Source organism: Hesperophylax consimilis, chromosome 20 (genome assembly GCF_061612785.1).
Source record: "Hesperophylax consimilis isolate HC1 chromosome 20, BYU_Hcon_1.0, whole genome shotgun sequence".
Taxonomy (NCBI): Eukaryota; Metazoa; Arthropoda; class Insecta; order Trichoptera; family Limnephilidae; genus Hesperophylax; species Hesperophylax consimilis.
The window spans coordinates 27,026,102-27,095,080 of record NC_142855.1 but is presented as its reverse complement, the minus strand read 5'-3'; the positions used below and the strand labels follow the sequence as shown (position 1 = coordinate 27,095,080).

The 68,979-nt window shown below is 36.1% G+C and overlaps 1 protein-coding gene across 1 annotated transcript; it reads left to right on the top strand.

Annotated features, from left to right (window-relative positions):
* The first annotated feature begins 17,000 nt into the window (after positions 1-17,000).
* On the top strand, positions 17,001-65,926 carry LOC149414465 (salivary protein Tsal1-like). Its single transcript, XM_089644183.1, has 9 exons — positions 17,001-17,038; positions 23,532-23,653; positions 56,847-57,056; positions 59,426-59,584; positions 60,897-61,084; positions 61,850-62,144; positions 62,267-62,520; positions 63,058-63,213; positions 65,675-65,926. The coding sequence occupies exons 1-9, from the start codon at positions 17,001-17,003 to the stop codon at positions 65,924-65,926; spliced, it is 1,674 nt and encodes a 557-aa protein (XP_089500309.1).
* Positions 65,927-68,979: the final 3,053 nt, after the last annotated feature.

The following is a 68,979-nucleotide window of genomic DNA, read 5'->3' as shown; positions in this document are numbered from 1 at the left end:
TCTCCCCGGACGAGTTAAATAGTTTTCAGCAAAGAAGTAAGATACTTTTTGATATTTCAGCATGCAAGTGCAAAGAATTCGCTCAATGTATCTGTCCTAAGGATAAAAAGGTTCCTAAACGAGAGCAAACTTTTTTGACCGATCAAAGAACGTCTCGGATAATGGTAATCAGCGGAATCGACGTAACTGCTACAAAGAACATGCAAAAAACTCTAAAAAGGAACCTTGAACGAGAGAATCGCCGAAACACATCCTTAAGCACTTCAACGTTAGCTGATTTAAATGCTAGTATTTCTTCAGCGACATCATCAGAGACAGAAAAATCTGATTGCTCCATGATCAAAGGCGTTATTAAAAAGAAAATAAAAAAAATCGACGCTTAATTTTCCTACGTTATCGAAGACATGTGATAGGTATGGAGTGTCTGACAGAGCAGCAGCAGCAATAGCATCATCTGTTTTGTTCGACATTGGGTCTGATGTTGAGGTCATTGATCGGCACAAGTTACGAAGAGCAACAATTACAGAGCTCTTGGCCTTATACTTTGACGGGAAAAAAGACAAAACTTTGAATATTGTTAAAAAGGGCGGTAAATGCTACAGGACTATGGTTGTGGAGGAACATATCTCACTAATTCAAGAGCCGGGATCCATTTACATGGGATACGTGGTACCTGATGTTGGGACAGCAAAAGGAATAGAAACCACGATAACAGGGTTTCTGTTACATAAAGAAGTTTCCCAAGATAGAATTATGGCGATTGGTTGCAATGGTACGAATGTAAATACTGGAAAGTATGCTGGAATTATAAGACTGCTTGAGAAAAAGCTACAAAAACCACTTCAGTGGATAATATGTTTGCTTCACATGAACGAACTACCTTTGAGACATCTGTTTCTTCATCTCGATGGGTGTACTTCGGGACCAAAATCTTATATTGGTCCACTGGGAAAATCACTGGAAACCTGTGAAAAGCTGCCTGTTAAAAAATTTGAACGCATCGAAGGTCAAATGCTACCAGAAAGGCCAAAGATCTGAGTTCAGACCAACAGTACTTGCATAAAATTGTCTCGGCGGTAATTTCAGGTGAATTTCCAGAAGACCTAGGCAATAAATCTCCAGGAAAACTATCACATGCCCGTTGGATCACGCGTGCTAACCGAATACTACGTTTGTATGTATCTACTGAAGAACCATCTGAAAATTTGAAAACTCTGGCTACTTTTGTGGTCAAAGTTTACGCACCGTCTTGGTTCTCAATTAAAAATAAACCATCATGCAAAGATGGCACGCGTCATCTGTTCAATATCATTAAGGCCTCCAGATACCTGCCAGAAACTCTAAAAGATCCTGTTATCCAAAGAAACGGCTACTTTGCGCATCCTGAAGGGATTCTACTTGCGATGATAACAGATGATAAAAAACATGTTAGAGAGCTGGCAGCCCGCCGCATACTAAAGGCACGCAGTACGGCTCAACCTCCAACACCTAGAATGTTTCAAATGCCATTGATAGATTTCAATGCATCTACATATATTGATTTAATAAATTGGCAGGAAAACTTAACCGAACCACCGATTTTGAAAAACTTATCGGACCAGGAAATTCAGAATATCGTGGAATCTGGAGGCGAAAGCGAACTATTGTTTATAAGGCTTCCCTGCCATTCTCAAGCTGTTGAAAGAGCTGTAAAGAATACGACAGAAGCTTCCATTTCTCAGTGCACAAGAAAGTCGCGACTAGGTGCCATAAATGCCAAGCTGGAATCGCGGAACATAATGCCTAAATTTGAAACTAAAAAGGATTTTAAACCTCAATAATAAATGTATAAATTTTCATGTTTGTTTCATATTTCAAGAGCTGTAAAGACTACGACAGAAGCTTCCATTTCTCAGTGTACAAGAAAGTCGCGGCTAGGTGATGCCAGGCTGGAATCGCGGAACAAAATACCTAAATTTTAAACTATAAAGGATTTTAAACCTAAATAATAAATTTATAATTATGTTTCATTTTTCTTTTTTTAGAGCGATGCCTTAATAAACATCTTAATATATATTGTTTATCATTTAACACCTAATTACCACTAAATTAATCATAATGTATCGCCTTATAAACTGTTAACTTTTTTACCCTAATTTTCAATTTTTGGGGTCACTGCGGAGGCAGAAGATCTTAATTAAATGAAATGAAAAATCCCACGTATTTTTATTTTAACATAAGGCACAAATCCCCCCCTCTTAGAACTCTGAATCATAAAATTATTTTTTTTTCATACATCCGTGCTCCAGGCTAGTGTACATGTACGTTGGTTGAATTGGTACCTGTCATATTCTGGTTAAATATCTGCAATTGATCTTTGTCTATGGTAAAATCTATCTGATTGTTGATTCGTCCGTCACTAGCCGCTCCGTTTACTCTATAGAACATGTCAATTACTCGCGATTTGAGTGTTTTGAATAAGTCCATAAATTAGCACATTTATGTCTGAAGATGATGAATTAACTCGCTTGCTCTAACTAATTCCAAAATGAGGTAATGTGCTTCGTCATTGAAACACATTGACATTGAACCTTTGAGTAGATTTATGTATTGCTAGTTAAATCGTTTTCTGATGTATGAGACGATGTATGAATGTGAATGAGGCAAGGAGTGTGTGCCAAGACCGAGTTGTTTAGCGGTCCGTCCTTTCTGCCTACCCCTGAGGGGAAACGGCGTGATGGTTAGTTAGTTAGTTAGTTAGTTAGTCGTTTTCTGACATTCGGAAATACATTTACTACATGTGATAGCACGGAACTTTGTAGTGACACGTTTTCCTACTTGGGTATTCGATTTTATAGAAATGTGAAGCCAATTCTGGTCCTAATATTCATTTTTGTATTTAAACAGGAAATTTCCATTCAAATTGAGAAGTTATAATTATCTCTAAAATAACATTTGATTCAATCCAATGAGAAAGTAGTAATTCATTGCTTATAAGAAAAATCCCTACTTTTACATTACCAAATTGTTTTTTTTCTTCCGTTTTGTTAATTTATTATTATTATAAATCGTTTTTCTGTTTTTGTTTAATTTGTTTGATTATTGTGCGTGGAGTAATTGCGCTTAAAAATGTTGCAACTTCGGATGGAATACATTTGAACTAAAAAAACAAAAATTAGACAATCGATTTGCATCAGTAGAGTTAAGTTAAAAGTAGTTGAAGTAGAATAATATTTCGCAGTGAAATAAAATAATCACTTTGTTATTTTTAGTACGTTTTTCGTGTTGAAGCCAAATTGCGCTTTCTCCTTGAACATTTTTTTAATGTTTTTAATTTGATAAAAGACTATTTAACTAGAAATAACTAAAATAAACACATTTTTTTAATAACATTACACACTCATACATAACATGAACATATTATTCACTTTCAGTGTTTTGATGATTGAGTATAAAAATTAACAAATTTTTTAAAAATCTGCCGATACTGTTTTAATTTTTAATGTTGTTTGGAAGGCAATTATGTGTGTTTCCCCCTTCGTAACCAATGGATTGCTTGCCATAGTGAGTATGTGTGGTGTTTAAATGTATGTTAATGTGTTGCCGTGTAAAGTGTGTGTGTATTTGGGACGTCTTAATGAATTCTGTATTTGAATGTATGAGTGTATTATTTATTTTGTATTTAAGGAGACATGTATTATATTCATATAGTTTTCCTAATGTCAACAGTTTTTAAACGTTTTTGTGGATGTTCTGGGTTTGAAGTGAAATAGCTTTTTGATTACTTTATTTGTGTTACTTGAAGTTCATTTATGTATTTTTAATATGCGTTTCCTCAGATTTCAATCAAGTAATTTAAATTTGAATGTACCAGACCACAATAAAGACCTTTTTTCAATTTTATTTGGTTGTATTCAACGGCCTTTCTTCTTCTTAGTTCCAATCAGATATATCAATTACCTATAGTACCTTCCTAAATTATTAATAGAAAACTGATTATATTACATCCTAACAAAATGCTGTAACTTATTTGTTAGTTAGTTTACAGAGTATTCCGTGGTTAGTTGAACGCTCTCACAGCTATGTCATGGACTTCCTAACCCGGAGAGTGACTGGGGCAGAAGGCGGAGGTAAAATTCCGGATACACAAGTGGAGGTAGACCTGCCGAACATGAAGAAGGAATGTTTGGAACAATCCATCAGAATTGATCAGACAACTGGTAAGAAAATTTACTACGAGAAAAATATGTGTTAATTTTTCATTTGCCTCGAGGATTCCTGTTTTCAGCAGCCCATTAAATAATCAGTTTGATAATGTCAGCGAATTGTTTTAGTCAAATTGAAATTTTTAATTATAAATTTGTATGTAATGTTTGCTTCACAACAATAATTTTACGTTAGTGTTGACTTTCATTGTTACAATTCAGATGTGTGGAGAGTTAATAAAACAATGTTATTTATATAAAAATATATTAAAAAATTGATATACACAATAGTTCAGCGGAACAATAATCAAAAAGTAAAATTGCCGTTAGTTATTTTAAAACGCAATACAGACAAATAGTATTATGCTCACCAGCGACCGCGGAAGTGGGGGGCAGAGGGGGCCAAATGCCCCCCTAAAATCAAATGAGGGGGGGCCGCGCCCCCTCCAATTTTACTACCTGTGTAAAGAAGAATTATCTGTGCTGGTAAAGACTATCTGTATCCTTCACAGTGCTTTTTTCATAAATGAAAAAGTGTTTGTTGTATACAAGAAAAATTGTCAAGAGATAGCATTATTTAAATAATCAAAGCATTCGAGGACTTTTTTTAACATTTAGTTTAGATTTAAATGAAATTCTTAGGGAATTTACTTCAAAGACGGCTGAGAGACGCAACGTTTTTGGTATCGTTCAATGAATGCAATAAAGCAATATTTAAAAAAAAAGTTTTTTATTCACTGAACCTGTTATTTGTTTGACCTAGTCATCTCAGTTTTGTCTTATTTATAACTAGTTGATTGACTGGAGAGGAGACTGAAGGAAGAGGGTGACTAAACAAGTTTGCCCCCCCCGTCATAGAGTACTTCCGCGGTCCCTGATGCTCACCTTAATCATTATGATTATTGAGGTATCTTATTAAAGACTTCTTTTAAAATTACGCAAGTAATATTTTGTATTGATATGGATGAAGTGGTGAACTCCATTAAAATTTGTTCTTGTCTTGAATAGACAATATTTCTATTGTTTTGTGCCCTATTTTTGTCATAGCATCTTTTATTGTAACATTTATCCTTGTATTAACTTCGTGTAGTATCTAATGTTTTAATTAGACTTGTCCGTTAGTAAATAAATAAATATACCGACTACATGTAACCTAGTTACAAGCGAATATCTAAATGACTCGATATTATTATTGCAATCAAAACAAGATTTTCAATCGAGTTGTTCTAGTTGGTATGTTGAAAGTGATAATAAGTTATATTAATCTAGTATATCGTTAAATATCGATGTGTAACAAATAGAATTGCTTAGCACTAACCTAGTAATTATTATAATTATAAATGATGTTTTTCCATCATCAGGTGAAACTCATTTAATGGATCTACAGGAATCTAATCTATAGGACTTCACCATTAAAGCCGAACCAGGAATTAAAGAAAAAGAAGAATATGAAATTTCGTTTTCAGAAATGGACATCAAACTCCCTGACGTTAAAAAAGAATGCTTGGAGCACTCTGAAAGAATTCATCAAACGGCGGGTAAAATTATTTCTTCAAATATATTTTTTATTGTCCCCACATATTCCGTACTCTTCAAATAAATTATAATGCTGAAATAATGAATAGTAACTTCTTAATATACATACTACAGACATGTTTATTACCTGCACCAAAGCAGTAGAGTGGAAGATCCCTTAGTATCGTTGACCTGGTCAAAGACTGCCATTCAGAATTGAAACTTTGCTTGAAATGTAAAGATATCGCCGTGTTTGATGACCAGATCTGAGTAGCCAGATTATTCCCCTTCTCCTTCTATTCCTTGTTACCTTAATCCTCACAACATACCCCAACTAAATTGAGTGTTTTAATATTGTTTCTTCTAGGTGAAGCAGTCAAAGTAACGAACTCTTGTTTTCATCAAAAACGCGACGGGATGTTATCTAATAATACAAAAATTTTCCCGTGTTCTAAATGCGACAGAAAACTTACTTCGAAGCCCGACGTAATTTCTCATCTACTTACTCATACTGTAGAAAAACCTTTCCTATGCTCTTACTGTAAATATTCATGCACAAAGAAATCACTCTTAATTGTACACGAGCGTATTCATACTAAAGAAAAACCTTTCTCGTGCTCTTGTTGTAACTATTCGTGTGCACAAAAGTCACGATTAACTGCACACGAGCGTACTCATACTAGAGAAAAACTATTTTCATGCTGTTACTGTAACTACTCATGTTCACTTAAGGCATACTTAATTAGCCATATTCGCACTCATACTAAACAAAAACCTTTCGCATGCTCTTACTGTATCTTTTCATGTTCTGCTAAGTACTCCTTAATTAGACACAAGTTGACTCATGCTAAAGAAAAAACATTTTCATGCTCTAACTGTAACTACTCGTGCTCACTTAAGTCAAACATAATTTACCACATTCGCACTCATACTAAATAAAATAACTTTTCTTATGCTCTTTGCATGTTCAGCTCAGTCACCCGTAATTAGACACAAGCTTACACATACTAATGAAAACCATTCTCATGCTCTAACTATAAATAGGCATGTATATGGAAATCATTCTTAGTAATACACATACTTATTCAAACTAAATAAAATATGTATTTCAATACTACTATTAACTCTTGACAGGCCAAGATGCTAAACAAAACGTTTCTAACCGTGTGGATCTTCAGACGACCCCATGCATATTTCTGTCTTATGGGCTTTTAAACTATAGAAATCCCAATTATTCAGTCAATTATTATGGTAACTTATGTATTTGCGCAGAAATGCGTAAAATATTAAAATGAAATGTCAAGTATTCAAGTTAATCTAAGGAGGATAGTAATTTTGGGTATTACCTACTCCTCCACTTGGCTGCGGGATAGCTAAGCCTTCAGTTGTAGTTTTGTAAATTTAATTGATCGCTGTAATTTTACTTTGGTTTGTTGTATTTTTATTATTTATTTTATGTTTCAAAATTATCTGTCACCTTAATTTTGTATTACCTACATGTATAGTCCTCTGGGCATTAAATAAATAAATAAAAACAACCTCGCAAAACATATGCAATTGTGTTTATTTCCAGACGCAGGTCTTAATATGTCTTCGACTATTTTTTGTAAAAATATAGCACTTTTCACCATGCAAATATTTTTTTAAACCAAACCTTGCTTGCACTTACTTAATACAGCAACGCCATTTTACGTATTACACACGCAAACAATGATGTATTACTAAAAGACCATCGTGGTCAAGGCGTAAGGCTCTAAGGACCAGCAAACCGGAGGTCAAGGATTCAAATCCCGGCGTGCGTTGCAAGTAAATTTTATTAGATTGTTGTGTGATAATTCATCAATTACTCATCTAAATTTAACACAATGTACATTGTAAATACAAAACAAACGAAATCTATATAAATTCAAATGTAAATGTTCGTTTGCTCAAAATCTTAAATCTTAAAGTTCTTCACCGATTGCTTCAAAATGTTGACACAATTTTGAATTCGAGTACGCGTGTGCATTCGAGTACCTGTATTATATAGATGTCACCTGTGCCAGGTAAAAACATGCTTTTTTGATAAACAGCGTATTCTGTAGGACAAACATGTTTTTTTAATGCCATCTGATGGCTGTAAAAGCAGTACGCTTTTCTCAATCTATCTGCACAGATATATTAAGCCACAGCGACGCGTGGCGGGGTACAGCTAGTATATACATATTTTTAATAATTGCTTGCGGACAGTTGGAAAAAAATACAAGCACTTCAAATAAGAAACACAGCTGCTAATGATTTATGCACTTCGCCGCCCTTTTTCCAAAATATCTTGGTCGATTTTGTAAGTGATGTAATGGAGATAAGATCGAGATCTATTTCGACAGTTAGTGGGAAATGTTCTGCCCACGTCGCTCTTTCAGTCCCGGTGTCATGATGTATTTATTTAAATATAAACAGCACAACATGTGTCATCAACACAAATATAAATCTATATAATTTAAAGTGTGAAACATATAAGTATGAATTTTTCAAAAGAAGCAAACACATTGTGACTTGACATTTTAAATAATAAAAAGGAAAACACTTAATAAAGTGACTTTAAACAAAGTGTTTTCCTTTTTATTATATAAGTATGAGTTCAAAAGATAAGGAAAAACGTATTATTAATAGTGACTTATCAATTATTAATTTCAATATATAAAAAAAAAAACAGGTGTCACTGGGTTTGTACACGCTTCCGAAACTGCCCAAAAGATTTTAATGAAATTTAGTGAATGTATATAAATGGTTCAAGCTTGAAATATAGGATAATTTTGAACCCGATAGGTGGCGTTGTTGTCGAAATCAGATTTCTCATCAAAAATGCAAAAAACAACACATTTTAACTTCCCTTCATAGAAGGCGATCTGTTGCAGGACTACGTCTGCCCGTGCTAACTAGTAATATTGTATAATAATAATCGGTCATATAAAAATAATACGATATGACAATAATAATCTCAAATAAAATTATTTGTCTGTATACACCCATAAATAACCTAAATAATTATTAAATTACAGTATGAATCAATAGCGTAGCTATCGATTAACAAAATAACCAGTTAAATTACAGTATTACTTAATAGCGAAAGTATCGATTGACAAAATAACCAGTCAAATTACATGATATACAATGACTTGATAGCGTGGCTACAAAACAACCAGTTAACGTACGATAAAATAACCAGTTATTCTTAATGGTTTAAGAAAAGACAAAAAAATATCAAAAATAAAAACGTTACAAAAGTAAATTTATAATATTGTGGTTTATGGTTCATATTTTTTCCCTAAAATCATAAGTTTAACCCTCCGTCAGGCGCACCTATGGGCGAACCGAAATCGGGCGCACCCGGCCTGAGAGGCCACCTATATATTTTTAGCCCCCATCTTCCACTATATTAATTCTAATACAAAATACTTGTCGGGTAGTCCTTACTAGGATCTATAGAATGGAATTAAACCAAATATAACACAGAATAACCAGTTTATTAAACATTACCAACCATAAACTAAAATAATCAAACTTAACAATTTTTCGAAAACACTGTTCAAAATAATTGGTCCAACTGAGCTCCATAAAAGTAATAAAAGTTTTAAAGTAATACAAATTTAAAGTTAAGGTAAGTGGTAGTCTCTATTGACTACAGCCGTAGCCAGATACGGACGATGAGGTTCCCAAATCAGCAGCCGAAAAACAAGTTTGGCACAGCGCGTTTACGTGGATCGGTTGATGACAACCTAAACATTCGTAATTCGTCATCCTCCTAAATCCTAATTCAAACACGCATATTCCAAACTTTCGCCTTTTGGGAGGTGTTGTAGGGGATGTGGGGTTTTTTTTCTCGTGAGGAAAAACCTTTTCAAGCGAATTTTCAACTGAATCGGCCTTCCACTAAACTTGTATTCAGACTTCGCCGAGCTAGTTGTCCAATATCGCTCTCATCGCCTAAATCTTCAAACAAAGCTGGATCTTCAGAAGCATCATCATCGAGAAGAAACTTCACCATATCATCAACATCATTGCGTTGAGAGAGATCATTTTTCTAGCCATTTCGGCAGAAACATATGTACATATATAAAATGCCAGAAAAGAGAAAAACTGAAATTATAATTCAATTAGGCGCACCCTGCCTGAAAGGCCAGGGTCCAATACAGGACTTATTTCTTAAGATACTGATAAATTTCATACAGAACAAGCATAATTGAGTTTAATGAACAACTGCACATAAAAATATCCTTAAAAAACCCACCTTCAAAATTGTGACGTAATCGGGGGCAGGCGGCCTGTGAAGCCAGGGAAGGTGTAAGTGAGCTGCGTAAAGACCGACGACGGCGACGACTGACTGAAGAAGGGCACCGTGTGAGGTTCCTAAAGTTAGGCGAGTAAAATGAGGGAAGGGGCGGGGGGCCGCCTTTGAGAATTGGAAAGGGAAAAAATGTCTTTCGCTGGCCTCTGAGGCTGGCTGCGCCCGACAATGTGTCAAAGGCCTTTTTAAAGTCTATAAAAATTATGGCAACGTAATATTTTTCATTTAAATGACAATTTATATGGTCAGTGAAATTAAAAATTAATTGTATAGTACTTTTTTCGTTTTGAAATCTGTACTGTATGGGATTTATGATTCTGTTTTTTTTCTATAAAAAAATATATTTGGTTAAAGATAGCTCTTTCAATAATTTTATCAATACACTAAAGACTCGCAATTGGACGATAGTTTGTGAAATCTTTGTGATTTCCTGATTTATAAATAGGTCTGATGATGGATGTTTTAAGTTCGTCAGGCATGATGCTTTTATTAACACAAAGGTTAATTAATTTAGTAAGGACTGGAGTTATATTATCAGCTATAAGTGATAAGTGTTTATCGATATGTGGTCCCAGATATTTTTCACCATCCGTAATTTGTACGTTTTTTCCTTCTATTTGCAATGGTTTATTTATTTTTATTTATTACATTATATAAATATATATAGCAAAAATTAAAAATAATACTATTGCAATGGCTGTAAAAGTATATAAAAAAAATTCAAGTGTTATTATGAATTGAAGGTCGATATTAGTTCCTAGTTAGGCAGATTGCCCGTTCCAAATGCTGTTAAAATTGCTAAAAAAATATTCTGTAAAATTAAAGTGTTGTTATTTTTTATCCAAATTGAATATTTATTAGGTTTTTAATAAATGAACCTTTAATAGGTAACCATGTAAAATTTTAAGTGACATTATTTAATAGTTTTTCAGACTCCACCCTCCACAAGCCAATTTGCCGTTTAGTTATTATTGAACAGATGAAGTATATTTTGCATGCTTTAATTTTTAATTCTTGGGGGATTTTAATGTATGATTTTGGTCCCAGAAATGTATACGACTTTTGATACTTTGCCGTATTGCTCCCTGGGACCACGAGTTGTGTGACTTCTTGTGACGTTTATTATCAACTATTATTATAAAGGTATAATTCTTTATGTACAACCTTTAAAAGGGATACGTGTGTAAACCTCCAATCTTTTAAAAAGTACATCAAATCTTGGCTAAAAAACACTGAACTAGAAATTTTTTTCTTATAAGTTTTAGCAAAGCTATCTGTAACATTTATATCCATGTAGAGATTATTTTTTTATTATTTCACATACATAAAAAAACAGCTGATATACTTTATTGTTGTAATGCTTTGTCTGCTAATTCACTTTTTAAGATGTCTTCTTTAAAAAACTTGTATTTACCTTATTTTTTGTGTTATTTTAAAACTTTTACTTATTTCATGATTTAGTTTCTTGTATTGCATCTCTACAGTAACTCTTTTAAAATAACTTAAATTTATATCTGATATTGTATCTCCACTTAAGCCATGGAAATAAGGTAAAAATACTTATAATACCCACACTCAGGCTTCGCATTCGTGGGATTTTTTTAATTATGTACATTTATTTCAATTTTTTTATACATTTTTCAATATTTTATGTAACTATCCATGTATGGTAAGTTTTTTTTTAGATTTTCACGGCCAAAAGCATTTTTGTTGTTTGTTTTTGGGGTGTTATGCAGTTATATTTTGGAGGGAGTTGCAATGGGCAGTCCGTTGTCGCCAGTAAAAGCCAACTTCTTTATAGAGAAGTTTGAGGAAGCGGCACTTGATACAGCTTCAGCTGTCCCTAAAGTATGGTGGCGCTACGTCGACGATGTCTTCGCCATTTGGCCTCTTTGAACGGAGAAACTTAACGAATTCCTGGACCATCTTAATTCTCTCCACAGCAAAATTAAGTTCACAATGGAGCTGGAAAACCAAGATAAAATCCTGCCTTTTCTAGATGTGGAGGTGATGCGAAAACACGATGGTAGCCTAGGACATACCGTATATAGGAAACCAACTCATACGAATCGATACTTACACGCTGATTCGCACCACCACCCAGCGCAGAAGAGAGGACTTATCCATACGTTGGTGACCCGAGCGACCAGAATATGTGAAGAAACAAAACTTGGAGCAGAACTTATTTTCCCTTTACACACGAGTTTTAGACTCTTGTAAAGGTAAACATGTTAATTTTTATTGAAATATGTTCTTACTATGTAAATTTAAACATTATACTGTATTTTATAAAATAAATAAAAATATAAAAAAAAAAAAAAAAAAAAACTTATAAAACTGACCGATGCACTGGAGCGCAACGGTTACCCGGCAAGTCAGACAAAGCAAATTTTAAGAGCCAAATCTACAACAAACGAAGACAGAGTTGAACAAAACTCAAAAGGCTGTGCTTTCCTGCCTTTCGTTCACAATGTGACAGACAGAATTGCCAGGCTTTTGAGAAAAGAAAACATCAAAACTGTCTTCGGAACCACCACCAAAATCCAAGACCTACTGAGGTCTGCAAAGACTAAGTTTCCTCTGGAAGCAGATGGAGTGTACAAACTCAGCTGCTCTGGTTGTGACAAGGTTTATATAGGCCAGACAGAGCGGACGATTTCCAAAAGGATAGCAGAACATTTTCGTGCTTGTAAACTTGGCCACCCTGATAAATCGGCAATCGCCGAACACTTAATTGAAACCGGCCATTACTTTGGATTTGCTCCTGAGGTCCTGGGAAGACCCAAAACTTATAGATCACGCCTGATTATGGAGGCAATTGAAATCTATAAAAATCCATTTAATATCAATAGAGACGACGGAGCTAAGCTCAACAGCTCTTGGTATCCGGTAATTGACGGCTACACCAAAGCTAAACGTAAATAACATGTCTAAGTATACTCCAATACCATATAATAATACAATATAAAACCATTGGATTTATACCTTGATACTGGGTACATCTACTTTAACCGCTGTCAAACGGTTTTCTAATTCTAGAATTCGCCACAAGATTTCGCCACTTCCGTTGGCATTTCACACTTGGACGGGCCCCAGGCTAACGTAAATACTGTGCTTTCAGAATTCGCCACAAGATGTCACCACTTCCGTTGGCATTTCGCACTTGGACGGCCCCAAGCCACAAACAAATAAGCACAAACTCGACAACCAAAATTTACACATCTTCGGATCTACCGGCTCTGCCCTGATGATGGCAGTGTTGCCAATTCAGCTCCTTTAGAGCTAGATCTGGCTCTAAATCGACGTCGTCAGCTCCAAAAAAATTCATTTAGCTTCTTAGCTCGTTTTTCAGATTTTTCAGCTCTTATTCACGTGAAATAATATTAAAAAACATTACATTTGCAATAATATTCCAAAATAACGAGGACTTCCCAAAAAAAGAGATTCTCGGAACTCCTGCACAAGTAAACAGTTACTAAAAATAGCGCTGTTTATACGCACACTTCGGAGCGACCGAGTCCGCCGCCGCGCAAGTCTCACAGTGAACTGCGCTGTAAACCTATCGATCTTAAATTTTTTTCGATCGAAAATTATGAAGTTTTACGGAAAATAGATCAGTTGTCATTGGGGGACCCACCCTTTCCCGACGGCTGTGTGAGGAAACTGATTGTTTAACCTCCTTAGCCGCACACGTCAGGACTCTAATTTTTTTTTTGTAAAAAGAAGCTACATTTATTTTAAAACGAATCTAGACCCTCCAATGTCCCTGCATGCATGATTGTTAGTACGAAATAATGTATGCATACTTACATTAATAGTAACACAAAATAAGAACACATATGAAATGTGTTCGCCTGGTGGTTTGGCATCTAAAATTAAATAATAAATAAGGAGCACAAATTTTATAAGTGGAAGTATGATTGAAACATAAAAATATACAAGCCGCGTATCGAGGGCAGTTTACCCCACTATCACGGGGCGGTCCCGGCAAGAATGAGCGTGGCAAGCGGCCTGGCCACAACGATCCCAAGCACCCGCGTCCCTTAGCCAGTTTTCCGAGAGCACCCTCGAAGAAATGTAAATGGGGGGAGGGGGGGGGGAGATACTCCCAAAGACCCTAGGGAATGAAGTGAGCCTCAGGTCACCGGAGGCAGGACGGAAGGGGACCGGGCTCGCGCAAATATTCCCCAGGCCCGCTCATGATGCCGGGGGAGGCACCCGTGGTTCGTGGGACAGCCGCCCCGGATTAATGTCACCTTACTGGATGCAGGAACAGGGTCTATCCGCCCCCGTGGTGGGGAAATGAACAATACAGTACGATAGAGTTCAGTTCGACAACCTATTCATAAACCAATTTGTTAGTAACAAATAAAAAGGCAAATAACAAACGTAGAAAATAAGTTGTGATCAACAACAAATTGACCGTTCATAATAGAAAAAAAAAGAAGGGAAAAAAAGATTAACATAGTATTAAAGAGCTAAAACACAAAAAGAAACAGTATTATCATTATCAACGCGTTCCTAATAAATAAATAAGGCCCAAATTCAAAAGTAAAAGAAAGAATGTGCATAAAAAAAAAACAGTGTAAAGAATTGGCAAAAACGGTGTAAAAAGCCAGTATACACAATAAATGAATAAGAAATAATAAAACAAACAAATAAAATAATAAATGCATTGCGATCATGCCATTAGACAAATAAAGTAAAACCAATGAGTATATAAAAATAAAAATAAAACATAAAGCAATCGCGCATAAACAATATTAAATTTGTTATAAGAGGAGTAACCGTGGAGTGACAGGAACAATACGCTTGGCACCTGAAACAAAGATGATTTTAATCTAAATCAGCAACTCTAAGCACAGGCCATCTCTCTACCCAGGACTTTACAAACTTTTTGAAGCATTCAAAATTTTCTCTGTTCAACACGAGATCGGCATTCCATGCCGGTCTTGTAATCCCTCTCAAGCCATCCAACATTTCCTCTCGGGCATCCTTCATCAACTCGCAGTGCCACAGAATGTGCTCGGCTGTCTGGTTAGTGTCACCACATGAACAGTTCGGATGAGGAGACAAGGCGAGACTATGTAGCCGCCCCCTGAGCTCCCCATGACCGGACACCAATTGCGTCATATAGTGATCCAGTTTTATGTGCGCCCCTTCCATTCTGCTTTTAACTGAAGGGAAGAAAGAGAAAGTCAATCTACCCTTCGTCGACCTATCCCATCGCTCTTGCCATACACTCAGCGTTCTATCTCGCATGGCTTTCAATAAGCCAGGAAGGGACACCGCTCCACCGGGTGTCAGTTCGACTCCCAGGTGGACAGCGGCCTTACCTCTTGTCAATGCCTTTTTTGTCAAAACTTCCCTTATTTCCAAGTCAATCGGCAGTGTACCAGCCAGAACCGGTAATGCATCATTAGCCACAGTCCTATATGCGCCCGAAAGAGCCAACAGGGGAGTCCGTTGGCCCCGCTTGAGGGCCAAGTGGATCAATGCATTATCCAGCCGGTGCTCCCACACAGAAGCTGCATACGAGACATGCGTCACGTAAACACCCCTATATATGAGGCGAAGTGCCGGAGTCCGCAATCCCCACTCAGCCGTTGAGAGCCTTCTCAATTTCAAGAATAGGGCCTGGGCCCTGCTAGAAACGCTCTTGACGTGCGCTAGGAACGAAGAAGATCTATCTAAAGTGACGCCTAAATACCTGGTGCTTTCAACGAAACGAATAGTGGAGCCTCCCATTCTGATGGTAGGGTTTCTGGCACGACTGAGCATACCCTTCATCAAGAGTCCCACGGTCTTATGGGGAGCGAAGTTCAGCCTGTTTCTCTTACCCCATTCAAGAATTTCACGCAGACCCTCTTCTGCTTTACTCTCCACTTCCTTTCTGCTGTCCCCTGAGACCAAAAGAAACTTATCATCTGCGTAGTCCACCGATATGCATCCTTCAGGCAAGGGTAACCTAGAGGAGTCGTCAAAAAGGATGTTCCACAGGTCAGGCCCGAGGACTGACCCTTGTGGACAGCCCATGTTAACGTCACGTATGATGAAAAAATCACCATCACAATAACCTTTCTGTTACGTAAATAATCCCTAGTAATATTGAACAGTAAAGGCGGGCAATTACGACTTTTCAACTTAGTTAAAATCATCGGCCACCACGCATGATCGAAGGCACCCGAGATGTCCAAAAATATTCCAATTACATACTTCTTGGTACAAACCCTCACCCATTCAAGCGCATACTTAATGGCGTGCTCAGTGGACTTACCGGGGATGAACCCAAATTGGCGGTCGCAGGGTGGAGACAAGATCAGTTGTCAGTTTCGAACACTTTAAAACAGCTGAAAGAAAGCATCGCACCTCTGATGAACGGAATGGGCATTTCTGCAGACATCATTGCAAAAGCCGAAGTCCAATGGTTCAAGATCTCTCTAATACCCTGGAGAAGCACATCAAGCACAGTCAAGTATTGGGCTGAGGTTCTAAAGTATTGTGATGCCGCTGATGAAAATCCTTTCCACGAAATCAGCTCTTTCGCAGTTTCGGTATTTGCTCTGCCGTGGTCAAACGGAGAAGTGGAACGAGTTTTTAGCCAGTTAAATATAGTCAAAAATAAAACTAGAAATAGACTTGGCAATGACATGGTTAATTCGATTTTAACAATTCGATCGGGGCTCAGGCGACACAACAAATGTTGCGAGGATTATGAACTTCCCCCGGAAGTTCAAAAAATATTGGAACAATGGCTTTATATGAAAAAAATCCTGATGAAGCCGGTCCTGGCAGTGCGATGGTACAGGAACTGGAACCGGATGACTGCTTAGATTTTTTAGAGGACTAGTCGCTGCCTAATAAAAAAAAAATATAAAAAAACAATAAAAATATCCTGAAGATTTCGATATTATCAAAAATAATTGTGTTTTGAAAATTATAAAAACAAACAAGTGTATTGTTGAATGTTTGTTATGAGTTGTTCAAAAGCAGCCAACAAGAAGGACAAAAGGTAAGTCATTTTTTGTCAAAAATTCTGCAGTCCGCCCCCGAATTTTTCTTCTCTGAAATTCTCTAACAACCCCCCCCCCCCCCTCATGCTTTATGTCACTTTCAAAATTTTAGCTCCTGTTTGGCTCTTTTTTGGGTTTCGCCTAGCTCTACTTTAAAATTCGAGTTGGCAACACTGGATGATGGACACTGCAACGCTGTCCGAAACGTCGGCTAAAGAAGGAGTTAGCGCAACACGGCATAACACCCCTAAAACAAACAACAAAAATAACACTTACCGCTCTATTTCCACACTGCTGCGTATGTATGCACTTTTGTAATTAGTTATTGACATTTTCCTGTTGTTTTGTCAATCAATAACTCCTTGGTATATATTTAAATGCTTTATCAATTTAATAATACGAGATCAGTGCTTTGAACATTCACCAGATGTGATCATCCCTTCGGCCCTTGCCCCTTGCCCCTCGTCCACCCGCACCAATACTGCAAACCCCGCTGTCCGACGCATACAGTGCTTATACAGTGCCGTTATAAAATGTGGGCCATGTGTGTGGGCCATATGACATTGCTTAGGCCACAGAATCATCGTTTCTCGGAATCTACCCTGAACCCGCACAAGAAAAGAGTCATTTGGCGACTCATGCAACCCCTGCCGCAACCTCCGCTCCCCACCGCTCGTGCCGTTCCGCGCGTGGAATAATGACATCGGAAATGAAGGATGAAATCGGACTCAACCCGCGCTCTTTGGTTTGCTGTCTACATGGAGTGTTTTAAAACAATTATATAGTGATAAAATAACTATTTTTAGTGGTAGTTTATTTGTTAAGTTAAATGTTATATTAAGCGTATAAATATGTATTATTTGTTTTATGTGTGTAACGATATGATAAGTTGTATAAGTAAGATGTTTAAGTAGTACTTGGAAGGGAATGGCCGACAAAGATGTCGATGAGGTTCGCTATCCATCACATCGCCAACCCTTCGGTGGCGCAAAGAGGAGGACGGAACGTGATCAATGTCGAATTGGTACATGGAACATTAGAGGAGGAATGGAAAGAAAGATGAACGAACTGTGTGATACTATGGTGAGCAAATGTTTGGACGTACTTTGTATAACAGAGAGTATGAAAAAAGGTAGCGGTACAATGCAGCATAATGATAGGCTCGTCATTTGGTCTGGGAGACCAGATACGGAGAGGGCTTGTCAAGGTGTTGCAGCGCTACTGTCTCCCAGAATGATTGAATGTATGTTGCAGTATGAATGTGTAAGTCCGAGAATAATGTGGATCAGATTTAAAATCGGTTTGACAAGGGTGTTTCTTGTTATTTGCTACGCCCCTGTTAATTCTGAAAGCGATGAAGTGAAAGATGATTTTTGGACTGGTGTGAATGTTGTAATGAGACTAAAAAATATGAACGAAAGGATTATAATGGCAGGCGATTTGAATGGGTGGGTGGGAATTAGACGTGACGGATTTGATTCGGTCTTAGGTATGTTTGGGGATAAAAGAACGAATGACAACGGGAACAGAATGCTTGAAGTATGTTTAGAGTGGAACCTGTTTGTGTCGAATACTTTCTTCGATCATAAAGGTATCCACCAATATACGTGGGAAAGAGGAAATGAGAGGTCAATTATTGATTTTGTAGTAATTGACTCTAGGTTGAGAGCTGTTACCGAGGACACAAGAGTTTTCAGAGGGGCTGAGGTCGAAACTGACCACTTTCTTGTAGTGTCGAGAGTAAACCTCTTTCGCGGTTGGCGCTCTAAAGTGAAAACGGTACCAGCTCCGACAAGAGTCAAAATAGAAAAACTGCAAAACGATAATGTGAGAAGTAAGTATGTGAATTGTGCAGAGATAAGATTGAATGCGAAGGAAATGGATGGTCTAAGCATAGACGAAACATGGAACCACATAAAAGTGTGTCTTTGTGAATCTGCTAGGGAGGTTTGTGGAATAAGTACGCAAGGTAGGAAGAAAGGTGATGCATGGTGGGATGATGAGATTAAAGCACTGGTCTCAGAAAAGAAGAAAGCATGGTTGTGTCTGATTGCGGCTGGCAGTGCTTCCAGCGAAGAGAAGTATCGAGCGAAAGAAGTATATAAGGAATGTAAGAAAAAAGTAAGAGTTGGAGTGAAAGAACGAAAGAAACGCCTGGAAGAGGAAGAAGGAATGAAAATGACAAACCATTTCCAAGAAAACATTAAGTTGTTTTGGAAAGAAGTCAAAAGGTCCCGGAGTGGCCCAGAAAACGGAAGCATGAAAGTGATAAAATCAAAAGATGGAAAAATGTTGACGAATGAGGAAAAAATAAAAGAGAGATGGATGAATTATTTCGAGGAAGTCTTCGAAAGCGAAGTGAGTGACAGTGATTCCAGCGGCGAATCAGATATGAATGACGATGGAGTGAATGTTACCGAAATTAGCATGGATGAGATAGAAAGCTCGATTAAATGTATGAAGAATGGTAAGGCTGTTGGGTTTGACAATATTGCTGCTGAATATTTTAAAGGAGGTAGCCGTGTAATTCTCACATGGTTGTGCAATCTTTTTAACCAATGTTTAAAGGAAGGTTACACGCCTTTAGATTGGAGAAGGGCTGTGATCATGCCATTATACAAAGGTAAAGGGTCACGTATGGAATGTGGGAATCATAGGGCTATTAGCCTGCTTAGTTCAGTTGGCAAGCTGTATGGTAGAATTTTGATTGAAAGAGTAAGAAAGGAAACAAAGGATAAAATATGGGATGTGCAAGGTGCTTTTATGAGTGGAAGGGGGTGCATGGACCAGATCTTCTCATTGCGTATGCTCACTGAGAAGTTTCTGGCAAAAAACCAGAAACTTTTCTGTGCCTTTGTAGATTTACAAAAAGCATACGACCGAGTCGACAGGAAAAAGCTATGGAAGGTGTTGTCCAAGTATGGAGTGAATACGAATCTGACTCAGGCAATTGCGTCTCTGTATGAGGGAAGCGTTGCATGTGTTAGGGTAAACGGTGGTTTTACGGGGTGGTTTGATATCACAAAAGGTGTTAAACAAGGCTGCGTAATGTCGCCGTGGTTATTCAATCTATACATGGATAATTGTATGCAAGAATTGAAAGAGGTGGGATTGGGCGCGAATTTGAATAATTTGAAAGTATGTTACCTGTTGTATGCTGATGATGCGGTGCTGATTGCTAATAGTATAGATGATCTACAGTCTCTCGTGTCTAAGATGAACGAAGTATGCATGAAGAATGAGTTAATGATGAATGTAAGTAAGTCTAAAGTAATGGTGTTTGAAAGAGAGAGTACGAAAACAGTGTGCAATATAATTGTGAATGGGGAATACTTGGAGCAGGTGGATGAGTTTGTGTATTTAGGAAGTATGTTTACGAGAGATGGGAAGGCTGACAGAGATATCGAAAGAAGGGTAAATGCAGGTAATTCCGTTAATGGAGGACTAAACGCCGTAGGCGCTAACAAAAAATTGTCCAAAAAAGCGAAGTTAGCAGTCCACAACGGAGTGCTGGTACCTACCTTGATGTATGGAAGTGAGGCATGGAACTGGCAAAGAAAGGATGAAAGTAGATTAAATGCTGTTGAAATGAGATCCCTGAGGCGTATGTGTGGTAAAACCATGTTTGATCGTGTGAGGAATGTGGAGATCCGCAAAGAGTGCAAGGCTGATGTAAGCGTAATGAGTAAGATTAAGAAAGGGACGCTTAGATGGTTTGGGCATGTAGAGCGAATGAGCGAAGATAGGAGTGTAAGGAGGATATATGATGCAAATTTGAATGGTAGAAGAAGTAGGGGACGCCCGAGGAAGACATGGCACGATCAAGTGAATCAGATACTCGAGTCGGGCCATGTCAAGAGTCAGAATAATAGAAGAGTATGTATGAGACGATGTATGAATGTGAATGAGGCAAGGAGTGTGTGCCAAGACCGAGTTGTTTGGCGGTCCGTCCTCTCTGCCTACCCCTGCGGGGAAACGGCGTGATGGTTAGTTAGTTAGTTAGTAACACCATAGAACAAACACCGTTGGAAAGCGAAAACATAAGATGGCGGCATCGCGTGATCTTCGCGGTGCGGGCGTGCTGTAATTGGTCGGTTGGTGGAGTTTGAACAAACTAGCACGCAATTTTAATTTTCGACTCTAGGATGTCTAGTAAGGAGATTGGCCAAACAAGGACTCACTTTTATGGGACTGGGACACGGTCAAGCGGCTTGATCGCAAGCACGTAGTTTTTTTTGTCTATTGTTGTCTATTGTTGTCTATTATTGTCTATGCTTAGCGGCTTGACAGCCCGCATCAAGCCTCTCCGTCAAGCATGGCCGCGCCTTTCTGTGATTTCGTGGTGGTCTATGTATATGTACTTCTATGCCTTCCTGTCATTTCGTGACTCGCGGCAAAATGGAATCTGTCAAAGACAAAGCGTTCTTGGCTCTTACGTTAGCTTTATGTTTGAATAAAATAATAAAAAGAAACGAATTTGGTGTCAAGAATGGTACAAGTTAAGGTACCGCTTTACCCATGAGCATTTGCAAAGTGTATTACAGGCTACAGCTATTTTTTGTATGAATATCTTGTGCGGTATTCATACAAAAAATATGTTTTCTCCATTGAAAATTCAGAAAATTATTTATTCTACAGTTTGATTATTAATGACCTTGAAAACCGCTGTCATAATTATTAAAAAATACTAAAATACTTCCAAAATTTTTAAATTAGATGGATTTCTACAAATTGAACACAAAAACCATAACTAAGTACCTATTTTATAACAATTTTATTCAATTTATATCATTGTTTATGATACGTGATATTTATTTGTCTATTGTCGTTTGTCTATTCCCATAAAAATATAAATTCGCATCAAGCCTTGCCGCAAGCACGTAGAATTGCGCAATGCTTGCAAGCCAGCTTCGGTACACGGTCAAAATGCTTGACACAAAGTGCCATAGACAATAAACTACGTGCTTGCGATCAAGCCGCTTGACCGTGTCCCAGTCCCATTAGAATATTGTTGTGGACATATAGTCTATAGTCGCGCCTTTTTTTTAAATTTCTTCTATCCTTTGTCGATGGTGTGGTGTGACGTCACCGATGCCCGATTGTCTTAAAATTTGCCAGATCTAAGGTTAAAATCTTGACCAAACCAATTCTATAGAAGGTCGAGTTGTCAATCTTTATGCATTCATGCTTTTGTGCAGGACCCGGGATCTCTGTTTTACTTTAACTTTATAACGAGGTTGATGGATTCCTCGAGAGGTGTAAATGTTTTCGACGAAGTTTTACAAAAAAGACGAAACTAGTAAACGCAAAATCACACAACCAAAAAATAAATGACAACTAGCTGGCGACCGGCTTTACCATAGAAATTACAGAATTAAAGTAATAATTTAGTAATTTTTATTTTTTTTTTTGGTAAACTAATGTTTAAGACAAGATTTTTTATGCATAGCACAGAAGGTAACAATTATTTTGATAAGTAATAATTATTGCAATTATATTACATTTTATTACGCCCCGTTGGCGTCATGTATCTTTTATCTGGAGATTTTTCAATGTGGATGAGTGTTTCAGGCTTATAATTATTGCTTATAAAAATAATTAATAATTTAGTGTTTGAGATGAAAACTCAGTGTTGCAATTTCATTTTTAACTACCGTTCACGTAAAGAAAAATATTAATGTTGGCAGATTGAATGCGATAGGGCTAAAATATTAATTTCCCCGTGAAAGTGAATTGGTTCTTTACCATCATAAAATGCTAAGTTTCCAACCACCTTTACCTAATTGCAAAATGAATGCATTTATTAGCCGCCAATGAGGAATAATGAACCCGTGGGTAATTTTTTTCATCCATGGTCTACGACATTATTATTGTCTATGTAAAACCAAACTACTTTCTATATATTTGACATAACGCCTTTTGACCTTTTCATTGCCAGCCGTTGCAACTCGTTTCTACTTAATATCGCTTTAACTGTTTTACCCATGCAGTTAAATTTATCATGATATGCTTGTGATAGTTACTGGTTAGAACTGATGCTTATATTAATCGATATTATCATTTTGGTAGCGGCCGTTATTCCAAATCGAAAACTGTTCATTAACTTTGGCTACGGGATGCTTAAATGCACAACTGTACTGTATCTAACGCGATCAATCTTTAATTACGCCCATCAGTGCATCTGAATTAGGGACTCCATTGACTGAGGAATGGTTAAAAGTTAGACCTCAACCCATTTTAAAAAAAGTGTTACGAAAGCATTTAAATTATCGATTAGATCAACAGATATGAAGTGTCAACTTCAAGGTCAAGATAGTCACAATATGTATCCCTTATTTCAAATATCAGTTTCGTATAAGATATCATTGTTTTTACAGAATATTACAAGCAAACAAAATATTGTATTTAAAATTATTAAATTTTGTTTGCTAATCGATAATTTAAATGCTTTCGTGTGCTCATAGGATTACGTTACAACTATGTTTGTTTCAGGTATGTATATTTGTTTGGTCGTTTACCAATTACCAAACCCTGCGACAGCGGAGCCATGGATCTAGTTAATCTAGAAACTGTTTCCATCAAAACGGAACCAGGGCCCCAGGAAGAAGGCGGAGGTGAAATGCCGTACACTTATATGGATTTCGACCTCCCAGATGTAAAGAAGGAATGTTTGCGATATGCGGAGAGTACTCAGACAGCCAGTGAGTTGCATTGCTTATGTTAAATAAATTGTATTAGACCGGTCGGTGGCTGAGTTAACATCGCGCTTGGGTCCCACCCAGGCGTAGTCTGTTCAATTCCTCGGCTGGCTAAGTCTTCCATCACAACACAAGCAACTTTATCCGCTTACTGTGGTGGTAGTTGGAGATTTTTAAATGTTCTCAAGTTATTCGTAACCCGGGAATGTTTGTTTCTTAAATAAAAAATGTCCATTTTGGATTGCCATGGCGACAGAACATTATATGTTTGTTAACGTTGTCCTCTTTAGTGGCAGTTATTTTAGTTTTTACCAGATTTTTTTTTATCTTTGCCGGAAACAGCCAAAGTTTTGTGTGTTACGTATAGTTTATATTATTTTATTTTATAAAATTTTGGTAATATTGTCTTTTTTGTTCTTAAATCCATTTTGTAATTTTGTGTATAAATTTATTTTTGTTTTCCTCAATTTTATTTTCAAGTGTTAGACTGTTGAAAGCTTTTATAGCATGGTATTGATAGTGTATTTGTCCAAAACTTGTATTTACCGTCGGAGTTTTTATGTTTTCTTTGTACGCTTGTCTAACTGGTCTGTTAGTGATATTTTGTGCATGTTAAAATTTATTTTTTTGGTAAAAATGTAGATTAGTAGTGTCTTAACGTATAATTGGCGTATATCTAGTACGTCACAACTGTCTAATATTTGCTCTGTATGAGTTAGTCTATGTTTTTTTTAATATTACCTTTCAGATCGGTTTCTGTGCGATTTCTAATGAATCGATAGACCAGTTTGTTGCTCTTCTCCAAGCATTTATTCCATATTTTATAAATGATTGGCAAAGTAACAAGTATATTGTTTTCAATTGTTTTATTTTATATATATTTCTTATGTTTACAAAAATATGTATTGTTTTGAAGAGTTTATTTGTGATTTGTTTGATGTGACCATACCCTACGATCACAGAAGCCGCCAATGCTTACAATAAGTGCTCGATTCCTCAAGTTTCCACCTCATCCTCATTCGTTAAAAATACATTTTGAAGGAAGAAAACATCATTCTATTTTATTTTTATTTTTTTATATATTAACTTTACACAGGAGGCCCTGAAGAAAATAATTTCCCTCAGGGCCTTTGTCATCTTTGGGGATGCTGTGTGGAGGGTCTTTTTGTGGAGAGGAAGGAGTGAACATGGGTCTTGAAGAGTCCCATGTTAAAGGAGGGAGGAAACACAGAGGCCGGCAGTTCATTCCACAGCCAAGCTGTTGAACTTAAGAACGAATCGTAGAAGCGACCCGTTCTCATGTGACAAATGTCAACCGTGTACAAATGTTGGGCCCGCGTTTGGCGTGTATCCCGACTACGCACCGGTTCCGAAGGGATCAATGACGCTAGTTCCTCAGAGCATCTTCCATTGTAATACCGATAGAACAAGGACAGCATACCTACCTGACGCCTGTGCTCTAAAGATTGCAGTCCGTTTGTTAAGATTGGGGAATCTATCAAACGGACCGCCCGTTTTTGCACAGAGTCAAGGGTTTTTTTCAGGTATTTAGGGGCTCCGGACCAGAGATGGCTGCCAAATTCGACAGTAGGGCGCACTTGCGATTTGTACAGGGTCAGCAGTTGTGTACTATTAAAGCATCTGCGGGCCCTGTACAGTACGCCCAGCTTCTGAGAGGCCAACTTTACTCTGGCTTCGATGGAGCCCCCGTACCTGGAGCTATTGAATTAAAAGAACAACTCCATACTGAAGGTACTCAAGAGCAAATGCTTATTCCTTCTGAAGCGGACATTCGGGGTCGTTCTTATTAATTTTCTTAAATTAACCTTGAACTCTCTTCACTTATTTCTCACTTCTGCAGGGTTAATCAATGATTTATTTTATTGTTTCTAGTTTAAGCTTTTTTTAAACGAGTTTAACATCGATGATCAATGTACGCACATGTTGTTTTATAGCTTGCATTAATGTGGAGACTATTACCGTCAAGGAGGAACACGGACGCCGAGAAGATAATGATGGGGGATTCTCTTGTATGGAAATTGACATAGACCTGCCGGATGTAAAAAAAGAATGCTTAGAACGCTTTGAAAGAATTGTCCAGTCCGGTAAAAACACTTTTTTTAAATGAAATTTAACAATTCTGCAATCGTATTTTGTTATCAATTTCTGTGCTTTCTTACACCAAGTGTAGATATTAAGTCGTTTTAAACCTTTATAATCGTACTATTTTATTTTTTCGACAGATCTCAAGACGCAACCTTTGGAAAAACAATTATCTTTTCCTCATTGTACCTACTCCCATTCTCATAAGTCGAATTTTAAAAGGCAATTACGAACCCATACTGGAAAAAAACATTTTTCATGTTCTGAATGCACCCATTCATTTTATCTAAGTGGCAATCTGAAGAGACACATGCTGACTCATAGTGCAGAAAAAGTTTTTTCATGTTCCGAGTGCACTTATTCATCTTATCTAAGTAGCAGTCTGAAGAGCCACATGCTGACTCACAGTGGAGAAAAAGCTTTTTCATGTTCCGAGTGCACTTATTCATGTTCTCGAAGTGGCCAACTGAAGTACCACATGCTGACTCACAGTGGAGAAAAAGCTTTTTCATGTTCCGAGTGCACTTATTCATCTTATCTAAGTAGCAGTCTGAAGAGCCACATGCTGACTCACAGTGGAGAAAAACCTTTTTCATGTTCTGAATGCAAGTATTCATGTTCTCGAAGTGGCAATCTGAAGAGCCACATGCTGACTCACTGTGGAGAAAAACCTTTTTCATGTTCCGAGTGCAATTATTCATGTTCTCGAAGTGGCCAACTGAAGTACCACATGCTGACTCACAGTGGAAAAAAAGCTTTTTCATGTTCCGAGTGCACTTATTCATCTTATCTAAGGAGCAGTCTGAAGAAGCACATTCTTACTCACAGTGGAGGAAAACCTTTTTCATGTTCTGAGTGCAACAATTTATTTTCTCAAAAGTGCCATCTAAAGATCCACATGCTGACTCACAGTGGAGAAAAACCTTTTTCATGTTCTGAATGCAACTATTCATTTTCTCAAAGGGGCCCGCTGAAGAAACACATGCTGACACACAGTGGAGAAAAACCTTTTTCATGTTCCGAGTGCAATTATTCATGTTCTCAAAGTGGCAATCTGAAGAGCCACATGCTGACTCACAGTGGAGAAAAACCTTTTTCATGTTCCGAGTGCAATTATTCATGTTCTCGAAGGGGCAATATGACGAAACACATGCTGACTCACAGTGGGGAAAAACCTTTTTCATGTTCTGAATGCAAGTATTCATGTTCTCGAAGTGGCCATCTGAAGAGCCACATGCTGACTCACAGTGGAGAAAAACTTTTTTCATGTTCCGAGTGCAATTATTCATGTTCTCGGAAGAGCTATCTGACGAGCCACATGCTGACTCACAGTGTAGAAAAACCTTTTTCATGTTCTTAGTGCAAATATTCATTTTCTCGGAATAGCTATCTGACAAGACACATCCTGACCTACAGTAAAAGGAAACCTTTGTCTCGTTACGAGTGAATATAATTATTATCTTTTCTGACGAGCACATGCTGACTTACAATTAAAAGTTTACGGAATACATTTTGAATTCAATTATTCAACCACACTGCTATTCACATACTTCTCTATGAAATTCAAGGTAATATATGTTCACCTGAAAAAAGTTACAATCGTTAGTAAAGCTAAGGTTAAGAAGCTTTATTTTATTTAATATTTTTTGGAAGCAGCCCCGACTCACACAGCTCGTGCATCTAAGAACGTTAAACGTGTATCTCAATTTTTAATAAAACATTAAATACGTCAACGAGATCGAATTTATGGATCTGTTGAAGAACGATAATGCCGGCCAATTGTCAGTTTTCGAAATTATACAAAAAAATCTAAGGATTAATAAATTACTAACATTCTTCCAACTACCCACCTTCCTGTATTTGTAACTCCTGTGATAGCCAGCGAAAAACAATAAATTATTTTTTTAAGTTTACATATTTCAACTCGATTATATAAACATTATAAATAACACTATAAAATAGAAGTAAGCCGAGTGACCCATTTGGAGCATTGTGAACCATGTAATTTTACTTACTTCATTATTTTTTCTCTTTTTCTTAATAAATATTAATTTGAATTTGTTTATTAACATGTATTTTTGTAATAATCGTGTTTCCTTAAATCATTATTGATAACAAACATATATATTCTTCAGCTTGATGCTCACAACTCTTTTAAAAACAAGCACTTGCTTCTTTAGAAGAAGAACATTTCAAAAAGGAAAAGCATTGAAGAGTAATTTTACGAATTATTTTAGTAATATAAATGATGATAATCTGTAAATTGATTATTATTTTATATAAAATTAAAATAAAGACATAAGTTTTAGACAAACATTCGTCTTATAATATCTTGTTGTATGCACCTTTAATCTTTTAGTTTTAATGTTCATATTTTAAAAATAATAGCGAATCCATCAGTATTAATCAAACTTTTTAATTATTTATGTTACTTATAAAATTTTTTTGTAATCAAAAAAGCAATTTAATTTTCCAAATTTAATTTTTACATCAGATGTAAAAAAAATCCACAATTTAGCGCAAATTTAGCCTCGAAAGATCAACATCAAAAGAAATCAAAAACAATCCAAAAAGTATTAAATTGCTTACAAAGACTCTTTTCAAATGAAAGCTTTTTTTTAATTTTTTTAAAATAAATGTTCCCATATCAAATCATGGATTATGCTTTAACCTTTCCTCATCTGTGGTGTGTTTTTACTATACATTGCTTCGTATAACTTAAATAACTCTATAAATATATTTGTACCCGAGAAGCATACGGATGCAAGTCCAAAAAGCTAAATGTTCAGGAGAGCCAAAATACTTTTTTTTCTCTAAGTTTGGTCTCATAACTTCTGCGGATATTCATGATAATTGATTTTTATTTTTTATCCTATTGAATCAATTAATTTTGTATCGAAAATGAGAAAATAAAATAAAATATTTTATATGCAAAGCCTAAAAAAATGTTTTAAAAAAAGCATTGTGGACTTGAGTCCTTCTGCTTCAAAATGATATTGAATATTTTGGTATGACACATGGTATATTATAAAGGGATCAATGTTGAAAACTTCACTTGGAAGTAAAATAATAACTATATAACAGGTAAATATAAACATATCTATTTTATTTGTATTTATATTTCCCTATAAATAAAATATATATTTATATTTACTAGGTAAATATAAATAAAAAATCAAATAGATATTTATAGGTAAATATAAATGTAAATAAAATAGATCAATGTTGAAATTTCATTTGGAAGTAAAATAATAACTATATAACCTTTATATATAAATATCTATTTTGTTTATATATTTTTTTATTTAATTATAATTATTTTTACAAATTATTTGTATTTTCCATATCTTCGTCATCTGACAGAGAAACAAATATTAAAAAAATAAGTGTAAAAAAAGTGAAATGGCTCTGGTACCCACTGTAACATCTTTTGTAGGACACCAAAATTTGGTGTATTTAATGCGATTGGAATTGTATTTACCTGGGCAATACCTCCGGGGTGCTCAAAACGGTTCCATGATAAATCGACAATTCAACACACCTTTAAAAAGTGATATAAAGTCATTAGAAACGATGAAAAAAATAAATTAAACCTAACCTAACCCACTTAACCCAGTTAATAGAGATTTTGTTCTTCACTTTACCATCACTTTTCATGACTTATAACTTTTTAAAAATGGGAAATTATCATGAATTATCATTTTGATGATTTATCCGGTCACCGCTCAAAACACCTCTCCTTTTTCTTCTAATATAATAATATTTAAATTCAGTTTCCTGAAAACCATTTTTATGCCATAATACCGTTGATATTAGGAAACCCTTACCATTCATATTCTTCTTTCGATATACAAAAGGTGATTGTGAACCAGTTTTAAAGGGAATTTAAATATTTGAAATTTTCTAAGTTCATGGAGTGTACAATGTACTGATTATTAGTTTTGCAATATCTGATGAATTGTTCCCGTTAATTTTGTTTGTCGTGCGGTAAAATATTTGGAATTGGGTAGTTTTTTTTGCCCTTTCAATCGCTGAATGGACAAGAGTCTACTTCCAGGTAATAAAAATTTAAGATGAATGATCTTGAGGTTTTTAATTTTTTATAAAACCTGCTATACGTAGGATGTGGCTATTGTTATATTTCTATTTTGACCTGCACAGTTTTCAGACCATACGGTTATTTCTTCAACATTATTCCCCATATCGCTGTACCTATATCCACTTTAAGAGGCAAGAAGCTACTTCATTTGCCACCAGTTTTCCATCACTAATATAGTCCATTCAGTAGCATAATGATGAGGTAAGGTAAATGTAAGTAAATAAATAAATAAGTGACATGGTCAGTAAGGTGGAGTGAAATTTTTTTTTTGAGAATTTCGAAATCGACATAGTTGGGAAAGATGCTCCATATATTAACAATTACAACAAAAATAATAAAAAAAAATATATTCATAATACCTGGACATCGCCAAAGCTTTATATTTTATCATATTGACGATTTTACCTAAGTATTTAAAGCTCATGTACGCGAAATAAAACATAAATAAAATTTGTATTTTATCATTTAATTTATAGAAAATACATTCGTAGATTGTTAGAATGGAACAAATAGTGGAAATAAAAAATGTACATATATTATTTACCGCATTGAAAAACTTGAAAATTACAAAAGTTACTATGAACGGTACTGTATTTTGGTGTTAAAAATAGGCATAAGGTGTCGTGACTCTAACCTTGTTTTTATTAATCCATCTCGCCTCAAGGGTCCACAAACAACGGCTGAGGCTTCTGTTACAATTTTCACACATCTCTCTGTAGCTTGAGTGTGGCAAGGAAAATTCTTTATCATTGGTAGTATGACATCCTCAATTATCGTGTGGTCGGTAATGGCTTTTAAAATTGTCTCGTCACTTACAAATTTGGTTAATGGTGGCTCGATTATATTTTCCCACTTTATAAAATCAATATAATCATCTGGTGAAAAATCAAAAACCGGCACTTAGAAGGTACGAATAAAGTATGAGTGCATTTTCATTTGCCGAGCTTTCAATATTCTTCTCAACGCCAATTCTCTTACGTATTTTCGGTTGTCGTTTAACATGGCTAACAATCATTGATGTTACATATGAATTAAAATATGGTATAATACATTATTGATTGTTAGCCATGTTAAACGACAACCGAAAATACGTAAGAGAGTTGGCGTTGAGAAGAATATTGAAAGCTCGGCAAATGAAAATGCAATCAGACTTTATTCGTACCTTCAAAGTGCCTGTTTCTATGCTAACAATATATTTTCGTGATGCCCAAAAAAGCCATTACGCTGGATTACTGGATCAATAATATCTTTTAAATCACTGGGCAAATACCGTGAAAGCACTATTTTTTCGTGTAAATGCCTTGCACCAGAAAGACATAATGGTTTGGTCTTAATGTTGAACCACATGCGTAAACTGTTAATACAAATGTCGTTAAAGTTACCATATTTTTTGATGGTTTTAGGGTAGAAATGTAAAGCCGAAGAATCCGATTCGCTGTAGTGAGCCACCTGGATTGTACAATTTTACCGGGATTTGTTTTTGATAAATTTTTATTGCAGAATCCGGAGTCAATAGTTTTACACATTTTCAAAAGATACAGCTGATCTGTACTTAAATCCTGTACATTTGTCATACTTGGTAATGAACATTGAATGATTTCAAATTTCACAACAGGAAGTTGTTCACACTTATTTAAAGATTTACCAATAATTTCGGTGAAACTTTGCGGTCCAGTCGTGGTTCCGTCGATGTTCTCAAAGAGATGTCGCAAAATGAGTTCGTTTGCTTGTAATTGACAGACAATCCACTGTAAAGGCCGTTTGAGATGTGATTCAAGGCGCCGAATAACACATCCTTTGTACCCCGTATTAACTGCAGTTCCGTCGCATCCAATTGCAACATTTTTTTCCAAAGCGCAATATCTTTAGAAGACAGTAATGAAATAATTCCATTACTTATTGCTTCAGATTTTCCGGTTTTTAATGAAATTTGTCCCATGTACTCGCTACTTGGTTCTTTTACTAAACTAACGTGTTCTTCAGTTATTATTTTTAGCCGGTTGTCCTCCATGCTTAAAGTTTTGTCCTTTCGTCCGTCGAAGTATAAACCAAATTGATTGGAATCGATTACTAACGACTTACTAGTAAGGGCAGTTCTTTTCTTCATTCGAGCTCGACGAATTTTACTCCTATACACAACGCGAGGTGTATCGTTCTGTGACATTAAGCCAACATCTTGTAATACAGCGAAAACAATTGCAGCTCCTGCTCGATCTGAAATACAATATCTGTCTAATGTTCTGGCCACAACAGGGAAGTCTTTCACCTCATGGTGAGAATTATTTGGTTGTGCTTCACTTTGCAATATTTCTTGAGGAATTGAAGACGAAGCACATTTTTTTGAGAGTCTAAAGTTTAAACTACAAGAAGGAATAGCGTCAGTACCCCGATCTACTAGATAATGTCTAGCGGATCGGAAACTTCGCCAAGATGATACGCGATACACTTCACTCTGTTTGATACGCGTTTGGGGTAGAAGGATTCGTTGCTGTATGGGAATAGTTTAACTGTTCCTACAGTCCTACTTTATAATTATATTATAAAATAATAATGTAATTATATCATAGGTAATAAATAAACACTCAATTTTTTTTTACATAATTATAAGCATTTCTAAGAATCGGGAGAACATTATTGGTGTTTTCAGTGTTTTTACCAAAAATTCAAAGTGGTGGCGATGTCGTAATTATAAATAAATATTTTTTTATGTTTTTTATTTAAGATAAGTACATAACGGAGCACCAATCCCGCGTATGCCGAATTCTATATTACGAAAAAAAAAATTCTCCATACTAGACCGCTCCACCTTAATGGTCAGGTCTTCAATAATAATATCACCACCTATGTTTCCATCAGTCTTTTAAGAAGAATTCTGTTTCTTGAGCCTCGTCATACATTCATACACGGAAATACTCTTTTTCATCATTATTTATTGCAGGAATGCAATAAATAATGATGAGAGCACTGGGATTGTTCTGTTTAGTTCCACAGAAAACATAGAAATTAGAGGCAGAAGGACGGAAAATGGACTTGAGTCTACATTCGAATGTTTACTTCCATGGAAAGCGTAGTAATGTTAGAGGCAGAAAGATGCAAGTCCAATGTACATCTTTATGCTTCTACGGTGTGAATGTGCTAATGGTTCTTGCATCCTTATAATATTTTTGAAAATACCATAAATATTCAAGATAGAGCTTGCATCTTTCTGCCACTAATGAACATGATAATTTACTTCATGTCTTCATCAAAAACTCATTTCATCAAATTTTGGACTTGCATCCGTATGCTTCTCGGGTACAGATAACAGATTCTGGGTTCAGATTTTAGGTATTCTTCCGTTATACATTTATGCACTGAATTAAAAAATAATATTTTCCATAGTTTTCAAATTTAATAAAAATTAGAAATTTTTGTTTAAAAACGGGAACAAATACACCAATACAATCAACCGTGCGACACTGCTACGCTATGTCCCGTTTTAGTTCGCTATGTGGGATCATGAGAAATCCACACGTCCGCAGTTGTATTTGGACCTTTGATACCTACGACCGCATAGCTGTGTGTGTGCGTTTAGCGCCCATCCAAAGCCGGCAGTCAGTCGGTCGTCGGCTGTCGATATGGAATCCACGCACGTTTTTTTAGCATCTGCCGATGGTTTGTTCATCTTTTCAGCAATTAAATTATAATTTCAATCTTTTTTGGTATAAAATATTATAAACATAAGCGATTAGCTATGAAAATTCATATCTTTCCGATATAAAATCGCTCATTTTTAGATGTGTATTGACTACACAGCACCGGAACGCGTGGATTTTTTTAGCACAGTGAGAGAAAGGTTAATGCCACGTTTAATAGGAACTGTCTGTTGGCTGTTGTTTTTGTAATAACTTCTCGTTAAGCATTTGATTATAATCCCCTGTTCTCGTTAGTTGTTATCCGAAATTATCTTTATTCCATTCGTCCATAAGACAAAAGTGCTCATCAAAATATGTTCCGTAGAACTTTGGCATAATATATACGCTTAATTAGGGATACTAATACAAAGATTATTGTATTGAAAGATGTGTTGCGAAGGTTAAAGATGTGTTTGTTGTTAACCTTATAAATATTAGGAAACCAAATTCATAGATGTTTGGGACCATATTTGGTCTTCAATAATTAACGGGTTGAAATTAAACTATGTCACGTTTTGTAATAGATCCATTCTATTGCGGGGATAAAACTGTTGTGAATAGATTTTGACAATATTTTACATACCACAAGTAATTAATCATAACAGACAAAGCAAGCATTACTTAATTAATCGCGGCGCGAAATGATTAAGTTGTTTTGATTGGCTCATTAAAGATATGTATGTAGTAGACTGCCTGAGTTATATCAGGTGCGAATGCATCGTGATTCATCCAGGGGGTAGGTAGATGGGCAGTACCTACGGTGTGCTCTAGTACATTCCCATGCTATTCAATTTGCACCAAAGAACGTTCCCGAACATTTTAGTTACTATCGCTACAATATTCATTCCCGCAATGAGTTTATTAACTCCTGGGAGTACAATGCTTTATATAATATACTATATTCTGTATTGTATACTTTTAATAAAATAAAAAAATAATAATATGTTGCCGAGTACAAATGGGGATCTCTGACCAGACACGTGCTGACTCACATTGGAGACAAACCGTTTTCATGTTTTTAGTACAACTATTCTTCTTCTCTTAAGGGCAGTCTGAAGAGCCACATGCTGACTCACAGTGGAGAAAAACCTTTTTCATGTTCCGAGTGCAATTATTCATGTTCTCGAAGGGGCAATATGACGAAACACATGCTGACTCACAGTGGGGAAAAACCTTTTTCATGTTCTGAATGCAAGTATTCATGTTCTCGAAGTGGCCATCTGAAGAGCCACATGCTGACTCACAGTGGAGAAAAACTTTTTTCATGTTCCGAGTGCAATTATTCATGTTCTCGGAAGAGCTATCTGACGAGCCACATGCTGACTCACAGTGTAGAAAAACCTTTTTCATGTTCTTAGTGCAAATATTCATTTTCTCGGAATAGCTATCTGACAAGACACATCCTGACCTACAGTAAAAGGAAACCTTTGTCTCGTTACGAGTGAATATAATTATTATCTTTTCTGACGAGCACATGCTGACTTACAATTAAAAGTTTACGGAATACATTTTGAATTCAATTATTCAACCACACTGCTATTCACATACTTCTCTATGAAATTCAAGGTAATATATGTTCACCTGAAAAAAGTTACAATCGTTAGTAAAGCTAAGGTTAAGAAGCTTTATTTTATTTTATATTTTTTGGAAGCAGCCCCGACTCACACAGCTCGTGCATCTAAGAACGTTAAACGTGTATCTCAATTTTTAATAAAACATTAAATACGTCAACGAGATCGAATTTATGGATCTGTTGAAGAACGATAATGCCGGCCAATTGTCAGTTTTCGAAATTATACAAAAAAATCTAAGGATTAATAAATTACTAACATTCTTCCAACTTGAAATTAAACTATGTCACGTTTTGTAATAGATCCATTCTATTGCGGGGATAAAACTGTTGTGAATAGATTTTGACAATATTTTACATACCACAAGTAATTAATCATAACAGACAAAGCAAGCATTACTTAATTAATCGCGGCGCGAAATGATTAAGTTGTTTTGATTAGCTCATTAAAGATATGTATGTAGTAGACTGCCTGAGTTATATCAGGTGCGAATGCATCGTGATTCATCCAGGGGGTAGGTAGATGGGCAGTACCTACGGTGTGCTCTAGTACATTCCCATGCTATTCAATTTGCACCAAAGAACGTTCCCGAACATTTTAGTTACTATCGCTACAATATTCATTCCCGCAATGAGTTTATTAACTCCTGGGAGTACAATGCTTTATATAATATACTATATTCTGTATTGTATACTTTTAATAAAATAATAATAATATGTTGCCGAGTACAAATGGGGATCTCTGACCAGACACGTGCTGACTCACATTGGAGACAAACCGTTTTCATGTTTTTAGTACAACTATTCTTCTTCTCTTAAGGGCAGTCTGACGAGCCACATGCTGACTCACAGTGGAAAATACCTTTTTTTATGTTCGGAGTTCAACAATTCATGTTTTTGGAAGGGATAAGTAGACTGATTGCTGTAGAATTGAAATTCCTGAGGCAAATGTATGGTAAAACCATGAATGATTGTATGAGAAATGTGGAGATCCGCAAAGAGTGTAAGACTGATGTAAGCGTAATTAGTAAGATCAAGAAATTCACGCTTAGATGGTTTGGGCATGTAGAGCGAATCAACGAAGAAAGGAATGTAAGTAGAATATATGCAAATGTGAATGGTAGCAGAATTCGGGGAAGCCCGAGGAAGACACGACACGACCAAGTGAATCAGGTACCTACTTGAGTCGGGCCATGTCAAGAGTCAGAATTATACAATGTTATCTATGAGACGATGTATGATTATGAGTGTGTGGCCAAGACTGAGTTGTTTGGCGGTCCGTCCTCTCTGCTTCCCCCTGCGGGGAAAAACTTGATGGTTAGTTAGTTATGTTTTACGAAACACAGGTTGTGACAAAGTGGAGAAAAACCGTGTTCATGTTCTGAAGGCAACTATTCATGTTTTTCGAAGAGATGTTTGATAAAACACATGATGACTCATAGTGGAGAAACACCATTTTCATGTTCTGAGAGCATGTTCTCAAAAGGGTATTCTGACAAATCAAATGCTGACTTACCGTGAAAGTATACCTTTGTCATGGTACGAGTGAAACAAATACAATTTTGAAAGGTTTTTTGAGACAAGTTATAATTCACAGAAGAATGGGTAATAGATTATTCATGATCTTAGTGCAATAATTATTCATAGTCTCGAAAAAGTTTTCTGACGAACCACATGCTGACTTGCAATAAAAAGTTTTCGGAAAACATTTGTAATTAAATATTTCAACAAAACAGTTATTCACAAAATTCTCAATGGGATGCACGGTAATGGTAAACATGAAAAAAGTATCAGAGACAATAATAATATTCCATTATATATTCCATTCAACAATATTCTATACCTGTGAATAGTTCATATTAACTTGCTCCGTAGTAAAGTGTATTTTAAAAACTATAACGCTCAAATTAAAAGTTACTCGGAGTGTTACGTGTTTGTACAACAAAGTTCTAAAATATTTTTTATAATATCCGAGTTATTTAAAGTTCCTTCCGAATTAAATCAGCAAAACTATAAACAATACAATTTGCTTTTACGCGGGTAGTACGAAAAAAACATTAATTCAAGAGAGAGGTTCTCCGAGTCTTGAACGAGCTGAAAGTCGACAAAGCCAGTGGGCCGGACGGAATACCTGCCTTGGTCCTCAAGAGGTGTTCTGCAGAAATGACTCCAGTGCTCGCGAAATTATTTAGGCTCTCTCTCAAAGGTGGAAAGGTGCCAGATCTTTGGAAAAAGGCAATCGTCCACCCAATCCCAAAAAAGGGGGACCGTTCCGACCCTTCTAACTACCGCCCCATAGCCATCACTTCCATACTCTCGAAGGTATTAGAAAGGGTGGTCAACAACAAATTGCTCACATATCTCGAGAATAACAATATCCTAAGCGATCGGCAATATGGATTTCGTCGAAACCGATCGTGTGGCGATCTACTCGGATATGTAACGCATATTTGGGGGCGGTACATGGAACGTTTTGGTGAAACCCAAACCGTTGGGTTGGATATCTCCAAAGCCTTTGACAGAGTCTGGCACCGGGCGCTTATCGGGAAATTACCATCGTATGGGATCCACCCAACCCTGCATAGTTGGATTGCGGACTTTCTGAGGGGAAGAACAATTCAAACCGTGGTTGACGGTACTTCTTCCTCACCGCACCAAATCAATGCGGGGGTGCCACAAGGATCTGTACTGTCTCCGACGCTGTTTTTATTGCACATCAACGATCTCGTTGAATGTGCACCAATTCACTGCTACGCTGATGACAGCACCGTTCACGAGGGTTTTCTCTTTGACAGGCCCCCTTCCACCTATGACGTCCGAACAGCTCGGGAAGTTTTGAAGCGAAAAATTGACCACCACCTAGAGATGGTTCGTGCCTGGGGTAAGGCCAACTTGGTCAGTTTCAACGTCTCAAAAACCCAAGCGTGTCTGATTTCGGCAAAGAGGGAGATCAATGACTGTCTGGTGCAATTTGATGGGAGCACTCTCCCCAATAAAGACTCCATTGAAATGCTTGGAGTTACTATATCAGACCAGCTCAAGTATCGGGGATCCATAGAAGCCCGAGTAAATCAGGCCTCCAAAAAGTTGGGCGTCTTGTACAGGGCTAGGAGATTCTTCAACAGTGACCAGCTGCTGACCCTGTACAAGTCTCAAGTCCGCCCAACTATTGAATTTGGGAGCCACCTTTGGGCTGGTGCCCCAAAATACTTGATAAACCTGCTTGAATCTGTGCAAAGGAGAGCGATCCGTCTGATTGACAATCCATTGTTAACAGACCGATTGCCTTCTCTGATGCATAGACGCAATGTAGGCATGCTTTGTCTGTTCTACAGGTATTTCAATGGAGCCTGCTCCAAGGAGCTAGCAGCATTGATTCCTGATGCACCGGTGCACGTGCGCGAAACTCGACGGACACGAACTGAACACCCGTTCACGGTTGACGTTGGCTTCATGAGAACGGGCCGTTTTTACGACTCGTTTTTGTGTAAGTCGGCTCGTATGTGGAACGAGCTACCGGCATTTGTTTTTCCTCCCTCCTATAATCCGAGCTTCTTCAAGGCCCGCATTAACAAATCCCTTCCTACAGCCCCTACCTTACTCCGCCTCACAACGCCGCCCAACCGGGTGGTGACATAGTTCCCCTGTCTGTGCACTGCACAGGCAGGGACACTCTTGTGAGGTGTCACATAAAAAAAAAAATAAAAAAAAAAATTAAAAAAAAAAGATGCATTGCCGAGTGTGCTCAGCAACTCTACGTACTGATGAGTTAAAATTCACGTGTGCCGCATGCAAAGGCGCATTTCATTTGGCTTGCGGAGGTATTATTGAGAACACATATCGTCGACTTAATCAAGAACGGCGATCTCAACAAGTTTGCAAGCATTGCAATTCAGCCAAGCCCGGCGCTGCTAGCCCGTTGCAGACAATCAGTGATACTGAACCTTTGGAGCAGATTAAAAAAGTTACGGATATTAGTTCAGCGCTTGCCGCTCAGACACCGACAAATCTTAAAGATATTCAAGATCTAGTCATGAACAAGACGTCCAATCTGGAAAAAACACAAAATGATATTCTAGATCAGAATAACAAAATACTTGAAAGTATTCAATTTATGAGTTCTCAATATGAGGATTTCATGGCTAGAATCCGTGACATCGAACTAAAAAATGATGAACTCACTAAAAAAAACTCAACCCTGGAAGCTAGGATTTATGTCATGGAAAAATGTGTGGACATGCAGGAAAGGGAACTCAAAGCGAACAACATAGAAATAAGAGGCATCCCAGAAATCAAAGGAGAAAATCTGCAAGACGTTTCTTTCAATATCTGCAAAACAACAAAGTCCTCCACTGATACAAAGGACATTGATGCCATTCATCGCGCAGCAAAAAAAAACAACAAGAGTCATCCGAGAGAAATCATTGTTAAATTCAAAACGAACATAGCAAGAGAAAACCTGTTAACAGACGTAAAAACTTTCAACAAAAACAAACAGAATCCAGAAGACAAATTGAACACCTCAAACATCGGTATAGCTGGTTCCTGCTCGCCGATCTTCATTTCAGAACAACTAACATTTCGCGGTAAACAGCTGTGGTACAAGACACGAACAGCGGCGAAGGAGAAACAATATCGCTTTTTTTGGATTAAACGGGGGCAAATTTATCTTCGTAAAAACGAGGGAACTAATGCCATTGTTATCTCAGACGAAAACAAATTGGCTGCGCTTTGATAAATTTGAATTAATGGCTATTCTTTCGAGGTATGTCTTGACCCGTGCATTTATGTCTCGCTCTATATTTCTCCATATTTGTTTCATTTCCTACCCTTCTGGAATTCATTTGTTATGTATGTTATGCAGTTCCTGCTACCTTATTTTTATTATTATTATTGTTTTGTCATCTTGCTATCTCTTTCATAGTACTATATCTAATTACATTATTTATACTATATTATTATATATTACTCATATTTGTATAATTTACTACCGTTTTCTAATTCATTTGATATCAAGCAATTCTTGCTACCATTTTGTTTTTACTTCTTGCTATCTCATTAATAGTACTACATCTAACTACAACATTTGTACTATATTATTTATATTAAGCACATTTACCATTTTAACTACATTTGGAATCGCATTTAATTATATATTACTCGGGAACCAACTTCTATACAACACACAACCAACACATACTTATGATTCAATTAAATTATGATACCGGAAATGATTCCGGCATGGATCTTAACATGAATGTCATTGATGATATGAACAATCTAAATAACTATAAATGGTGTGCTTACGGCGTTAAAATTATACACCAAAATATAAGAAGCATTTCTAGATTTTTTAATTTTTCTGGATCAATTCAATTACCAATTCGACGTTATTATTTTATCGGAATGCTGGCTTAATAAAGATTACACCTCAAAAGTTATTCACAATTACTCTGAACACCACACAAACATATATCTTAATAAGTCTAGCGGGATCGTTGTATACATCAGAGACGGACTTCAATCTCAAGTTGATGAAATTTTCTTATCACAAGCCAACTGCCTGAAAATTGTATTGAATAATAATCTATGTATTTTTGCAATATACAGATCACCCTCTTTTCAAAATATTGACACTTTTCTGAATTCACTCCAATCAATTATCAACAGTTCAAAAAATATAGAACGGCAAATAATTATAGGTGACCTCAACATCAATACAATTACCGAATACCACCGCCAATCCAACGATTACCTATGTTTGCTAACTGAAAATGGGTTCATTCAGACAATTATTAGCCCTACTCGTGAGCAGGGCATGAGTAAATCTTGTCTTGACCACATCAACGTCAAAAAAATTAACCATGTTGACTCATTTGTCATTCACTCTACAATCTCAGATCACTAAACAACAGCACTCTGCCTTAAAAACAAACCTCCTAATCCTGCTAAAATTAAACATGTTGCAAGAATAAACTATAATAACTTAATTGAAGACTTGAGCTCAGAAAACTGGCAAAATGTTCTAGACCAAACTGATGCCGACTCATCGATGAATGAATTTATCACTAAATTACATTCATATATTTCTAAACATACAAGCAATAAACTTATACCACATAAACAAATAAAACTTACGCCATGGATAACCCCTGGCCTTATCAAATCGATTAACATTAGGAACCAACTTCATAAAAAGGCGAATAGGTGCCCTGAAAATATTTTAGTACAAGCTCATTACAAAAATTATAGGAACTTTTGCAAAAAAATAATAAAATCGGCCAAAGAAAATTATTATAAAAAAATAATTTACGAAAATAACTGTACTCCAAAACGTTTATGGGAAGCATTTCGCCATATAACTAAAACAAAAATAAATAAATCTTCCGATATTAAATCACTGAACATCAATAACGCAAACACCTCAGACCCAAAAATCATTGCGAATTTTGCCAATAATTATTTCACGTCAGTGGGAGTCACACTTGCGAAAAAAATTCTCAACGATCTTAATACAACAGAATCCGATCTCGCTAAGTTAAAAATCTCTAATTTCGGTCATAAATTAGACAACATCCAAACAACTTCAAACGAAGTCATAAATATAATTGACGAACTTAAGTCATCGAATGCTTGTGGTCCTGATAACGTTTCATCAATTCTGCTAAAAATTACTAAATCCTTCATAGCAACTCCAATCGCGTATATTTCCAATCTAAGCTTCAATTCAGGAAAATTTCCAAATCATTTAAAACACTCTATTGTTATACTGCTTCGCAAAAATGGAGATAAATCGCAGATACACAATTACCGGCCAATTTCTTTGCTCAATTCAATCTCGAAAATTATTGAGAAAATTGTAAAGAATCGTCTAAGTCATTACCTTGAAAAAAACAATATCCTTTCCAATAATAATAATAATAATAAAAAAATTAAAAATTTAGGCGTATTAGATTTATCAAAAAAATTATATATAAAGATGCAAAAGTCGGTCATTTTGAATACATGTAGGATAACAAAAGATTTTTTAAATATTTATGTTGAGGGATCAGTAGGATTTATAGGCCCTGTTAGAAGTTCTACCGAGCCGAACCCTCTGATATGAAAATATCTGGAGACGGTGAATTTTTTTTTTCCCATTTGATATCTGGTGATTTGACGTGTTGTTGTTCTTGTATTGTTTTGTATTTATTTTACTTATATAATGCACTTACATAATGTTGATTGACTAGATGATCATTTGTGGAAAAGTGAGTGGAAGGGTTAAGTTTTTCCTTTGGGGAAGATTTAACCCGGACAACTAAATCGGAAGTAGAAAAAAAAAAAATAATAATAATAATGTTTATTTCAGCTGGACAGAGCGGTGTGTGCAATGCTTTGCCTGCCATAAATGTTTACATTTAAGTTAATACATAAAAATAAAATGAATAAAGATATAAATAAAAATAATAAATAAAAAATCAATACATTGATGTGCACATTAGGACTTTATGGTGGCTTGAGTGAAATTCTCCATCTCCGGTGTAGAGGCGCTCCCTGCCACTGGGCAACGGCCTGGACAAGAGTGTTGTCCGATCTCTGGTAGCGCTGACTCGTCCCGGCTATTCTGTGGCGCATCAAAGCAGCGAACCCATGCACCCTTCCTTCGGTGAACATCTGTGAAGCGCTGCATCGCCAGGGGAGGCCAAATAGGGCTCTGTATGCGTGGTTGTACTGTACTCGGAGCGTGTTCATGACGCCTTGTGTGTATGTCGTCCATAGCTCGCTAGTGTAGAAGCTCATACAATATGTTTGGAAAAGTTGCTTCTTTACCGGAGGACTGCATTTGTTGAATCTCCTGGCAAGCATGTTAGCTCTCACACTCAGTACTCTTCTTTGACGTTCTATGTCTTTTTTATCATTTAGGTCATCGGTGATGACATGCCCCAAATATTTGATTTCGCTGCAAATCGTCAGGTTGGCCCCGCCGAGACGTATGGGTGGAATGACAGTGGGACCAGTATTTGCTTTAGATATCAGTAGGGATGACTTTTTAGCATTGTACATCAGCCCATGACTGTCAACGTAAGCTTCGCATATTGCCAGAAGTTTTCTCATCGCTCTTATCGATGGAGCTATGACCATGTCGTCTGCATAGCTAATATTGTTCATACATACCCCGGCAATATGGCATCCGATTCTTGTCGTATTTAGTGTTTTACTAAGTTCATCCATATACACGTTGAAAAGCACTGGGGACATTGAGCCTCCTTGTCTAACGCCGCACTTTAATTTGGCTGCTTCTGATAGGCTTTCATTCCATCTGACAAAGTTTTCCTGTTGGTTGTACCATGTTCTCAATATATTAACAATTTGTGGTGGAACTTGTCGTTCGGTCAGTTTTTTCCACAGCGCATTATGACAAACCCTGTCAAAGGCTTTGCTTAAGTCTAGGAAGCATGCGTACACCGTTGTTTTTCTGGCTTTATAGTATTCGATTGTTTGTTTCATGCTATATATGGCCGTATCAGTAGAGCATCCAGCTTTGAAGCCCATTTGAGAGTCCTCTGTATTGAGCTTGTCTTCCGTTAAATTTAAGATGACCTTTTCGAAGATTCTTGCAATTATTGTGGCAAGAGATATGGGTCTGTAATTAACAGATGATGTCAAGTTCAACTGGCGGCTTTTTGGGATCGGTATTATTATTGTTTTGGACAGCTCTTTCGGAATGTGTCCGAGGCCGATCATGGCAGTGAAGAGAGAGGCAAGCAGTATTGTTAAATACTCCCCCGCATGCTTTACATGTTCTATCACTAGTCCATCGTGACCTGCAGATTTACCTCCTGCCATGTTGCGTATTGCTCGCTGGATCATCTCAGGTAATATGACGATGGACGGCTGTTGTTCTGGTTGATGCGTTTTTGTCTCAATCTCTTTAACCATTATTTGCGGTTGATCTGGTGCGGAGCAGAATGTATTTCTGAAAACTTCAGCAATATCTTTATTTACAGATTTTCCATCAATCTGGCTCGGCGCGGTGTATTTCGCTTTCAATACGGCATTGGTTTTATTCCAGAAAGATGAAAAATTCTTGCATTCAAAGCTGTTCGCTATTTTGTCCATTTTGTTCTGCTCAAAGCTTCTTTGACAATTCTTATATTTTTTCTTAAAAAGCAATCTGGTTTCTTTTCTTGCTTCCATGATGGGACCTTCAGTAGGTCGTCCATTCTGCAGCCAATTTATGTGTGCATTTCTAGACGCTTCATAATATAAGGCAACCTGCTCATTCCAACCCGCTGTAGCCTTCCATTTTCTCCCAATTTTTGGCCTTCTCCCTGTGTTAAACGCAGATATAGCTTAGTTACTCAATGCTTGTACAATTTTTTTGTATAGGTCATCGATTTGGGCCAAATTCATCGTGGTGCTATCATAAGTTTCTGTGTTGGTTCCATAAATTATCTGAAGTTGACCTATTGCAAATTGGGCATACCTGGAGTAGGACTGCACTTCTACATGACTTTTGGGCCGCCATCGACACGGATCCTCTACTTTTGTGTGACTCGCGGTATATGTGGGTAACCCATTAGTTCTTAGAGTGGTGTGCATTGGTCTATGATCAGACCAGTCGGACTTGTAGTCAATATACATATTTTCTATTGTATTGAGTACTGCCTGAGTCACTAGACAGTGGTCGAGCCACTTCGTGGTATTATGTGCATCGCTTACGTATGTGTAGGAGTCGAGCGGGAGTATGTCAACATCCGCAATTTGTAGGTAATATTCGGAGCAGAATGATTTAAGCTCACGTCCAAATGGCGAATTCATGTCGGCATTAAAGTCTCCCAGAATAATACAATTAGGGTTGTCTCTTTCCTCAATTATCGTGTGCATTTTTGATAGACAGGATAAATATTCCGGTAAATTATCAGTGTTGTCCACTGGCATGTATACACTCATGACAAGTAATGTTCCAGTGTTGAGTGTGATATCAATCGCTATTATCCTGGGAGTTTCACAGTCGATTGTCACTGCCTTGAATGATTTTCTCCATAGTAGAGCTAGTCCGCCATATGGTCGTCCTCGTAGTGGGCCATTAGAGACGTCTACCGCTGAGGTACCATAGCTCATGAATTCAGGGTGAATTTCGCTAAGAAAATCTAAATCAGTTGGTATAAGCCATGTCTCTTGCAACAGAATGATATCGTTTGTAATACACAGATCAGAAATAAATTTTTCTATTCTTTTTACAGATCGGCAATTGATCGAAGTGATGTTTAACTTATTCATTTTGTTTTGTTCCTTTCGTGGTTCGCTCGATAGCTTCTCTGTATCTTCTAAATACGATGCCTTGGGGCCAGAAATCGTGATTCATCACAGTTTTAATGTCGCTTTGCTGGATCATGATTTTAAATGTCCTGAATGGAGTTTCTTTGAAAGGTTTTAGGATTTCAACATTAATTACTTTTAAACCTTTATTTTCGCAAAATAATTTTACATCTTCTGTGTTTGTTTCAAGTGCGAAACGAGATACATATAGCCCTATTGAAAGGTTTGCTATTTTTAAATTTCCTTCATTACTTCCTGTTCCACGATTATTTAAGAATCGCTTCTTGCGATGTTTATTCATAACAACCGTAAAACCATTGTTTACGTTTGACGCGTTTGGCAGTGAACTGCTTCGGGCTGCTTCGGTTTTTTCCGGCTCTCTTCGGGCTTTCTCACTAACACTAGCATAAGTACGAGCATTTCGTTTAGATTTGCCGTCGTGAGCGACTGTAGGTTGCGACAATATTTGCGTATTCTCGTGATTTGCATTGTTTTCGTTTGAAATGTCAAGAGAGTTTATGGAAGGACTCACATTTTTGGTTGTGCATTAGAATTTGAGCGTTCATGTGTGATGTAGCTAACGGTTTCTTTGATTTGACTAAGTTCCTGCTTCAAGGCATTCATATCTAATATTGTTGCCTTTGCGGCAATTTCGGTTTTCATTAATATTAAATCTTTAAGAAGTCTTGTAACGTCGACGTGGTCAAAAGTAACTGGTGGTAACTTGTTGAGATCACGGGCGACAAACGTAGGAAGTTGGTCTGGATCGGTTTCCTTCATGATCTTTATGATATCTTGCAATGTTTTCGTTATTTTGCCATCGCCTTTTCTCGTGATACGACGGCCAGGGACGGATTCTAACAGGAGGCATTTAGCACTTTCAATTTCTTCCTCTTGGAAGCTTGTGGAACATATTTGTACAGTGCTCACTTCATCAAGAACATCCACTTTATTTTGTACGAATGTTAATAATTCGTTAATAATAACTCGACAGGCGCAATTCGTTGACATTTTAATTGAGCGGTTATAAAACGCGACTTATGGCTAGTCAAAACCATAGACAGTATGGCTTCAGACCAGGATTGAGCACTGAAAATGCCATTACAAACCTGACGAAAATCATCTCCAACAATATAGATAGAGGAAGAAAATGCATTGCGCTCTTCTTGGATCTAGCCAAAGCGTTCGATACTATCTCACACAAAATTCTCTTGAAAAAACTACAGCGCATCGGCATTCAGGGTCAGCTACTTAAGTGGTTAGGTAGTTATATAGAAAATAGGAGCCAAAGAGTGAATATTAACGATACTCTAAGCGATCCGGCTGATATAAACTTTGGTGTACCTCAAGGAAGCACTCTAGGACCACTTTTATTCAATATCTATATAAATGAATTATGTAACAGTTCATTTGCCGATCATATTATCACCTTTGCCGATGACCCAGTATTATTATTTGAAGGCAAAAATTGGAATGAAGTTCATAGTAATGCAGAAATTGGTATTTACAAGGTAAAACAATGGCTAGATAATAATCTTCTCACTCTCAATACTGACAAAACTAAATTCATTTGCTTCAGTGCAACTCAAGCGGGACAACCAAGAGAAACTCAAAGAATTATTATACACCATTGCAATGACCCAAACACTTGCAATTGCAATACCTTAGAGTATGTGGATAGCATAAAATATCTAGGAATTATTGTAGACAAGAATCTGAGATGGAATGAACATATCTATTCAATCTCCACAAAGGTCAGAAAACTCACGCATCTTTTCATGGCGATTAGAAATATTCTATGCGCAAAAGATCTAAAACTAATGTACTATGCCATGTGCAACTCTTTACTTGAATATGCATCTTTAGGATGGGGAGGATGTACCAAATCAATTCTGGACCCCTTAGCCAAAGCACAGAAATCACTACTAAGGGTCATACTTAAAAAACCATTTAGATACCCCAGTAATGATTTATTCAAAGAGATAGGAGTTCTGGATGTGAGGCAACTATTTATAAGAAAAGTTATATTATACACACAAAAATATCGTCACCTCTTCCCCTCCGTAGAACATTATCACAACACCCGACATGCAGGGAGGAATCCAATAGTTCCACTTGCTACTATGACATCCCTTGCTCAAAGACAATATTCTTACCTAGGTCCAAAAATGTTCAACCTTATACCCGGTTCTTGGAAATTGAAAAGTGGAAGCGTTCTGCGTAAATTAGTCAATGATTGGATTCTAAACTTAGGGAGAGTCGAAAGTGAACGTATGCTGTATAACTATTAAACAAAATCACTAAATCAACTTTCCTGATCACTAGACCAAAATTCCTACCACACTTCATTGAGTTCTGATATTGCTCCGCAATGTTTCGACATCCATTCTGATGTTTTTATACCTTCTGATGTTTTTCAACCTAAGATTTATGGTTATGCGCCCCTGAAGCCTTTCTGCTCATTAGGTACATCACTACTGTAAAGCGTATCACATTTGTATGTCGCACACTAACTCTGTGAGAAACTTGGTACCTACTACGGTAATGATTTATAATAAATACATAACACAATATGGCGTACGAAGTAATGCACCAATTTCACCAAAGTAGCACTAAATCAGGTACTATGTATTTATATTCATAGTTTATGTTTCATAGTTTATATTTCTATCTATATATATAGTTATTGTTTTTACATTTTAGCAGTAGTTCAAGAAATGAGCGCGGTGTATATTCGTATTGTCGTATAATATAATTTGTTCTGAATTCATGTTTTAATTCAGTGAAAACAATCATGCACATAATTTATTACACATTCTAGTTACAACGCTTACCTCATACTCTGTAAATTTTAATATTTTATGTTACCAGGTTAATTCGGTAAATCCGATTATAATATATGCTACCAGATTAATTTTTTCTACTTCTCACAAAACAATGTATGTGTACTTATATTTATTATATACATTTTCTTTATTACACAACTTAGTTTCAGAGAAAAATGAAACTTTTTTTTGGTTTTTGTTATGTAATTATGTACATTTCAGTAATAATATGAACTAAACATGTCAATTTGTCTGTCCTAGAACGGGAAACTTTCCTAGTTGGACAGGCAAAGCATCCAATATGTAATATGTACTTTCTTTTGATAAATAAATAAATAAATTCTCGGAAGTAGCACCTACTCTCTCACAGCTCGTACATCTGAGAACGTTAAAAGTTGATCTAAATTTCGAAAAAAAAAATAATTCGACCAACGAAAAAGAAAATATTGATGTGTTGAAGAACAATGGTACCGGAGAATTGGCCGCCGAAATCCAGTCCAAGCTATCCTGAAACGATCAAATCTTACTACATCGCAAGCAACGAACGATGCATTCGAACATCATCTCATATACTCTTTCATAATTACATCTTTTATCATGATCCTTTTACCGTACATACGCCTCAGGGATCTCATTTTCAATTCAACATCAATTTCGTCCTACTCTCAGAAACATACCCCACTGTTTGTCATTTATTTAAATTAACATTACAACAATAAATATCACTGACAGCTGTCGAGTTTTTTCTGTGTCTTACTAGAAACTTATAAATAGAACAAAAAAAAAACAGTGTTTTTAAACAAGTTTCAGTATACTGCAACATAATTTAGTGCACTACGTTTATTTATTAATAATCATTTCGAAATCATCGTAAATATTCACCATTATTATAAAATTTATAAATCAATTTGTTTAATAATCAATTGTGCACAGTGTTCCCTACGTCTCGCTCTAACAAGTAACAGGATAAGGTATTCTCTCCCTCGCACTTACTGGATAACACTTGTGGACGCTCCCGCTACCTACTTGAGTTAATTACCTGTACATTGCGAGCAGGGTTGTCACTCATATTATTTTCTTATAAAAAAAAAAAATTTAAATTTAACTTTCGAAATGAATAATAATGAAGCAATTGCTTTCCTAAACAAAGCTAAGGAGGAGATTAATAGCATCCACAATGCCATTACCGATCCTGTCTTAAAAATAACAAAAGACCAAATGGCAAAAATACTCAGTAAACTTTCTAATCTATCTGGAACTATGCAAGACCTAGGAGTAACTGTTGGAGTTCTTGAAGGAAAAGTTATGACATTCGAAAAAATCATTGAAAAGAAAGTATTACCACAGGAAACAACGCCAATTTGTGAGGTGCTCGCTGAGATAGAGGAACGCAAGACCCGCTCGAAGAACATAATTTTACTCAACGTCCCCGAGTGTAATTCGAACTCAACTACAGTGAGCGTCTTGGAGGATGGAAAAAAGGTATTAGCAGCTATTAGTGAAATTAATAGCGAGTTCAATCTAGAAGATGTGAAAATTTACAGGCTCGGAAGTAAAATTCCAAACAAAACCAGGCCAATTAAATTAGAATTTGATGAAGTCAAACAGGCGAAACTAATACTCTTTAACAAAACTACTCTGTCCAATGGAATTATAATCAAACCTGACAGGACACTACAACAAAGAAATCACTTAACTGACCTCTGGAAGGAATTAGAAGAGAGGAAAGAAAAGGGCGAAGTCGATTTACGAATCAAACATTTCAACGGAATTCCCAAAATCATCAAAACCCAAGCAAAAAACTAAAAAACAAACAGAACAGATTTTCTAGACTTACAGGATATTATCAAAATGTTCGGGGAATGCGTACAAAATTGCACCAACTTAAAACTAACTCCCCAATCTTCTCACACGATATTCTGTTTTTAACTGAAACATGGTTAAATGCTGATATCAGCTCGTCAGAATTAGGCCTACATCAATATACCACATATCGTTCTGATCGAAATTCTATTACGAGCAAAAAGTCTAACGGAGGAGGTGTGATGCTGTGCGTATCCAAGAATATATCATCTACTAAATTACCGGTAAAACACAAAAGTGTTGAACAAATTTTTGTATTGCTCAATATACCTAATGGAAAAATTATTATTGGCTGTGTCTATATCCCACCTGCATCGGATTTGCAAACGTATAAAAATCACAATGAGGACATAGAAGTACTCAAATTCAAATATCCTAAAGCAAAATTCATTATTGCTGGTGATTATAACCTTCCTAACTGGACCAGCCAAGATGACAACGGACCTGCTACAAACCAAGCCGATTTACAGTGTGCTAAATGTAGTGAAATTCGTGATATGTCTTTATTTTTGGGACTAACTCAATCAAACAAGATTTTCAACTTTAACAATCGAATGTTGGATTTAGTGTTTTCAAGTGATTCGAAAATAGTGGTTGAGCTATCCGACGAATTATTATTACCATTAGATCAACACCACCCACCGTTGGACATTATCATAACAAATAGGCCTTTAACATCTTCAAAAAAAACAAGTGTCCCATCGTATAACTTTTCCAAAGCTGAATACCATCATATTACGGAGTACCTTGCCCAAACAGATTGGTCCTTTTTAGATGAGGAAAATAATATAAATGATCAATTAGAATACTTTTACTCGATTTTAAATACCTCTATAGAACAATTTGTTCCCAAGGTTAGCTTTACATCATCTAATTATCCGAAATGGTTTACAAGGGAACTAACTAATTTAATTAATAAAAAAAAATGTATCCACAGAAAATATAAACATACCAGAAATTCTAACGATTATATAGCATTTACTAAACTACGAAAACAATGTAAAGAATTATCAATAAAGTGCTATAGTGACTATGTTAACGTAATTGAAAATGAGGTACATCATCACAATGTGAAAAAATTCTGGAATTTTACTAAATCTCAACGAAAAGACAACTGTGGATATCCTAATAGCATGTTCTTTAAAGAAAAATGTGCCGACAGTATTGAGGGTATAGTTAATCTTTTTGCTGACTCATTTAAAAGTGTCTACGACAAAGATATTCCCATCAAAGCAGTCTCCAGTACGTCAGTGGAAGAGTCATTAAACCTAAGTCAATGTTTCATAAAATTAGATTCCATAGAAAGAAGCATAAAAGCACTAGATAGTAATAAATCTGCTGGACCGGATGGTATTCCTCCCATATTTTTAATAACTTGCATTGATAGTTTGATATATCCCTTACATAAACTTTTTAACAAATCCTTAGCGTCTGGCTGTTTTCCGGCTCTGTGGAAAAAGAGTTATTTAACGCCCATTCATAAAAAAGGCGACAAAAGCGATATATCTAACTACAGACCTATTTGTATTATGTCTGCTTTACCCAAACTTTTCGAGTCATTAGTATTAGATACCATTGTAAAACCTATCAACAATATTATTGTTCCTAACCAACATGGCTTTATCAGAGGTCGATCTACCTTAAGTAATTTAACTATCTACAATAATTACATATCTGAATCGCTCAGTCTGAAACAACAAGTGGATTCTATATACACCGATTTCAGTAAAGCATTTGATAAGGTTCGACATCATATTCTTATATCCAAACTCCGACTGTTAGGCATCAAAGGTAGTTTATTGACATGGATTATTAGTTACCTCAGTAATAGAGTTCTTTGTGTCAGGATTAATTTTATAGAATCCTATGTATTCGAGGCCACAAGTGGTGTCCCGCAAGGGTCCCACCTTGGCCCAATATTATTCTTAATATTCATTAATGACATTGTAAACATATTTAAAGATGTACAAGTCCTACTTTTTGCAGATGATCTAAAATTGTTTAAAAGAATACGAAATATATATGATTGCCTAATTTTACAAGCTAATTTAGATAAATTTTTTAAATGGTGCGAACAAAATATGTTATTTTTGAACATTGAGAAATGTCAAGTAATACGATTTTCCAGAACTCATTCTCATATCTTACATGAATATAATTTAAATAATGTTAAATTAACACCAGTATCACAAATTCGTGACTTGGGAGTTATATTCGAATCAAACTTAACATTCACAGCGCATATAGATGATATAACTAATAAGGCTTTAAAGATTCTTGGCTTCCTTTGTAGAACCCTAACTGATTTTAAGTCCTTGGATTGCATGAAAACACTCTACATTTCACTAGTTAGAAGCCAAGTGGAATATAATTCACCTATTTGGTCTCCTTTCTATAAAGTACACTCTAACAAATTAGAACGGGTTCAACACAAATTTCTTAGGTACTTAAATTTCAAGCTTAAAATTCCAATAGAAAACATTAATTATGTAAATTTGATGAATGGACTTAATTTAATTACGCTGTCTGACAGAAGAACCATTTCAGACCTAATTTTATTATACAGAGTCATGAACAACCTTATTGACAGCCCTGCCATCGTTGCTGCTATTAAACTCTATGTACCGACAAGAAATACTAGACAAAATACAACATTCTTTTGCGACACATATAAAACCAACTATCAGTCAAACTCACTTACCAATAGGATGCATGAATTGGGCAACAAGTTTGGTGGTATTATAGATATATTCCATGATTCCCTTTATAATCTTAAATTCAAATTAAACCAACACTTTGTGGAATCATACAAATTATTGTAATAGATTTAACGATTAGATATGTTATTGTAATGTTTTATATTATATTTTGTTCTTTGTTATTGTTAAATATTATGTTGTTTAAAATGTTTCTTTACGCCATATTCTTCAAAAACTACTTGTATATTTTTTTAAAATTCTTCACTTTTATAACTCTTAGTATAAATTCTAACTCGATAACTTATGTAAAACTTATTTATAATCTATGTAAAAGCCCCTATGGGCGTATAACAACAATAAATAAATAAATAAATAAATAAATAAATAAATTTCAATTAATTCACTGACTACGCGATTAAAACAGCAACGACATCTTGCTATTTCAATTCTTAGTTTATAACGATATTTTACCATAATTTAGAAATTGGCATGTATTATAAAATATTATATGAAAGACATTCGAAATACCCAAATGTTATTATGACCACCCTGTATAGAGCTGTAACGGACGATAAGTTGATACGATTTGCTGATAAAAGAATGAAATATTATTTATCTGTTGCATTTTCCATGAAATTTTTTTATCGTTCTCTACAGTGTACATCTTTACGCACTGTGTGTGTTGAAATCTCCCGGAAAGACACTAAAATAACTTTGTAAAAAGCAAAATCACAAGTGAAGATATTTACTTTTGTTGCGCTAACGAACGAATGTATGGTATAAAAGCAATCACGTGATCATTCCGCTGTGCTGCCATTGGCTGTTTGGTCTGTTAGAGTAATTCGCCCGTAACGGAGAGTTAGCATTTCATACATAGGCTAAGATATGGCTTGGATGTTGGAATTGTTGGATACATTTATATGAAATGTAACTTAGCGGCCGGTTTAAGAATGAGGGTCATTTTGGCCAACGTGCGGATGTTGGATAAGCACGCTCGATATGTTGTTTAATTTTGGTGGACTTAAGACAAACTGCGTTTCGAAAACACATTAAAAATACATTTTGATTTTTTTCACTTGTATCGTATAAATAAATGCTTTCTGAGTACAACTGTATACTTAACTTAATTTCGCCAAAAATGGTCTGTTGGATAAAAACGAACTAGAGCGACGTTTTCACTATCATTTAGAGAATTTCTTCCGGAGAATGTATGTACATAAAACATGCATATTATAATTATTTTACAAGCAATAAATTATTCGCCTGAAACACTCATCCACATTGAAAAATCTCCTTATAAAAGATACATGACGCCAACGGGACCCTTTGTGCTATGCATAAAAAATCTTGTCTTAACTCATTAGTTTACCAAAAAAATAATGCATATTATATTTGTAGAAAGTAGAGAAAATTCGATGTTTTTTAATCAAGTCGTAGAAATATATATTTTCAGGCGCTTACTATTAGAATAATGGTAACAAAATTATCAAATGTGTCTAGTGGCGCCATCTATATTGAAACAATGTGTAACATTTCAAATACAATAAAGATTATTCTTTTGTCTATTGCGAAAAGCAACGTGTTTTAATAGGTTATGGGCAAATATCCATATATTTTTCGGTTTTTACTGTGTAAATTTAGTATAAAACAGTCGAAAATTGTTGACTTTTCGTGGAAATATGGCTGTAAACTATTTTCAAAGTATTGAGAAGCTGACAGGACGCCAGAATTATGATCAGTGGAGTTTTGCTGTTGAAAATCTGTTGGTGCTTGACAACCTCGCTAACTATATCAAGTCGGAGCTAGATAAAAATTTCGAGTCAAAAGCATCAGATGACGCAAGAGCCAAGGCGAAGCTAGTTTTAACTATTGACCCTGGATTGTACGTGCATATTAAAGAAACAAAAACAACTTTAGAGTTATGGATTAAACTGAGGTCTATATTTGATGACTCAGGCTTTTCTCGTAAAATATCTCTACTAAGACATTTAATCTCGTTGCGACAAGAAAATTGTGATTCCATGACTTCCTACGTCACGCAAGTGGTCGAAACAGCTCAGAGATTGAAGGGCACAGGATTTGCAATTACAGAAGAATGGTTCGGATCGTTACTTCTCGCAGGTCTGCCAGAAAAATTCATGCCAATGATTATGGCGGTGGAGCACTCAGGAATGCAGATTACCACCGATTTAATAAAATCTAAGTTGATTGATATGGAGGTTTCAAAGAATGACGTGGATTCCAGCGGCGCAGCATTTGCTGCAAATAAAAGCTACAAACAGATATTTAAAAATGGCGCGACGTCATCGAAAAATTTAAAAGTGACAGGTGACAAGACCATCACTTGTTACAAATGTAAACAGACGGGTCATTATCGAAACCAGTGTCCAGTGTTACAAAAAAACAAACAATCAAATGCTTTTAGTGTAGTTTTTTTGAACGGAGAATACAATAAAAACGAATGGTACATTGACAGTGGGGCAAGTGCACACATGACGGCCAACAAAGAGTGGATAAAACACGCAAATTTTACGCCATATTTATCAGAGATAACCGTCGCGAATAATATGAAAGTGCCAGTTTTGTGTTCCGGAGATGTACAAATAATAACTAACTGCAACTACGATATCATGGTTAAAGATGTGCTTTGCATACCGAGCTTAACAACAAACCTGTTGTCAGTGAGCGAACTAATCAAGAACGGAAACAATGTTGTTTTTGGTGAAAAAAAATGCTACATACGTAACACTAAGAATGTGTTGGTGGCCACAGGAACGTCAATAAATGGAGTGTACAAGCTAAACATCAAAGTAGCAGATTGTATACTGGCAGCACCTGCTGTAGCAAATGCAGATCTTTGGCACAGGCGGTTAGCGCATATTAACAGTAATGATTTAAATAAAATGAAGAACGGCATTGTAGATGGATTGTCCTACCCGGGTACCAGTGATATGACAATGGCGAAATGTGTGACATGTTGCGAAGGTAAACAAATGAGGTTACCATTTCATCATATTGGAAAAATAAGTACAGAAATACTACATACAATACATGCAAATGTATGTGGTCCTATGGAAACGAAGTCCATAGGTGGTGCTAGGTATTTTGTCTTGTTCATTGATGATCACAGTCGTATGACCTTCATATACTTCCACAAACATAAAAATGAAGTCTTCAAGATATTTAAGAATTTTAAAGCAATGACTGAAAATAGTCAGAAAACAAAAATAAAAATACTACGCACAGATAATGGTGGTGAATTTTGTAGTGGTGAGATGGAGAATTACTTACTCAGAGAAGGAATTATACACCAGAAGACAACTGCATACACACCTGAACAAAATGGTGTTTGTGAACGGGCTAATAGAACTATTATAGAGAAAGCGCGATGCTTACTTTTTAATGCGAAATTAAAAAAAAAGTTCTGGGCTGAAGCAGCTAATACAGCAGTATACCTAAAAAACAGATCTGTAACTTCAAGTTTGGGAAATAAAACACCCTATGAAGCGTGGTATAAAAAGAAACCAGATTTAAGTCATATACGCCTATTTGGCAGCCCCGTAATGGTCCACATACCGAAGGAAAGAAGATTAAAATGGGACAAGAAGGCTAAAATGCAGATTCTTGTAGGATTTTCAGAAACAGTAAAGGGATATCGTGTATATGATCTTATAAAAATATTATAACTATAAAGAGAGATATAATAGTGATAGAAGAAGAAACAGTATCATCGGAAATCAATGCAGAAAACATAGCAGAATGGATACAGGATGATGTTGAATTTGAAGGGCATGAGTCTCCGGCAACAAACGAAGATGGCAGAGATTCAGTGGGGAAGTCTTCAATGGATGAATCTCTCCAAAATTCAAATACATCTGTATATACTGATCCGGCTAGTGAAAATGATGACGATACAAGCATCACAAACATAGAGACAGATATCTCAATCAGTGAGTTGCAACCAATTCCAGAATTACCAGAACAGGAGAAGAGAACACGAAAACCTCCGGAACATTTTGGGTTTGGTAATATCTGTATTTCCAATTCCAATCCAGATGTCGAACAAATAGACTTCTCAGAAGCGCTGAATGGACCAGAAGCTGATCAGTGGAGACAGGCCATGCGAGAGGAGCTTCAGTCGTTCGAGGATAACGATGCGTGGGAAATTGTTGATATACCAAGTAATGGATTAATTGTGCAAAACAAGTGGGTGTTAAATAAAAAACTAAATGTGAATGATAAAGTGCGGTATCGTGCCCGACTCGTGGCTAAAGGTTTTACGCAACGACGTGGTATTGATTATGAGAACACTTTTTCTCCTGTCATAAAACATTCTACGCTGAGAATGTTATTTGCTCTGAGTGTACAGTGGGATATGGACATAACACATCTATATGTGACAACAGCTTTTTTAAATGGAAATTTAAAAGAAAATATTTACATGTCAATTCCAGAAGGTTTTGTAAATAAGCAAATTAGAAAGGTCTTGAAATTAAAAAGAGCTATATACGGACTGAAACAGTCTGCTTTAGTCTGGTATGAAAAAGTGAAAGATTGTTTGCTGAACTTTGGTTTTAAAATAAGTAAATTTGAACCATGCTTGTTTACATTTTTTTATGAGAATGCCAAGATTATTGTAGCTATATTTGTTGACGATTTCTTAATTTTTTCTAATAGTATTGCAGAAACAGAAAAATTAAAAAATGTATTAAGTTCTCAATTTAAATTAAAAGATTTAGGTCCTGTTAGACGTTACTTAGGCATGCGAATAAGTGTAAACAAAGAATGTAAGACTATAACTATAGATCAGCAGGAATATATAGAGCAATTATTATTAAGGTTTGATATGTCCAATTGTAAAACTTTAGATACCCCCATTGAGAGTAAGTTGAACATAGAAAAGGCTGAAAATTGTGTAGTAAACATTCCATATCAAAAGCTAATTGGAAGCCTTATGTATTTGGCAGTTTTGACTAGACCAGACTTGTCGTATTCCCTTAGTTATCTCAGCCAGTTCAATAACAGTTATAATGAAACTCATTTTAGTTATGCTAAACGAATATTAAATTATTTACAAAAGACAAAACACTATTGTTTAACATATTGTAAGGAAAATGTAGAGCTGACAGGTTTTGTTGATGCAGACTGGGCTAGTGATAGTCTGGATCGTAAGTCTTATACTGGGTTCTGTTTTGTAATGGGTGGTTCTGTGATTTCCTGGCAAAGTAAAAAACAAAAGACTGTCTCCTTATCCAGTACTGAGGCAGAATATGTTGCTCTCTCAGAGGCATCTAGAGAAGCTGTTTATTTCAGAAATCTTATGTATGAACTTACTGGTAAAAAATGTGTAATTAAATTGAATTGTGATAATCAAAGTGCATTAAAATTAGCAACAAGTCATCAGGCACATGCTAGATCAAAACATATTGATGTTCGGTATCATTATGTTAGAGATGCAGTTAAAAATAAATTAATTAATATTGAATACATTTCCACTCAGGAAATGCCCGCTGACTTGTTAACCAAGGGTCTTTTGTCAACTAAGCATTATAAGTTCATGCACATGCTGGGAATTAAAGTTAAATAAAACAATATCTATGTATTCTGTTTAAAAATTCACATTAAATTCACGTTAAGTGGGAGTATTAGAATAATGGTAACAAAATTATCAAATGTGTCTAGTGGCGCCATCTATATTGAAACAATGTGTAAAATTTCAAATACAATAAAGATTATTCTTTTGTCTATTGCGAAAAGCAACGTGTTTTAATACTTACATTGCTAACTCTGGCTTAAATCAAAATAATGTACTGCGGAATTGCAAATATTAAAAAGGTCTGCAAAACATTTCGCGGTGGCATGTGTCTATCTCCAAAAGTTAACCCCCAGAACGCCGGGTACAAGTCAGATAGTAAAAATTAAAGTAAAAATAAATCAGATCCATGTACAAGAAGGAATCAGGATTAGTAATGAAATCTCCCTTTGCCAGATCTGATATCTCAATATTATGATCGTGTAGGTGGAACCAATGAATGAGAAAACGTTATTTTCTAAATGTTTCCAAAGTTAGATAAAGCCTGCTAGTAGCCATAAAGTAAAAACGTATTATTTTTAGTAAATTATGGTTTTCCTTATTCAAAATTAAATAAGCGACGACGCTTATGTTTTTTAATTCCAATAATTTTTCTAAAATTGACAGTTGTTCAGAGGACCGTTTTTATTCAATTCGCAAAATTAACTAATTATAATATTTTGTTATGAATTTAAAGAATATCATATCTAATATCTCAAAGTAAAATATAAATACAAAATTAAACAAAATATTAAAATTACAAGTGATTTTAAGCAAAAAATTTAAATGAAAAAAGAAAATCGGTTATTAATAGAAAAAATCAGAAACTTGTGACTTTTGAAAATTATCCATTCATTGATTAAAATAAGAAATTAAATTTAAAATTGATAAACTTTGACAAAATGTGGCCGAGGAGTATTTTGATTTTGGTATGTCTATTGGCATTTCTGGTATCTGTGAGAACATACGATGTTCCAGAAATTGTCAGGTCCTTGGAGCTGGAAGGAGTTCCCTTCGAGAACCTTCCGACGCCCGAAGAACAAATGTTTCGCTTGTCAGAGGAGGAATTTCAAGACTATTTCGAGTTTTGGATGCACCTCAAAAGGCAGAGCACGACGGGTTTGCCACACGTTCGAGGTTGGTAGCAATAACGAGATTGATAAGTTGGGTTTTCAAGAGGTCCTGAAGAAAATAATTTCCCTCAGGGGCTACGTCATCTTTGAGGGTGGTCTGTGGGGGGGTGGTTTTAATGAAAGGAAAAAGGGGTGGGTAAGAATCTAGGGATCAGTGCGTCCAAGAGTGACGAACATTTAAATCAATCCCCCCCGCTGCGGTGTAAGACAAGGGTCTCCCTGAACCAGCCTCTCCCGATCCCAGGCGCATCCGCCGCCATGACCTAAACACACCTCGTCAAATCACCAAACGCAAAGAACCACTTGATGTGGACCTACGGCAAAGGTTTATAGTGATTTGTTTTTGGGGTATTTTGCCGCGTTGCGATACCTCCTTCTTTAGTAATCTTGTAATCTGATTAGGTACACATCTGCCCTTATGATGGACACTGCAACGCTGTCCGAAACGTTGGCTAAAGAAGAAGGTAGTGCAACAAGCCATAATACCCGGGCCCTTTTTACCTTTACACCTTATAGCATTTTTTTGTTAGACCGGAGTTGGCTGTCAAATTCAACAGCGACGCGCACTTGCTATGTGTACAGGGTCAGCATTTGTGAACTATCTGCAGTTGTTGCGGGTCCTTTACACCTTACAATACGCCCGGCTTCTGGGAGACTAACCTGATAACTAGTTGGAGCCCCCGTGGCTGAGCTGATCACTTGACATTATATGTTTTTCCTTCTCAGAAGCTCCACTCCTTCGTTTTTTTGAAAGACCCTCCAGACAAAGTTATTCTTACCGCATGAGGTAACCCTGTCAAGTGCCCCCACTGTTGAATTTAGCATCCACCTCTGGTCTGGAGCTCCAAAATACCTATAAAAAACCCTTGACTCTGTGCAGAAACGGGCGGTCCGTAGATTAGGTCATAGATTCAAATATCTTAAAAAACGGATCGCAATCTTTAGAGCAAAGGCGTCAAGTAGGCATGCTGACCTCGTTCTACCGGAATTACAATGGAAGATGCTCTGGGGAACTAGCGCTGATGATTACTTCAGCATGCGCGGCCAACACATTGAAATTTGTCACATGAGAACGGGTCGCTTCTACGACTCGTTCTTGAGTTCAACAACTTGGCTGTGGAACGATTTGCCTGCTTCTGTGTTTCCTCCCTCCTACAACATGGATCTTTTCAAGAACCACGTTCGCTCCTTCCTCTCCTCCAAAAAACCCTCCACACAGCATCGATGACATAGGCCCTGAGGAATAAATTTCTCTCAGTGTGTTCCTATTTAATTTTTTGTGCCTTTCGAAAACCATAATTTGTTGACGGTTCCAGCCCGATGCTCCGTACCACTTCATGGCTTCAATCCGTCCCGGCCGCAACCTGTTTACGTCTCCAACGGTTCTCTGCTAACTACCAACGGCAACGGGTATCTGGTGTTCCCGTACGGTGGTGCAGTCACCGTTGCTTGTCCAGGAAGCTACCTAGTGCACCCCAGTGCCACCGTGCTGAAGACGGAGGCGGTGAGACACTCAATCCAACCTCACCATAATTAATATTTCATAATATAACATAAACTAAACTATCCTAGCTTCACTTAACCTTAAGATTACCATGTCTCCAGCGCTTTCCTGATGCACCCATTGCTAAAGACGGAAGCAGTAAGTGACTTGGTGGGCGGTGAAAGACACATCCCAACCTAACTTAACATGATATCACATAACCTTACAACCTCACCCAAACGAAACTATCCTAGTATCACTTAACATAAAGAATTCCATGTCTCCAACGATTTCCTGATGTTCCTGAGATCCATTGCTAAAGATGGAAGCAGTAAGTGACTTGGGGGCGTTGGAAGACACATCCCAAACATTACATAACACCACCTAACCTTACCTAAAAATAATGCACCGTGCAGAAGACGAATTTCAGCGAAAATAAATCCAATCTAACCTCATTTAACCTAACCAAAATATGTCCAAAAGCTTGCAGCTTAAGAATTTTAATTTTGTCGCCGAAAACCTTTATTTTATTCAAATTTATTTAAACATGTTGATATCATTTTATTCCGACATTCTGAAATTTTGCACACTTGACTTTCAAAACAAGAGGAAAGTCACTGTCTACATTAGATTTCTAAAAAAAAATAATAAAGCCCAGGAATTCAAATAGTTGACAGATGTATGTTATTATTATTTGTAGTAATAAGTATTGCCTGTACAAAGTGTCTAAATATTTAGTGAGTGTTCCGTGCTGACCCCAACATGTAATTAGTAGCACTTGTTCAGGTCTTTCTTTGCACTGGAGGGACGTTGTTCTCCAGTCCCAGCTGGCTTCCCTCGCCAGCCGATTTCAACTCCTTGTCCTGCTTCGCCGACCCGTCTGCCTTGGAGATTCAAGCCAGCGCATGTGACGGCGGGGACTTTGCCGTCAGCGTCGGGCTAAGCGTGTCCGGCTCACTCCACGAGCTGTACTCGAGCTGCTTCCAGCGCCGAGAAGCCCAGCCGTCGTACGTGACGTACAGGCAGGAGCCCGAGAACTCGGACTTCATGATAAAGGTGCCGCGGCCATTCTTCATCCAAGGTGAGGTGGGAAGGGCAAGGTCAAAGAGGGAAGGGAAAGATTTGTTTTAAAATTTTCTACAATAATACTAGGAAATCAGAATAAAACAAATCACACTTAGTAAGATATATTTTTTCTTTCAGACCAGAAGTTCTTCACAGACCTCGACATGAACCGCCTCTTTTCGCGCGGCTCTCAGCTAGCCGCCTTCGACTACACGCTCGGCTCTGGCATGGGTAACCAGTACATCAGCAATTCCAACTTTATCAACCGTGGCCACCTGGCGGCTAAGACGGACTTCTCCCTGGCCGCCGGGCAGAGAGCCACTTTCTCCTTCCTCAACGTGGCACCGCAGTGGGAGAACTTCAACGGGGGTAATTGGAATACTCTAGAGCAGGTAATTTCTCTTTCATTGTAGCCCCTTGGTGAACTTCAATGCGGGCAATTAGAACAGCCTAGAGTATGTGACTTCTCTTTCAATGTATTCCCTTTGTGAATTTCAACAGGGGTAATTGGAACCTTAACGGGGTCAATTGGAACACTCTAGAGCAGATGATTTCTCTTTCAATGTGCCTAGTCCCTTGGTGAACTTCGGCAGGGGAAATTGAACATTCTATAGTAGGTGACTTTTCTTTCAATGTAGCACCTTGTGACATGATAAACGAATACGAAAGGTTTGGGTTTTTTCCTTAATTTATCTTTACTTTTCTTTAATGTTCTATTCATAGAATAAAGAAAAAAGTAGTCTTGCCTTCCATTCAAATTAAAAATTGTAACATTTGTCGCCATTGACTTTTGGTTCTAAACCATTTAAGTCTCTCTTACGGGTCATTTAGCCTGACCTTAAATATCATCATCCCATTTGAATTTCGTAATCATAGTTAAGCACAGTTTTGCCTATTTATTACAACGACTTCACTTTCATCTTTTCCAGGACCTGAAGAGGAGGATTGCTCAAAAAGGCGCCAGGACGAAGATCTATACCGGCACCCTGAGGATACTGAAGTTGCGGGACCACAGAGGTAATCTGCAGAATATGTACCTCAGTCCGGAAGATATGAAGGTGCCCATTCCTCTCTGGTTCTATAAGGTAACATCAAACTTTACAGCAAGTCATTTCTTTTCCATATAAATACTACCTTGGTATACAGAAAACAGGGACGCTAAATATGCACTTTTTATTATTAAAATACTTTGCATTAATGATAATTTATATGACACTGTTTTCAAGGGCACTGATTAAATATATATATATGTTTTTTATTATTATATATAAGTGGGTACAGTAATATAATATGAGTACATAAAAAATATATTTTCATTACAAAATATATTTATGTTCGCAATCTAACCAATGAAGAGACTGGTTCTTGTGCTTGGTGAGAGAGTTACACTAATTATACGAAAAATAGAATATCATTATGCTATAAGTAAGTATATATATGATGGGAACAATATATATAAAGAGACGAAATCTAAATACAGTGGAGATGAGTATAGACTGATAATAAATATCAATGAAGGGAAAAACAGGCAATTATTTAGTTAATTATTTCTGAAAGAGTAACTTTAGTTTTAGTTTAAGTATGTTAATATCCTTTAATTTTTTTTACTTTAATCTAAAAGTTGTTGAAATACTTTATTCCTAAATATTTATAGTTATTTTGCATTTGTTTGGTATTACATTTTGGAATTTTGATATTGTATTGATATCTTTTAGATAAGTGGGTTTCAAATTTTGTGATTATATTATCTTTATAAATTTGGATTGTTATTGCATTTTTCTCTCTTATTCTCTCTCTTATTTCTGTATATCCTAACATTGAAATCTAAAGAAATATGGCTACCATAATACGGGCATGTGCCTAGTATGGTGGTTGTAGAAACAAAAAACCGTAATCATTTAAATTTTTATGAATAAAGAAACACAAACAAAAAAATTAATAATTAATACTAGAACTACTGACTTAAAACTACTGACTTACATCTAAGACTTATATCAAGTGACTTATGACTAAGATAATAATGAGAAGTAAATATTTCAGTTTCTGGAAATGGAAAATAATGCATTTTATTAATTACTAACTGACGTGAACCCGGCGTTGCTTGACTTTTATCTACTATCTGTAAATATAATATCCATAACCTGTAGGAAGATATTCTCTAAATAATAGTGAAAACCCTATCAAACTCCGTTGCATACTTTAGAACAGAGGTTCCCAAAGTGGTCTATATGGACCCCTAGGGGTCGATATCGGCTTGCTGGGGGTCCATGTCAGCGAGAATAAAACTTGGGGGTCCACGAGATTCAAATGGGGATACATACGAGCGGACCCCCATTTACCTCAAGTCAACATTTAGTAGTTCCATAAATGACACAATAGACCTAACACAAATATAATAGACTGAGAAATTACTTATTTGATATTTGTATTTTTATATTTCGTAAGGTTGTCAATTGAGGTTTATAAATATAAATATGTGGATTAACCACAGTTTGAAAATGGCCTTGTAAGCCGAAACAGCTGTCACAATAATAAAAAAACTAAAACACTTGCAGAACTTAATAATAATATTATCAAATTTAATCTAAATTAAATTTATTAAAAAAAATAAATGGAGTTCTACGAATTAAACACAAAAACAATAAATAAATAAAAAATAAAAAATTTATAAATTTAGTCTACGTTCCTTTTCTCGTCAGAATTAATATATTCAAGCAAAACATTGCACATTTGAAGCCACGAATTTTCCTAGTTCCCCAACTTGTTTTTGAAAAACGTCCAGGACGTTTAACATTTAAATGCACTTCACACAGAATTCAAAACTAAGTTTGAGGATATTTTGACTAAATGACTGGAAATGGAACGTTAAAGAATAGGATATCATGTGACAAGAAGAACTGACCGTAATAATCACCGACAAGAAGAACTTAAGGGGCAGTTCTGTAGGGCCAGTTACAGAAATAAATTCCCGTTTCTTATCCTGCTTCATTTTTATTTGGTGTAATACCTCACAAGGGCACCCCTGTCTGCACAGTGTAAAGACAGAGGAACTATACCGCCACCCGGTTGTTGGACAGTCAGGGGATGAGAATCTTCTTACGAAAAAGAGAAATGATTATCAAATGGGACGTTAATAGTTTTTGGAAAATTCAATATTCGGCAGACAGGGGGGGTCTATGGAAAAAAATATATTTGTAAAGTGGTCTACGGGGAAAAAATGTTTGAGAACCTCTGGTTTAGAAGAACTAAGCGGAAGAACAGACAGATGCGGGTAGTGACTTTGTTTTATACTATTTAAAAAGATACCAATTTATTGTCACGATTACGAATTTACTAAAAGCTTATCAGGAAACCGGCCTGTAATCCTGTTTTCAGTTCATTATGATTCGGAATGCTCCAGAATGGACCTTCTTCGCGGATGGGGGATAGAGGGCTACCACACCATATAACTCCCTTGATCGTACGGGGACTCGTTTCTGCGTTTAGCGGCACGCACATGTTGTCGAAGTTTTTTATAATGCTACCAATATTGATATTTCTTTTCAGTTGGTGTACGACAGTGCGAACAACAAGTCGGTCGTATTCCTCGGCCTGAACAATCCTTACGTCACGGCAGAGCAGGCTGAGCAGGATCTGGAGCCGTGTCGCGATGTCTGCGCAGGCAATTCCGCCTTTCGCTGGCTGACCTGGCAGCCGCGCGACATGAGGCGCGGTTACTCCATCTGCTGCGAAGTTGGCATCTTCCGGAGGGCCGTGCGGCATTTGCCAGACTTTGCGGCAGGTGAACTATTCACGTGATGGATTGTTTGATTTAAATAAACAATAATAAAGTATTCCTAAATTTTTTTAAATGCCCGTATCGAAAATCCTATCATGCATCAAAACATTATTCTAAAAATAAGCAAAATTGACCTTGGTATTATTTTTGATAATAAATTAACTTTTGCTCCGAAAATAAATGAAATAAATAACAGTGCAATGATATGTTTGGTGTTTATTTTGAGGACAGTGAATATTAATTTAAATGAATTAATTCATTAAAATTATTATTCACTGGGTTGGTGAGAAGCAATCTAGAGTATAATTCGACAATCTGGGCTCCACTGAATAAGATTCAACAACTAAATATAAAGAGAGGGCAGCGTTAATTTATTAATTATTAGCTGACGTGTACCCGTCGTTGCTGAGGGTTATTCTTAGGAGATAGACATTTGCCATCCTGGACTTAGGAGATAGACATTTGCCATCCTGGACTTAGGAGATAGACATTTGCCATCCTGGACTTAGGAGATAGACATTTGCCATCCTGGACTTAGGAGATAGACATTTGCCATCCTGGACTTTTTGTAGGCCTTTAAAAGCAATACAATTCCGAAGCAAATTATTTTGACCTATCTCATAAGATTTAAACAGCGGTAGTAATGTAAGCGCCAGAAAATATTTTTTTACGACTTGATTGCAAAATATCGACTTTTCTCTACTTTATTTAAATATTTTACGCATTTGTTATACACAAAAACCTTTCGAAAGAAATTTTGTAAATGATAATGAAAATGCTATCAAAATCCGTTGCGTAGTTTAAAAGAAAGCGCACAAACAGACTGTTTTATACTATTTAGAGATAAATTAGACCGACCGACTTATTATCAAGGCGCCCAATTACTGATTTAGTTTGTCTTTTCAAAATAGCGAATGACAGATTAGACCATAATATTACTTATTATGTACCCACGCGTAATACAAGACAGACTGCTCTCTATAATATTCCAAAGTGTGATAATAATTAATTGTAAAATTCGCCAATTCAGAGGCTACACAGACCAGGTAATAATTATATAGTTCGTTTGATGTTTACCGCCACCACTCAGTGACCAAACTTAAAAACAATATATTAGAATACCTATTTGTAACCGATCAACAAAATGTCTTTTTTCTTAATTGCACACTTAATTTATTTATTCATTTTTTGCTAAATCGACAGTTTACATTTAATCAGTTTGTACATAAGTGTTATTGAGTAAAATAAAACCAATTATGGATTTCCTCCTTGTGACCTTAACTAAGACAGCATAATTTAAATTTGTGAGAAAGGAATATGAATTTTAAAAAAATTAAACAAAACAAAAGATTACATTAAACGAAAAATTTACAAAACAATACATTTATAGCCATGGAGAGAGGTTGAAGGTATAAATCAAATCATATCAGAGATATTAACAATAGAGACATAAACATTATTCACAAACCATCAGAGAAATATTATTTTATGGACCTCTTGTATTTGGTAAGTTCGCAAGTGAAAATATCAACCTTAGATAATACGCTATTGTAATTATTGCATTGTCTGTTCAGGCAAGAATTCTGCTTAGAGTTCGTTTTACTTTGATCAACCCTGAACAGGACATAAGTGCGTGTTGAACGCGTAGGTACATTGAATGGAATCTTGTTTAGCAACTCTGGGCATTGAATATTATTGTTAACTAAGGTAATTGTAACTTCTTTTTCTATTGCAACACACCCGTCGCACCAACATATTTACAGATTGAGTACTCACCGTGCTCTGATTAAGATTAATAAGTCGGTAATTATGAAATTCATTACTTGTTCATTTAAGACTCATTTCATAATTTTCAATAGGATAATGAATAAGCAATGTGATGTATTCTATATTTACCTACCACCCTTAGCTGTTGTTATCACATATAATTTGTCATTAGGTAATAACATACTAATGACAACTGTGCATATATCAGAAAAAAAATTTCAATGCAAATACCTACGCACTATTTTGGCCACATCGCTGTGTATTTCAAATGTTTTTGTATGTATTTATTTTATGTCAACATATTCTCTGCAACATCTTTACAACTTAAGTACGCTCCATGCTCTGAGCTATATTTTTTTATTAATATCATTTAAGATTGAAATTTCGGTAATTATTATATTTATTACTTGCTCATTCATGAATTATTTCATCATTTTTCACAGAATTTTATATAAGCAATGTAATGGGTTCTATATTTTACCACTCTTAGCTGTTGTTATCACATATAATTTGACATTAGGGAACAACATACTAACAACAACTGTTCATATATCAGAAAAAAAATCATTGCAAATACCTGCGCACTATTTTAGTCACATTCTGTGTATTTCTAATGTTATTGAATGTATTTGTCAATTTAGTTGCGTCCTTGATGCTAACTTATTTATTTTACCAATCTATTACCACCAAAAGATCTATTACCACTCTATAACCACTTTTATTGCTATTATTCACTTTATTATAAATATATACTTTAAGATTGATAATTATGTAAACATAATTTCCTTCGCTTGTACCTTCACGGGATATACCTACATTTTCGACAAGTTTTCGCGGGCTCAAATTAATATACCTACACCCATTATTATTCTAATTATTATTATTAATTACATCGCATATTATTTGCTTTTGTTTTATGAGTCACACCACCAACAGCAACATGTATAAAAAAGTATTATATTTAAGCCTATATATTTTAAACACATTCAGTGAGTTTTTATGTAATCTCATACCTACTTACAGGAAATCTATATAAATCTGGGAAAAAAACCTAATGAATGTATCTATATATTCTGTTAGTAGGCATATATTTGTATACATCGCAGTTTATCGTAGCTGCTTATTCTACTCAAACTTATTTTTTGTACCAACCTATTTAAAGCATAATTATTCACAGTGCCCTGAGTTACATTATTGTGTTAATATCATTTAAAATGCATAAATCAGTAATTATTATATTCATTATTTGTTTATTTAAAAGTCATTTGAAAATTTCAACAGGATATTATATAAGAAATGTATTGTA

Coding starts and splice junctions, on each gene's coding strand:
- LOC149414465 (XM_089644183.1), top strand. CDS start 17,001: ATGAGTTGTTCAAAAGCAGCCAACAAGAAGGACAAAAG. Junction 61,085..61,849: donor CCGTGCTGAAGACGGAGGCG/GTGAGACACTCA, acceptor GCACTTGTTCAG/GTCTTTCTTTGCACTGGAGG. Junction 63,214..65,674: donor TTCCTCTCTGGTTCTATAAG/GTAACATCAAAC, acceptor ATTTCTTTTCAG/TTGGTGTACGACAGTGCGAA.